At 45.0% G+C, this 72089-nt stretch overlaps 1 protein-coding gene across 1 annotated transcript; it reads right to left on the reverse strand.

Annotated features, from left to right (window-relative positions):
* Positions 1-25671: 25671 nt before the first annotated feature.
* Tmem200c (transmembrane protein 200C) lies at positions 25672-28419 on the reverse strand. Its single transcript, XM_050166227.1, has one exon. It carries the CDS (start codon positions 28417-28419, stop codon positions 26524-26526), a length of 1896 nt encoding a protein of 631 aa, XP_050022184.1. The 3' UTR covers positions 25672-26523.
* Between the last annotated feature and the right edge of the window lie 43670 nt (positions 28420-72089).

The raw sequence follows: 72089 nt of genomic DNA on the forward strand, positions 1-72089 counted from the left end.
AACAAGTGATTGATACATAGGCAGGGCAAGGCAAGAGGCAGCCATGACGTGCCTTCTCGAGCCATCTGTAAAACAGGACATCAAGTAAGCATAAAGGCTGTTTTTGGAGAAGAATTGATTTAAACCACATATAAATTCTTCAAGTGCTCAACTTTTTTCCTACTTAGAAATTGTTTCTCAGCATTGGTGTTACCCCCTTAAAAATTCATAACTCTCAGGAGAAGTAGAAAGCCAACTTGTCAGCTTGAACATGGTGTAACAGCTGGAGTATGAACTAACATAGCACAGATGTGAATGTGTGCAGCAATAACTTGAACTCGTGGCGTTCAATAAAAAGGACGCTTGAGCTCATAGTTGACAAGAATCAAGTTCATAGGAAACAGAATCTTTCAGCAAGGTGACCAAGAAAAGGCCTTCATAGTTCAAAATTCAGTGTGTCTAGCCTGCTAGTCAGACCAGCAGAGGGTGCTAAAGGGAAAACCAAGCGCTTGTAAGATTTTCCCAAGAACTTAAATTCTATAAAGAAAATTTTAAGGAAATGTAAAATAGATGGAAAAAAAATCTATATTTCCAATTACACATGTAAGGGCAAAAGAATGGAATTTTGGAAAGCTATATAAGGCTTGTACGTGCCCTCGTTCTCTCATTTTGAATTATTAGCTACCTGACAAATGAGTTTTACACGTCTTGAAGACTGTTTACAGTGAACAAACATATTGTCTTCAGGGCAGTGATTTAGCGACCCTGCTATAACAACCGTTCACACTGGAAGAGCAGCAAGTGGTTGGCTTCCTAGGAGGAAGCGGCAGCGCGTCAGGGGGCCATGGGTCAGTCTCAGGGATCCAGTTATGGTTCCTGGAGTTGCTTGTCATCTCCTGAATGTTGCTGCCGTTGGAGGGTTTTACGGAAGACAAGCAGCTGGCGAAGGCGGCACATAGTCTGTAGGACCTGATGAGATCGCCTTCTGCTGATGCTTTGGGACACAGGTGCTTTGCTTAGTGGGATGTCAGGAAGCAAATGCAGAGGTAAACCCATTAGTACACATTCTTTTGGGCTCTCCTGAAGGCAACCCTGAGGGCAATTGCCTTGGGTTCTTGACAGAAATAAAAAGGGTAATACGTGTGTCTCTGTGTCTGTGTGCATATATGCATATATGTGTGAGCATATATATGCATTTATATTGTGTGTGTATATGTGTGTGCATATATGCATATACATTGTGTGTGCATATTATGCGTGTATGCATATATAAATGCGTGTGAACAGATGCGCATATATACAAACAAAATGTATGTTTTTGTTTGTGCATATACATATATATTTATTATATATACAAACAAAACTGAAGGACTGATTCTACTTTGGGTAGGAACCAGAACCTCAACTACATTATTTTTTGCCTTTTTTTTTCTGCACTATGTAGAGACTTGCAGAGGAACAATAGGACTGCTTTTAATAATTCATCTGAAGAGCGGAGAATACAGGAGGGCACATCTTATGATAAGGACATCAAAACACACAACAAACGGATCTCATTCCTACTGAAAAGACAAAGTCCTTGTCTTTTTCTTTCTGACTTGAAGATTTCTGACCGAAAGGTCTAAGATTCTGGGGGCAGAACCCTTTAATTCTTAGAGGTTCATTTCCATTTGGAGTTTAAAATCAAGATCTACATAAAATGCTGTCATTTAGCAAGGGGGTGGGGGAAGGAGAGGGGGAGGACTTGAGGCTGCAGATCCAAAGGTCATTTCCCTCTGTGTTCACTATAGTGATGTGAGCTGGCACCAACCTTTGCCTCAGGAAGCAGCGTCGTAGGTGGCATCAGCACAGACCCGTGGCACAGCCTTGTGTGCATGCTGGCACTCCAAACCCAATTCTGTTATTTGAATCTGAAATGGCAGCTATGTCAAGACGAGTTTATGTTATACAGACCTAATTCCAGCACTAAACCCCTGGGTCAGAAATCGATGTAACCCAGCAACAATCAATCATGCTTGTCAGATTCTTTGAATGACTGTTCATGAATTGACCAACACCCCAGGACTAAATTCCACGCAGTCCATCGTGCCTAAGCAGCGCCAAAGTCATTTCCTGTGAAACCTGCAGTTTATTACACCCCTGATATTCTGCAGTTTGACAGACTAGATACTTTGAAGAGGTGGTTATCTAACTGATTGCTAGCGTCTAAATAGGTTATAACAAGCATGCCCTTTCAAAGATGGCTGTGTTCACCAGCATATAATGCGGGCTGGGAGTTCAACAAACAAAACAAGCAAAAACCAAAGTAACGCTACCCAAGAAAAATGTTACAAGTAATTGGCACAGAGCCTTGGGCCTTGGCAAACGCCCAGTTCTCACCAGGTCGTCTTAAATGGAAACCTCATACATCCAGCGAAACAAATTGCAAAATAATTCCTCAGTGTGTGTCGCTGACTTCTGCTCAAGGACTCCAGATTATCGGAATATTGGGAAAAGATTATTAGCAAAGAATTTTCTAAAATACTCTTAAATAAAGGGCTAGCCAAAACAAAAGCAAGCCTCGTGTGGTGGCACCTACGAATAATCCCAGCACTCAGGAAACACAGGCCGGTCGGATCATGAGTTCGAGACCTATCAGCTAGATGGTTAAACCCTACACACAAAATAAAGGCAAGAGATATGCCTCAGTTGTAGACCAAATTCAGCACAAGACCCTGGGTTCAGTTTCCAGCAGTGGAAAAATATTAATATGCAACATGAAATATCAATTATAACTTCTAAAATATAAAAAACACATTACACACAGGGGGAAAAATAATTCATACACTACTTTGATTTAAAAGGCAAGCCCTATATCTCATTAAAATGAGAAAAATTAATAACGCTCAATATAAATCCATATTACCCAGAAGAAGTTCCTGAGAAGAGGACCTAGAGAGAGCAATGGATGTGAAGGGTCCACGCACTCACGCACGCAGTTCATGGCAGTCTGAGCAGAACCAGAGAACAGAAGAGAGGAAGTTAAGTGGGGAGGAGACAACTGTAACAGCAAACACAAGGACAGACATTACAAGCCACACATACATATAACACCGGGGAGGATCTTATTATCTGTAGAGGATTGGTTCAATGAACTTCTGTGTTTACCAAATCTGAGGACACTTAAAACCATTTTGTAAATTGTACCCCATATATATATTTTAAAGATTTACTTTTTTATTCATGTGCATGAGGGTACCTGCAGAAGCCAGAAGAGGGTGTTAGATCCCTCAGAACTGGAGTTATAGATGGTTGTGGGCTGCCTGATGTGGGTGCTGTGAAGCAAACTCTAGTCCTTTGGAAGAGCGTGAAATCCTCCTGCCAACAACCAAAGCTGATTCATCTTCAGCCAGGAGTACGCAAAAGACAAATGGCCCAGGCCGGGCGGTGGTGGCGCACGCCTTTAATCCCAGCACTCGGGAGGCAGAGGCAGGTGGATCGAGGCCAGCCTAATCTAGAAGAGCTAGTTCCAGGACAGGAACCAAAAAGAAAAAAAAGAAAACAAAAACAAAAAATTGCCCAGCAGTCTCATACAGAGACTATAATGAATACTTTTCGAGAAAAGCTTGGTTGTAAATGGAATACTATTAAAAATCGATACCTTTTCATTTGTGAACCCGGCCAAGGATCTTAGACAAAGAACAAGGATGAAATCTCGTGCCCACAGTGGTGTTCGAGAAAGAGACGAGTGGTTTGTAGTCCTCCAAAGAAATACACGTGACAGCAGCAAATTTCGCCTACCTGGCCCTAGTAAAGAAAAATGCTTGTGCTTGATCACGCCTACAGCTTTTAGGACAATTTTTTTATTATTTATTTATTTATTAAAGATTTCTGTCTCCTCCCCGCCACCGCCTCCCATTTCCCTCCCCCTCCCCCAGTCAACTCCCCCTCCCTCGTCAGCCCGAAGAGCAATCAGGGTTCCCCGCCCTGTTAGGGAGTCCAAGGACCACCCACCTCCATCCGGGTCTAGTAAGGTGAGCATCCAAACGGCCTAGGCTCCCCCAAAGCCAGTACGTGCCGTAGGATCGGAACCCAGTGCCATTGTTCTTGACTTCTCAGCAGTAGGACAAATTCCAAACCTCTGCAGTGTTAATGTCAATGCCTTCTATGAGGCAGGCGTCGTAATATTCTGCAGGGCCATCGTGAATATAAAATGAGATTATCTATACTGAGTACTTAACACAGTTCCTAGAGTAAAGCAAATGATCCATGAATGTTAGGTATTTTACCAATATTGCGTGTGAATTTCCATGGATTGTACAGGCAGTTACAGAGCTGACCTTCGCTGATCCTGTTAGGGATCATGTACAGCCTGTTTCTATTTCTTTAAAGCACAAAATTTGCCACCGTTTTCTACAAGCACATTCACAAGATGTCAATATTAACAACTGCATGATGTCAATATTAATAATTTTGTATCTGTTGCTCCTGCATTTTCTTCCTGGCTGTGGCATAGAGCTTTCCTTAGGAACTGAAGTGTACAGTATCCTGCTTGACACCAGAGGGCGCCATCGGACTCTTATGCGTTTCTTCTTATGGAATTGGTGCGGAGCTGTCCAGTGCCCGAAACCTTCAGAAGCCTCCACCCAGAAGTCAACTTCCTACTGAAAACCGAACTAGCAAACAAACATTAGTATGTCAAGAGCTGCTGATTCCAGAACCCCAGATAAGAATTTTTTTTTTTTAATCTAAATAATAATCTCAGCTGATAACTCATGGATGAGAATCCTGATGTGCTAGAGACCTGAAAGGGACCATGAAAGAGACCAGGGACCATGAAGAATTGCAAGGCGCTAAGACTTCGCACGCATCTACACAGCTGGAGCCTCTGCCTTGTTCCTCTCCTCTCCTCCCTGTCAGGGAGCTTCCGTCCAGATTCCTTTACTGTCCCCCGGGCACAGCTGTGGATCACAGCAGGAGCAGAGGCTCCTGACTCCCGATATCCTGTCACACACAGGATAACTTCCCAGCAGCAGAGGCTTGCGTCCTTGTCCACGTGGCAGCCTTAAGCCCAAGAAGACTCGCATCAGCACCGCAGCCCCAGCTTTCTGAGGGGCAGGCTGCCACCGAGCCCCACTGGCGTGAGGTGAGCAGAGTGCCTGAAGACGGGGTGGGATAATCTGAGCCGCAAGTCCTGCGCTGCGGCGCCGCGTGGAGCAAATGCTGGCATTAATAGGAAGGGAGTGGGAACGGGGAAAGGTGCGCTGTTTTTCTTGTCAGGAAGAAAATGTCTAACAAAAGCAAGGGAGGAATGCAGAGAGGGAGAGGAGAAGAGAGGAGAGGAGGGGAGTGGAGGGGAAGGAAGGGGAGGGGAGGGGAGGGGAGGGGAGGAGAGCAGAGCAGAGCAGAGCAGAGCAGAGCAGAGCAGAGCAGAGCAGAGCAGCTGGGAATCTCACACGGAAGGTAGAGTCCCTCTTGGCAAGGACGTTGTGGCAATAGCGTGTGTTAGCTTTTCACGTCGCGTCCCCACAGGAATCAGGGAGTAATTAATGCCGGTGCTTAATGTAATTAATGTAGGAGCCAGTCACGATAAGCTAAACAGAAACAGACAACCCAAAGGAAGTTCGTTACTTCCAACCATTATCACCTGCCAGAGTAGCAGACTCAGCCATCAATGAGCTTAATAGAGCCCTGAGTCTCAGTAGTTTACCCTGAAGCAACGCCTGGTTGCTGGAAGAACCACAAACTGAGATTACCTGAGCACCCATCCAAAAACAGACCATGCAAAGGAAATGCCTAACCTTCCAACCATTGGAGATAGGATCACCTGCCAGCACACTCACCTGGACGCCCCTAGACAAAGGTCAGCCAATCAGGGGTCCTGAACCTCAGAAACCCCTCACCCCCATCTTTACTACTATAAAAACCCAACTCTAACTGAGCTCGGGGCTCCCCTGTTTATTCCAATACACTGGACATGTGGAGAGACCGAGTTTGCAGACTTGCATACAATAAAGGCTCTTTGCTTTTACCTACGGGACTTTGTCTCCTTGTTTGTTTTGGGGGGACTTTGTGGATCTGGGCCTAACACTCAGCTAAGCTTCTCCGGTCTGTTCAGTCCAGGACCCCACCCACAGAATGGAGCCACCCACATTTAGGGGGGGTCTTCTAACTTCAGTTTCCCCCATCTAGAAACTCCCAATAGACTTGCTCAGAGGTTCCTTGTTGACTCTAGGCCTTGTCACACGCCACAGGAGGTCATCTCTTCGGGGCTGGAAGCCATCTCCTCTATAAGAATGTAGACAATACTTCTGCCTTCCTCCTTCCTAAAGTCTCTCAGATTGCACAGGACACATCCTAAAGATGTCCCTAAGGCTAGAGGTCATACGTCAGGCTTCCTGCAAAACAAGAGCTATGGAATCCCCCTCATTTTCCAAGTACATTTGACTCAAATCACAATGTCCCCCCCTCCGCTTTCTCAAACCACATGTTGGAGGAAGGGATGCAACCACAACTAGTTTATAAGGCTTGCTCTTCTGCTTTTCCTGTGATTGTTTAATCACCCTCGGCTCCCTTCAGCTTGTCCCATGTGATACTAGTTCAGGACAAAGAGCAAGAAGTAAAAACAAGACCCAGAGGCACCCAGAGATTCTCACCAATGAAGTGTTAATTACCCAGCAATCCTGCAGAAGTTGGTTGGCCAATTCTGCCAGTGGAGGCAGAGGATCAAACATCATCTCTGAATGCAGTGGTCTCTCGTTATTTACCATAATTTATTAGAAGTGCCCAGAGGACCAGTGCCTGGAGAACCCTGAATAAAAGTAATCTCCATCCTGACCCAAATGACCCATTGCTGCCTGGAATAACAAATCCAAATTTCAGGGAAGCTAAAACTGCCACTTTTCTCTGTCACTGTGCTTGGGCTGGCTGGGGCTCATGTGCTCATCCCAACACATACCCAGGATAGCTGAGTCTTTCTGCACCTTTTTTTTTTTTTTTTTTTTTTTTTTTTTTATCCTGCCATGGGCAGCATCTCAAAGAACAAAGCCAGAAACTGAGAAGCCTATGGAGATCTCAGCTCTGGTATTTGAACCCAACTATCTCTCAACTTTCCACATTCTATTAGAAAAGGCACGTCCTAGGTGGGAAACTCCAGCCCATGTGTTGATGGAAGAAGCAAGGTGGGTATTGGACACAGGCTTGCTCATGTGGACACTAATTGACATCTAAGGCGAAAAGAATTCTTACTAGGTGGGAGTAAAAGAGCTGCCTGGGGTACATGATGTCTGACAGCGTGCCTGGTCTCTACTCGTTGGATGCCAATGGCACAAGCAAACACGCACGCACACACGTATATTCAGTGCTGTGAATACACCTTTCCAGAACTTTCCATGTGCACCGTGTGGGATGAAAGTTATTCCAGATTGAGAAGCACTAATCCGACTAATGGTGTTGATTTTACTTTCTTTTTAAACATTTTATTTATATCATATATTTATACAAGGTAGAATTTGTGTGATTATAAATATTTTATATATTTAATATTTCAGTATCTAGTTTTGGGAATTACTGCCTACTTTTTCAGCACCACATTGACTCAGGTCTGCCCTTATGGATCCAGGTCCGAAGCCAGGTGTGGTGGGACACACCTGTAATTTCAGCACTTGGGGGACTGAAGCAGAGAGGTCCTAAGAGGGCTGGGGCTACAGCCCGGGGAAGTAAAGAGGCTGCTGCTCAAGCAGAAGCAGCTGAGCTCAGATCTACAGCACCCACATAAAAGCCAGGTGTAGCCATGTAGTCCTGGGGCGAAATGGAGCTGGCAGGATCTCTGGCCCTCCCAGGTCAGCAAGTCCAACCCATCGGGGATCCCCAGGGCCGGGAGAGACTACGTCAGAGAGAACAAAATGAGAACTGTAGCAGACGATGCTCATTGCTGACCTCTGCCCTATACGCACGCACGAGCACGTACCAATGCGCTTGCCACACTCTACCGCAGACAAAAAGTAAAGTAAATCAGATATTCCCAAATGACTGTCTCCTCTGGGCGGTCTCATTTGGTTAGAATAACACATTCACATACCAACGTGTGGATGGATTCACAAGACCACTGTACGAGCTGCATAAAAACCCACAATTAAGTGTGCGTACTTAAGCCCCGGGGACCCATCAGTCTCTTTCTTTCTCACAGCGACGTCCACTCACCTGTATGTTGCTGGAGGAAACCAACGGTACTGGGCCGGCGAGGGGGTTGGAGTGGCGTTGCACAATGTATGCCTTATTTATTTATGTCTTTATTTATTTTATTTTTTTTTATTGGGGGTATGCTTCAGCCCACATGTCAAGGTCAAAAGATAACTCAGGAGTGGGAGTTCTCTTCTTCTGTGATGTATGTCCCAAGGATGAAATTCACGTCCCAGGCTTGGAGGCAGGCGCTTTTACCAACCGAGCCGTCTCGCTGACACCTGCTGTTTTGATATGCTTGTTTTTATCCACACACTGCAGACACACTACAGAGTCACCTGGTTTGTGGGCCTCATCTGTGGGGTCACATTTCATATGAATGCTCTTTGTTCTTTAAACAGTTATCCCTTCCCAGCAGAGATTAACGTTCAGGGGTTCTTCTTGTTCTTCTTTGTGCCTTTCTCCAAATACCTGGAATGCAGCGATCACTGCACGACCAAGGGAAACTCTCGCCTTTTTAAATGCTAGAGGCGCCCTGGTTTGAAAGTGCCATCTCTGCCCATGCACTAACAGCCCGGCTCCGCTCTTCTCCAGCGGGCCTGGGCTGTTGGTGGTGATGATGATCTCGCCTGAGAGGTGCTGCTGACACTATTATGTCTTAAAAGAGACTGAAGGGGGCTGGAGAGATGGCTCAGAGGTTAAGAGCATTGCCTCCTCTTGCAAAGGACCTGAGTTCAATTCCCAGCAACCACATGGTGGCTCACAACCATCTGTAATGAGGTCTGGTGCCCTCTTCTGGCCTGCAGGCATACACACAGACAGAATATTGTATACATAATAAATAAATAAATATTTAAAAAAAAAAAAAAGAGAGAGACTGAAGGACCCGGCATCTTTGTGCTCGGAGAGCATCTCGTTGGTTGTATCACTTCTTTGATGTTGCCAGAAATCACTGAACTGTGAGAAGCCGAGAGAGAATTCATATTTTACAGAAAACACATTTCTTTTTTTCAACAAAGTAGGAACATAATAACGCCTGGATGGAGCTGCCTGCTTCAGGGGCTGGACGCACACAGAGGACCACGGCGAGAGCCATCACAAAGACTGTCGTGGTTTAGAATGTCAGAGTCAAGCCCTTCCCTGGACTTCTTTATAAATAAAGAACTCAAATATTTGTTTTTCACTGAGAAAACAAAACAAGCTTTGGAAGCTGCTTCCAGGTTTTGTGAACCATGCGTAACGCCAACGTAACATAGCTGCCCTGCCTTTGCGGCTCTGACGAATCGCTGCCAGAATTTAATTGGAACCTACACATGAAAAAGACTCTTCAGGGTGTCTATAAATAATCACCACTCAGCGGAAATATTGCAGCGATGCAAATAGTTACGACACGTTAGAACTTCTCTTTGAAACTAGCAAAGTGGTTTTTTGTTTGTTAGGTTTTTTTTTTTTGTTTTTTTTTTTTTCTTTATCTCTTTTCCTCGCCACCCCCTCACCAGTCCTGCCTGTGGATTCCTATTTCTGAGTAGCCCTGGATGGTTATCTCTGCTCCCTAGAACTATCCCTTGGTCCAGGTTGTCATTCTGACCTTATGATACTTGATGACTGTTCTTCAATATTAGTCTACGGTACCTTGATCTTTCAAGTGTTCTGTATAAATGCTTGAAAACTTTGCTTGAAGTATCGTATGGATTTAATGGGCCTGAGCAGCCTGGATACTCTGATTCTAAACAATGGTCTTTACCTTCGTGGTGGTTATGTCTTGTACCTACTTCAAGACACCAGAAAGCACCTACAAGTCTCTTGTGCATGTTTGACAGTGAGAGGGCTAACATGCACTTTATAAAAGCTACCTGACTCAAATATTAGCAAAACATGAACCTGGTATCAATAAAAATATGTTGATTGAAAATAAGTTAATATTTAAAGATCTCCAGGTAGGCTGTGGTCCTCGTCTTTCAGTAAAGTGTAGACTTCAGTCTTGATTCACTTTCTAGGGACACAGCTGAAGTTTGAGTAGACGAGGATATCCACCAACACGAGCAGAAGGCATTCTGACTGCAAGGTCTGTTGCTGCAAGATTTCTCCTAGCGAAGCTTAAGCAAATGCCAGTTCACCTCAGATAGGCACCAAAGCATCCACAGGAACAGTTCCGCCAGTGTCTACCTCAGGTGAGCAATGAGTTTATTCGGTTGCTTGCAGGAGCACTGGTGAGTCTAAAGAGGCCGCCTCACCAAAACGCCCATCCCTGCAATATAAAACCCGCATACACAGCTTATAGGGAGCCAGGCCTGCTGGGATCCTCTCCCTGCAACCATGACTACCTACATAGCCTGGGGAGGGGCTCTGTGAGCCTTGGAACCTTCTCAGCTTTCAGAGCCTGGTACATTGTATGAGCTTCTCCTCCCCGCAGGAAGGAATGTTTCGTATCACACTCGTGATATGAAAGCCACATTCGCCAGGAAGACAGCTGTTCCAGAGTGACGGGCCCTCTACATGTAAAGCCTTGTCGCGGGCTCTGTCTTCAAAGCTTTGCCAAGACTAAGTTGTGAACTGGATGTAGAAAGTATAAAGTCAGTCCTTTGGTGCCAGATGGTGGCATTGTTTCAGGATGCTATGGAACCTGTAGGAAGCAGGGCCTAACTGGAGGAAATGGGTCACTGGGGAGCGGATCTCCCCACCTTCTGCCATGGCTCTCTGCTTCTCATTTGCTGGTGAGACACAGCAAGTCCGACCACAGATTTCCAGCACCGTGCCTTCTTCCACTGTGCTGGCCAGGTACGTGGGTTTGCCTTCTTTTCTTGGAGCCTTTATAGGGGAGCTCAGTTTTCATGTTTCTTGCTGTTGGTGGTGGAGACCCTTATGAGAGGCACAGGTGACCAGGATCAGAGCCGCACTGTATCATGAAAACAAGAATCCAGAGGGAAGTAACTGGCTTAGATACAAATGGCCTAAAGTTTCTTTCATGTTCTGTGATGTCGTTCCTGAACGTTTTCTGCACGACGTGCCGTGTGTCCCCGTGTAAGTAATGTTAGATTCTGTAAACAGAGAGTCCCCCTGACCCTTGTATTTTAGAATAAGGACCAGGGTTCTCAACATTTTTGTTCTCTTACCATGACTTCAGGTGTTTTTGGTGTGTCACATAGACAGGGAAGATTCTGGTGGCAGCAAGGTCAAGCCAGAAGGCTTCTGGAAAGAACTCACTTCTCTCAGGGCAAATGCACAGAATTTCACATGTGGATGCTGCGGTCCTAACTCCTGGTCTCTCAGACAGCAACCATGTCATAAAGGCAAATTGAGGCCTTGACAATGATTCTTAATCCACTAACATCTTTACCCAAAAAAGAAATCTGGGTGTGATTTTGCGGCATGCAGACCTTGTGAGGACACAGGAAACAAGAGCCACCTGCAAGACAAAGAGACATGCTGGGAAAACCACTTTGTACAGCTCTTCGTTCTTGGTCTTCAGACCTCTGGAACGGTAAGAAAAGGCATTTCTGTTGCCATCAAATGGTGGTACTTTTAAGTGTCAAGCTAAACAGACTGGCACATTAGAAATGTGTTATTTTATGTCTGTGTGGTCATGGTGATCATGCGGAAGAGAGCTGCTCACAGGGCTGTGAGAAAACCTTTCTTGATCTGCAGGACCCTGTGACCTTTTCTGTAGGTCTCTGTTTTGCATAATTCACTCTCATGGGTTCAAGGAGCCTTGAAATGAGAGCTTTTCATAACGTTCATTTCCCTCATCTGAGATTTCTGGGCTCCAAAGCATCACGTATTTAAATGATGACTGGCCAAGGCTAGTGACTGAGTCTGAGTTGTTCTCAGATCTGAGCATGCATCAGAGTTGCTTGGCAGTTGTGTCAAAATTGTTAAGAACACAGGTTGAATTATATGCTGTCATAGGCATACACATTTTGTTCATCCATCTGTACCACAAATTCTAAATGTTCTTAATAATGTTAATAATAAAAACCCAGAGTCAAATATAGGGGTGAAAGTTGAAAGGTCAAAGAAGCAGAATGACCAGCCACTAGAGAGACCTTTTACCTCTACCGAATCCTCAGACTGAAATGACGGAACTGTCCTCAGACTGAATGCTGAATGCTCTCTCCGCAACCTCAGACTACATCCAAGCTCTTGTCTCCTCCCGCCTTATATTCCTCTCTGTCCAACCGTATCACTCCTGTCTCCACCTCCCTAGCGCTGGCATGGGATTCCAAGTGCTGGGATCACCTTTGTGTGAGTTCTGTTTCTCTTTTAGACAGATTGAATCTCCTGTGGCCCAGGGTGGCCTTGAACTCACAGAGATACACCTGCCTGTCTCCTGAGTCGAGTCCTGGTATTAAAGGTGTGAGCCACCACCGCCTGGCTTCTAGTGGTTTAGCTCCGCACTCTGATCTTCAGGCAAACTTTATTTGTTAAAACACAAGCAAAATATCACTATATCCATCATCCATCTACAGAGCTTTGATACCTACCTTTTGACTATTATCAGTAATGCTAATAGGAGCAGATATTTTTAAATGGTCATGTTAATAAGTCATTATATCAACTCAGAACAAAGTCTGGGGAGGGTAAGACAGGAGTCACTTGCTTCCTGTGATTCTACACCAGCCCCTAGGATGCTCTGTGTTCTTGTTCCGAACTCTTCAGCTGACAAAAAGCAAGGGGATGCCCTGCCTCTCTGTAACTGGATTTGTTCTCTATCTGTGTGATGATATCACAAAGAAATAAAGTTGTCAAATACATTACATACTTGGAAATAATTTCATCTAGTATTTGCAGCTTCTGTCTGAGAACAGATCACACCTTCCTCTCTGTGATTTTTTTTTTTCAGTACCGAGAGCTAAACTTAGACCTGACAAACGCTAAGCAAACGCTTTGCCATTGAATTATATTCACAGCCTATTTTACGCTCTCATTTTGTGATAGGGGCTCACGAATTTTCCTGTGTTGGCCTTGGCTACTCTGTAGTCAAGGCAGGGCGTGAACTTGCCATTCTCAGCCTCCAAAGTATATGAGAGTGTAGGCCTGTTTCACCAGACCTGGCTACTATGTAATTCTTTTTTTAGTGTTTCATTGAGCTGTATCTTTTTCTCTGCTTCTCCACCCTTCCTCTCCTTTCCACTTCTACTCTCTCCCATGATCCCCACGCTCCCAATTCACTCAGGAGATCTTGTCTTTTTCTGCTTCCCATGTAGATTAGATCCATGTACGTCTCTCTTAGGGTCCTCTTTGTTGTTTAGGTTCTCTGGGGTTGTGAATTGTAGGCTGATTTTTCTTTATTTTATGTCTAAAAGCCTCTTATGAGTGAGTGTATATGATATTTGTCTTTCTGGGTCTGAGTTACCTCACTCAATATGATGTCTTCTAGCTCCATCCATTTGCCCGCAAATTTCAAGATTTTTTTTTTTTTTCTGCTGTGTGGTACTCCACTGTGTAAATGCACCACATTTTCCTTATCCATTCTTCGATCTTGGGATATTCAGGTTGTCTTCAGGTTCTGCATATGAAAAATAATGCTGCTATTTGCTGTGTACCGCGGCCCCGGTCTGTGCTCTATGCATTAGACCCCAGTTCACGAGCTTCGGGCAAGGGGCTGGAGGTTGAGAATATACAGACGCAGAGACAGACCAACACACAGACCTTTAAACACTGGTACCAAAGCCCCCCTTTATTAGCACCATGTAGGCTTAAATACCCTGCAGTCAATGGCCAACAGGTGAAAATCTCATCCTCTGACCCTCTAACTAGGCACAGCTTCTAGTAACTTTAATTAGAAGGTTCTAGGAGGGAAGAGTAGCTGAAGGCCAGGACTTACTAGTCCCAACAGCTATTAACATAGTTAAACACACGTCCTCGTGGTATGATTGAGTACTCTTTGGGTATATAGCAAAAGTGATATTGTTGGGTCTTGAAATTGGTTGTTTTTTAATTTTCTGAGAAGTCACCATACTGAAATCCAAAGTTTACACTCTCCCCAGCAATGCAGGAGTGTTCCCTTTACCCCACAACCTCCCCAGCATAAGTTATCATCAGTGTTTTGATCTTGGCCATTCTTACAGGTGTAAGATGGACTCTCAGAGTTGTTTTGATTTGCATTTCTCTGATGACTAAGGATGTTGAGCATTTCCTCAAGTGTCTTTTGGCCATTTTAGATTCCTCTGTTGAGAGTTCTCTGTTTAGGCCTGCATCTGATCCCTTCTTGCTTATAGATTTATCTAAATACTTTTTAAGTTTTTTAAAATACTAAGGGATGGTTTTTAAGTAAGTGATTTTAAACTATCGTTTGATTTGGTGTATTATTATGGATAGCAACAAAAAGTTCTTGCTACTGCCTTCCAGATTATCCTGGAAAAATATGGACTTCTTCTCCCTTTATAATTTCTACCAGAAACTGCAACACAGCGGCATATACATTAAAAAAGATAAGGTTGGTGCCAGCCAACTTGGCAGCCATTTCTTCCTACAGCTATTGACAAACACGTTTTCCTAGGACGTTAGTCAAAAGCTATTTGCTCTTAGCTGACAGCACCAACTATATATATGACCACGTTAACCACTCAGAGAAACGCTGGCCTCTTTCTGAACAACACACCGGTACCAATCAAAAGCTTGGGGGGAGACAGAAAGACTTTGTGACCCCGAGGTGAGCTGAGAGGTACAGATGAAGGGAAACCGAGTGTGGCAGGACTTCAAACAGACTGAAGAGACTTGTTCTCTCTGTCTGCAATGAGAGCTGCCCGGTGTTGGACCACCACGTTTTATTCAGCGTAAGCCGGGCATGTGGAATCCACGGCTCCTGCAAACTGGTGGACGATATCTTGAGAGGGAAAGAGATTTGGGAACAGCCCCGCTGGTGTGAGCACAGAAGAAGGTAAAGACGTTTGTGTGTCGTACTAAGTCCTACTAAGGAGCAGCCCCGGAAAAGGAACGCATTTCCACGTGGGCAAGGAAGACTCAGTTTCTAAGTTGCAGTCATTGCTTGTCCACAGCCACGCCCCTTTCCCAATGACCCAGGCATAGTCTGAACCCGCAGTCCGTGGTGACACTGGATGGCTCTGTTTTTACTCTGTTTGCAGGTCTGTCCTCCTTGCCTGAAACAAAACCACCACCTGGGGACTTCAAAATGTATTTTCAACAGCATGGGGCTCCATATAATTATGGTCCTACCAGAAGAAATAACTTCCAACCAGTGTGGTTTTCCAGTGGGCTCGAGTTTATAAAATTCACCGGTTTCTATCATCCAAACAGCCAGCCTGATAGCACCATGGGCTGGACTTCTTGCGTCAAGTGGAACGGTAGCTGCGGGGCCACAATGTGCAAGCTGAGGCAGTGTGGTCTGGAAACGGCACATTCTAGTGTATGTTGATCTTTATCTCACGGCCAGCAGTGGTATCCAATAACCAAAAGGTGGCTCCTCATCCTGTTTTCCCTAAGGACTTGCTAGTGTGAATTTCTCTAGTGGTAGCTACAGTCCGGGGCTCTGAGTCTTCCTGATAGCTTCTACACCTAAGCAATCTGTTGACTAGAAAATGTGTTTCTTCTCTCCCTTTAGTCGGCAGCAATTGGCTTTCAAATGAACAGCGCTGGCATGTTCCTACCAAGGTACAGAGGGCTGGTGTGGAGGTAGAGATTGCTGCTGGCCTTGTGGATTGACCATTCAGGCCGAGTAAAGCTTCCATAGAACTGCTCGATTCTCGCTGCTAGGGGAATCATTTTGCTACTACACAGCGAGAGTAATTTCAAAGCTCTGTAATGAAAAAGTAAATATAAGCAAGAAGACTTCTGGTATATACCCTTGGAGAGCAAGGCTTAAATTACCCACCGGAGAAACTATGAACCTGCTAGAGAGAAGGGAATAGGGAATATGGAGTCTTTTTTTTCCCTCTGTGTTCCACTCCTCTTCGAGCAGAGGAAGGAATGGGACCCAGCTGTGCACATCCATCAAGAATGTACTGTCTTTTTTCTTTGCACAGTGACGTCACATCTCCCGTGTGAGAGTTCTGTCCTGCGGAACATGATGCTGTTATAGCTGCCTGTGGACATTAGGTGTGCTTAAAGAGGTGCGTGTAGGTGCCAAGTTGGCAACAGATGAACTCTTGTTTTTTTTGTGTTTGTTTGTTTGATTGTTTGTGTTCAAAGTATGTCACTTTGGTTAAGCTGGACTTATTTTCTCAGAAGATTTGGATCCGGAAGACTCTGAGTTAGAGTTGGCCAAAGAAACAGTTTGCAGAGGGCAGAAGCGAAGCTGGGGAGGTCACTGGCTGTGATGAGGGTCCTCTGATTCTGAGGTGCAGTGGGACTGGCTTTGCTTTGACGTCCTCTCCACAGCTGCCACTTTTCTGACGAGTGACCCCATGAGCCAAAAGTGGCCCCAGACCTCCCACTGCACCCTCAGGGCTGAGCTGTGGGGACGAGAGCTCTACAGAAGTGCTACGTCCTTCTTTACACCCGAGGCTTCCGTTGGCTTCTCATGGTGAGGTCAGCACTGGTTTAGCTTATGAAGAGAATGTCATCCCTCAGATGCCTAATGGCTCCCTGGATCTTCTCCTTCACAGTGGCTCTCACAACTGCTCAAGGTCCTACTGTGTTGTGAAATTCCCTGTCTTGGAATTCCTAGTGTTTTCTTGAGCAACTGTCCTACTCAGCTTTAAGAATCAATTTAACATAGCCTACAGTCATCTGAGGGAAAAAAAAAAAAACTGTTTCAGTTGAGGAACTACCCAGATCAGACTGGCCTTCACAGGTATTGCATGGCTGTGGGGGACTTGGTTGTCAATTGATGCAGAAGGGTCCAGTCCACTGTGGGCGGCACCATCCCTAGACAAGTGGTCTGGAGATGTAAAAGAAAGCTAGGTAAGCATGACCCTATGAACATCTGTCCACGCTCCCAGGATGGGAGCATCGCTTCACAACAAACTCCAGAAAGCATTTTCTGTTGCTAGCAATAACGGGAATAGGAAGCACATTTTATTATTTAAGTCTCATTTGGGCAGAAATAAGATGGGGGTAGCTCACAAAACATTGAAACATGTTATTTTCATATTAAGCTGTGCTTACACCTTTTAACCAGTAGGGGGAGAGAGAGGCAGGGAAATCTGAAATTTTCAACAAATGTTGCTAAACATCAAAAAAAAAACAACTAAATATATATGAGTCATTTAGGGATAAAAGCTTAAGAGAGTGGTTTTACAGAAATCAGTCTAAAAATGAGGCATGGATTTATTTTAAATACTCCTCAACTTAATAATACACTTTTGAATAACTTACCGGGACCTTTGTAGCCCAACATACAATGAAGCAGATTGGTTAGTAATCAGTGCAGCTGCTCAGGAAAGATCAAACAAGGTAGATGGTTTTTTAAACTAAATTTGCCTACTTGTTCTTTCCCAGCGGTGAAATTCCCAACACTTCTATGCCAACAGACTTCCGCTTGAATCCTTTACTGCAGCTAAAGAAAGCCAGAATGGACACGAAAACTCAGCATGCATTTAAATGACAGTTCAGTATGGGGCAGCCTGTGTGGCTGTAGCTAAGTTCAGAATCTTCTGGGCAGGGTTCTACTTGCTTGGGCTGTCCCAGGGAAACATAGAGACTAGCTCAGTGAAGACCAGGCCAGGAGGAATCTAGTTCATTCCAGGTGTGTGAACATCTGGTACCACTCTGAGAAGAGATCTTCACATACTGTGGCAAATACCCCCTTAAGAATGCCCCAGCTTGCCGGGCAGTGGTGGCGCACGCCTTTAACCCCAGCACTCAGGAGGCAGAGGCAGGCGGATCTCTGTGAGTTCGAGGCCAGTCTGCTCTAGAAGAGCTAGTTCCAGGACAGGAACCAAAAGCTACAGAGAAACCCTGTCTTAAAAGTCAAAAAAAAAAAAAAAAAAAAAAAAAAAAAGAATGCCCCAGCTTGGTGGATCACATCTGAGCATGGCGGGTCATGTCTGAGCATGGAGGGTCATGTCTGAACATGTCAGGTCATGTCTGAGAATGGCGGGTCATGTCTGAACATGAACACGGCAGATCGTATCTGCAATCCCAGTATGTGGAAAGCTGGGGCAGGTTGCTTTTTGAGGCTGGCCTGCGCTTTATCCCAAAAGTGAGGCCTTGTCACAAAAAGTAAACAAACAACAAATAAACCAAAGTCAGGGGTCGTCAGAACAAATCTAACCCCTTTGGAAATTATGTGGGCATCTCTGGGTTTCCTGACTAAGGGAGAGGCCCTGTAATTCAAATTGAGGACCTTAGTTACATAATGAGTTGTTCCTATTTTGTTTAAATTTAATTATGCAAATGAAGCTGAAATCAATTTCGGTGCTTATGACTTTGACATTTGTTTAGTACCTTCGCCTCCAGGACTTTCCCCCGAAATATGTGGGTTTTCATTTATGACCATGATATTGACTGTAAATAGGTCTAACGAAAATATAAGCCATTTGATATGAAAGTGATTCATTGATATGAGCTATTGAATTTGTTACCAAACCTCCTGGGTGTGTGTTTTGGTCGCACACACAAAGTCAAGTACACTCCCAAGCCTGGACAGTGACTCAAGGATCCAATTTTATGTTTTGGTATGCATTGATTTCCTTCATGTTGCTATCTATGGCACATAAACCCCGCCGATCCTGTTAGCTGCTTGAAGCAAGGCTTTCATCACGACACTGTGCGATTTTGTCTCTAAAGTATCTTTCCCCTCAGAACTCAAGGCACGCTTCACACTCCAGCGGCGCATTTCCTGCCGCACGTAGCGTGCGCCCGTGAACAGGGCCACGCAAGCAGGACACTTGCTACTGAACATTCCGTGGTTTCAGCAGCTTGGTTCTGAGGTCTACCATTCTAGGCCAAGGCCTAACCCTCAGCACCTGACACCCATCAGTGTTCGACCTTCTGGTACATGTTCAGGATTGTGGTCCACGCTGTGGCGCGCCTCAGCCATTCTCTACTTCAGCAGTTTTTTCAGGATGGCAAGAAGTGGGTACGGTTTCGGACTCACTCTGAGATCCAGCTCCAAGTTGTGTTGTCGGTTTTTGTTCACGGATTTAAGTGCTGAAAGATGCTGGTGAGAGTACAGATCTTTCTTGATGCTGAGCTTGGCGGAGAGTGAGGCAACCCCGAGGTCTCCTCACGGTGGTGGCGGGAAAAGGAGGCTTATTCAGCCCTCCAGAGCTTATCGTGCAAGAGAGACACTCACCACTGGGATTTAGGATCTCTTTCCGAATGGCCGTGGGAGGAATGGCCGTGGGAGGATGGCTACGTAAATTATACATCTCAACCCATTATGGAAGCCAGTTTAATTAACAGGTTTTGAGACATGTCGCATTGTACACAACCACAAAACAATTTCCTAAAATTGTGCTGGGCTCAAAGGTTGCCTCATGTCAGCTGGCACTGTTGTGACTCAGGGCTCTAGCCGTACCTGAAGTGAGCTCTTTTCCTAATTATTTCATTTCAGTTTTTTTTTTTTAAAAAAACTATGATTTGATGATTCATTCTTACAGGCTAGCCAGATGCTCTATTCAATTTCTTTGCCAATTATTAGGTTTAAGGGCCACTGACTTAATCAAGGGTGACTTTTGTTTCAGGTGGTGGGGAGCATTGATCTCCACACCTCTGACTTAGTCAGAGGGTACAGTATAAACAGAAGGAAGTTGCTCATGTCTACACCCACAGGGAGGAGAAGTGAAAAAGGCAGGCCGTGAACTCTGGTTGTGTTCTGGGTCTTCATCCGCAGACAAGAAGCAGCCAGTCAATTTATTCTCTGTGCGGGGATATGTAAAAATTGAAGAGAAAAAAATTCCCATATTATTACCAACTTTCCCACATTACTCTTTGGTCTCTTTTAGTTTATTATTATTAATATAATGCTTTCTCTCTTCTTTTTTTCTAAAAAAAAAAGTCATTCTGGACAAGATTCATAAATCAAGCGCTGTTCTCAGGCATGAAGCTGAAATGAAATTAAAAATATAAATGGAAGAAACAACTCAATCCAATAAACACACTCAAGTCATATTTAGTGCTCCCAACACTTGGAGCTGTGTGGTTACATAAGCCGGGGGATTAGCATTTTAGCCATCGGATCAGCTCCTCTCATTTCCTCGCTAGCCGCCGCAGTGATTCTGTTTGTTCACTGACATCACTGATGGGGCCGTGATTGATTTCCGCACTCCATCTTCAGTATTTCCAAGTTTTAAACCTCTGACCGATCACTATCGCCCTACAAAAGTGCTATTAGTGACTCCGGCAGGAAAGGTTCGGTTGATAATAGCTGTTGAATTTTATCTGAAATGGGGAGTGCTTTCACAATTCTCACATTCGTGGATTAGAACAAAAAGGATAAATGCGGCTTACGGTTGTGCCAGTCTGCTAGTTATGCAGTAGAAAGACTGTAAAGAACCAAGCAATTATGTGGAGAATTCATACAAGCAACCTGACACTTTTTCTTGCAGTAGCAAAATCTGTGCTGAGAATAATTTTTTGCCTCGCAAGTCTTCCTGCAGCTCTCAGAGGTAAACAAAATATTGAGCTGTGTTTTTAAGTGCGTTGTTCTGCCCAGATCTGTTTCCAAGGGCCATCCCGACATTACTGGCTCTTTAGAGATCGAAAGGCGTAGTCTTCTGCTGGGCCACAAAGAAGATTCATTTGCAGAAGGATGTTTGGGTTATAAATAAGTTTTCATTTTGCTAAGAATACATGTGTGTAGGGAGGAGGGGATAACAATGCAGTTTTGCTATTAACAGAAGGTATCCTCTTCTCTGACATGTACAAGGTTGCAAAATGGTGCAGAAAATCTGTAGCAATACGTCAGTTAGCCTGCCTAGACTCTGTAGCCTGATAAACCATCCCCAATTGGATACTGTCTCCAGTCTTGGCGCTGTCTCAGAGCACTTGAGAAAAGCCATCCTTCCCAGCAAGCTGGAATGACACCAGTGGCAAGTGACAAATCCCTTCCCAGTTTTTACCACATTATGCATGCACTGAGAAAAAGAAAACCATCTCAAAATTTAAAATTTTTTTTAACTCCAGTGTAATTTTCAGCCAACATGTAACTCAACTAAGAAGTCAACATGTAACTCAGCAAAAATAATTCTTATTCATAATGATGGCTTCAGGATGTGGCTTCCTAGAGCCTGGAGAACTGTTGCTTCGACCCCGTTAGTAGAAGTCAATTACACATGGAATCATTAAATCTCTGAGGGTGAGGAAGGCGTACTGGGAGAGCTTTAACGTTCAGGTCACTTTAATCCACGTTTAAAATATATTTCTGCTACTTGCCAATGGGATATCTACTAATCTACATCTGTAGATACAGAGGCAAAGGTGTGAACACGGCTTTGTCTTTCTTTTAGAAAAAACTGAGGAAAAGAGAAATCTAAACGGGCCTTATAAGAATCATGTATAGGGTTCTTTGCCTCCTGCCGTTCCTTAACTGGTCCCAGGCTGACACTTCCTTCTCCATATTTTTGTACCTGTATGGTCTCTCTATCAATCAGGACCCAACTAAAAAGCTCACATAACTATTTTGAACGATTTGTTTACATTATTACAGGTTATGTGCCTGTCTCAAAAATCACCCTATGGGTTCCTATGGTGGGAGCTATATTTGATGCCTATCTATGCTCTGAGCATAGCCTAGTCACTACCAAGCTTCTCCAAAGAAATTCAGGATAAATTTAAGATGGACTGGAAACAATTTAACCATTTAACCCTAAGGATTGCAGCTCTGGCTGCCAGGTTATTTGCTTTTCTGTTAAGATTGTATCTCTACTACCTGAAATGGGAGGCCCGCTCACAAAAAGAAGGTACAAGGCTGGGAGTAAAACAAAGCAGGGCTTGGGCCTTTTTTGCTTCCGTTGACTGAATGTATTGATAAATAATATATGAATAATAATAAATAAAGTGGGGTTTCTTCCCCCTGGAAGTTGAGTTAGTTAAAAGATAGATGCTTGAGCTTGTCAACCTCAAAACAACAGCTTCTTTTCGACTACTGAACATTATTAGATGTTTAGTATCAAATGGATTGATTTCAACAACACATTATGTTGAATTTCTTAAACCCTGAGAAACAGACGCAAATGTCAAGTTATGCACTCTCTGAGAGGACGTTCTCTAAGGACTAGAAACGCTCCATACCTTCATTCTAAGAAGTGTCTCTGCATACAATACAATTCAGTCCATAAAGCAGAGTAACCAAACGCTCTTGTTTTGAGAAAAAAAAAATATCATTTCTGGAGATGCTCGCCTAACTTCATCTTTTCTGTCTTTCTCCGGGATCCTCTTCCTGCTCCACACCAGGGCCTGGTAATTGACTGATTCTCTTGATCCTGGCAGCTGAGCTCCCTTAACGTCAATGGGATTCACACTGTGGGGATCAGAAGCATAGCTACAGACGGGTACAGGCTTTGTGATGCTCAGTGTAGCACAAAGCAACACACCTGATTGATGAGGCAATGCACCATCTTAGCACTGAACTGTCACCAAAAGCCACATGCATGGCTGGCATTAGTGAAGGAATCTGGAGGAGTGGCCACTTCATGTTGAGTAACAATGTATTTTCAGATGGTAGAGGCTTTCAAAGGGCCTCTGGCTCCAGGGAGGCAACCAGGTCACCAGGGTGGGTGATGATTCCTGGGATGGTTCAAACCTGGTTCTGCATCACCAGGACGGTCGGCCTTGGCCAAGTCTTGGGATACTTCAGCCCTGGCTGAACTTAATACTAATTCTGTGCTTTCCTGACATCAGGGTGGCCAGGTGTCACCCAGTAAATATGAGTTTTATCTGGCTGTTGCCCTTTGGAGAGTAGCAGGAAGCTGTCTGACTGAATTTGTACTGACTGTCCAACTTGTGGAGACTTAGTCTAAAAAAAAAAATAATAGAAAACATCCATTTAAAGAAACTCATTTCATTTTGAAGAATTAAAAAAAAAGAACCCTCAGAAAGGAGTCCCTTAAAAAGGAAGTTTCGGAACGCATTCAGAGCTATAGTCAGTCAAAAATTTAACATAACTTCAAATTTTTAATGCTTGATTTTAGCAGATCCAAAAATATAATAAAAATATCTCCTCTACAAAACAAAGCCAGTGACTATTATGCTTATATTTTATTTGTTATGAATGAGGAAACTATCCACCTTATGCTACAACCCATTAATACAAGATCTTATTTATCAATTAGAGGAAAGTAAAGCTTGTGTCTTGGCAAAATAATACTATATATAATACTATACACGTTCATATACTTAGTTTGCACTGATATTGCAAGAAGGCTTTTGCTTTAAGGCCTTCAGCTCAAAAAACAAAACCAAATTCAAAAATCATCTTTTTAAGAAACCCACTAAAAAGTGACAGAGAACATGTTTGTGTGGCATGCGCATTTGATCTTGACCCTGGGTCTGTCTGTGACCTCAGGAGCTCAGGAGGACGGCCCTGGGATGTCCTCTGCTTCAGTAAACAAAAAGGGAGGAAACAGTGGCCAAATGCAGTGACGGGTTTTGGGCACTCATCCGCTGTTACGTAACAACATGGTCCTGTGCCACAAGAAATCTCCATGCTGGATCAAGGTTTTACTTCTGAAGATCTATTTTTTTTCTAATATACCTACGTTATTAAGACTTTTCTATACAATAAATCTGTCGTTGTCCCTAACAACTGGGGGATAAATTTAGACTACTAATTACTTTTCTGAAATTTGCTTATATAATTGTGCTTCACATTTACTGAATTTTTTTTGTGTGCGCCAAGAATGGTTCTAAGTCCTTAAAGCATATTAGTTTATTTAGCCCTTGCTTGAATAATTAATCCTATGAGTCAAATGCTATTATTATTGCTATTTAACAGCCTCAGAAAGGCAGGCGGTGTTATATAAGCCCTGGAAGTCACACTCTGTGCTCCACTGATTCACACACTGGGTTTTTAAACCTAAAATTATTCCATGAATAAAAAAAGAAGCCCACATGAAAGAAGTCTGCTTAGCAGTGGATGCTGTTAGAAATAAAACTGAGGAAACTTTTATAGCATTTCTCGGCACCAAGCCTGTTACAAGCACTTTATACGTAGATTAGATTATTTCATCAGCGGTTTATCCCTTTGACATAGGTCCCGGTTTTATTCCTGCTGTATAGAGAGGGAAATTGAGACAACAGAGACCGAAGTGTTTATTTATTCTGATCAATACCAATAAGCCACAAAGACCAATACCTGCAGTCAGTTGTTTAGGTTGAATTTTCTGGTTTGCAAGGGAAAAGTTTGTTTCTATCCATCCCTCTTTAGTTAGGCTATGGGAGAGTAACTTCACAGTTCATTAAATATCATTAGGTTGCATTTCCTGAGGACTGGAAACAGGGCCCGACTTAACTTTTCAATAACACACTCTCTAAAGGTAAAATGGAAACACAATGTTACCAGGGGCTTTTATTGCTTTTGTTTATCCCTTATTCCTTAGAAAATCACTTTTGCTGTATAGAAAAGTTCAATAAATTAACCCAGAGACTCCAAGTGAGCCATTAGTTGAATGCATACAGTCCGAGGGAAGACAGGTGCCACGTAAACTTTATTACAGAAAGTCACACCAGCGGAAGTTTACGGAATATATCACTCTCTGCTACGCTGTATGTACAAATAGAAGATTGTATCCAGCATAAATCCAATACTCTGAGTTTAAGTTAAGCTTTTAGGGCTGAAGGGGATCACAGAGATTACATCATTCACCAGAGGCCCAGGGGGATTAAGAGATTTGCCTGTGGTTCTGCAGATGATGAATACCTACCCCAGATTGCAGCAGCCTGGGGCCAAGCCTGATCTGCTGCTGCAGCCGGTAGAAGGTACATTACAATGGTCATAATAAGACAGTAGCCCCCTGTGTTAAATTAAGTCTGTCTTCTGGAACTCTGTTGCCCTCTGACCGCTGCTCTTCTGCCTACTCTACAGTTGTTCCCCTTAGAGCTGGGCAGGTCTTTTAACCCTTTCTTGCAGAGCTGATGGTGGAGGCCTATCTCTCCAGCACTAGGAGCTTCCCAGCTAGCACATGCCACTGAGCTCCTTCAGTCCTGAAACCACGCACCTATCGCATCATGTCTGGTCACTCGTGAGGAGCACCACAAGCTAGTGACACTTTTCTTGAAAAGCAGTGTTCCTGTCTTGTACAGTGAGTCTCAGATCGCCCCTCAGAGGAGGACGGAGGGGAACTGTAAATTTTTTGTTTTCTGGTCTTGACAATTGACAATGTAAACTACTCCTGAAATACAATAACACTGCTGTGCCTTATGCGAGCCATAGATGCAGGACCACGGGCCTGAAACTGAGATCAAATAGAGAAACAGGAGTGGATGGGGAGGGGGTACTAAACCTGGCACCCCTGTAAATGAACCTGGAGGTTAACTACAAGTATTGTAGGAAAACAGTACTTACTCGAGGTTCCATTCTACTTAAAAGACAAACTCCCAAGGGCCACATACTGCTCTGTGTCTTCCAGTCACACACTGGAAATGGATCTGTGCACTCACACACCTCTGACATTTGGGGAGAAGGTCACTTTAACAGACGAATACTTTGGATTTACGAGAGACATTGTTCACTGTTTGTTGACTGTGCTCTGGAGTCACGAGTTCCCAGGCAAAACGAGGCAAGGTTATGTTTAACTGTTTGGAAACTTTTTATTTAAAAAAAAAAAGACTTTAAATACTAATGTTACCTTCCATACAGGTGTAATAATACTCAGTAACACATGGTGGACTTGGTATTGTGAGTTAAGGAATTAACAGTCCAGTCTAGTTGCTGGCGCCCGCCACATACCCTGGTAGCAAAATGCAAAGATCCTTTTGAAAAATAGAGTCCTTTGGACAGCTGTAGCCGGGAGCAGGGTAAGGCAAGGGAACCCTCTCTCCAAGTTCGTGCTTTAGGCTTTGACGTCACCTAGAGAGATCAGTTCTAAGAGAACCGACTCTTCGAGGCTCTTCAAGAAGAGGAAAATCAAAAAGCTTGTCATTTATTCACAAGCAGCTATGGACAAGGTCAGCAGCAGAGTAGAGGGCAGGGGAAGTCGGGAGAAGGGACAAAGAAAAATTGGAGTAAAGTGCAGAGTTATTGTCAAAAATATATTATTTTGAGCCTAGGAAAATTAAAGAGATTTTATCTAATGAACTAAATTGTGACCTTATAATACATCTGGTTTTCATGGAACATACAATCACCATCGGACATAAAAAGACAACTTTTTTTTTTTTTTAAGTTGTTGTCTACACGAATCTTGTGAACGCAATTCAAGGATAACATCCTGCAGCTCTTTGGATATTGAATGGTTTCCTCGGACCTGTCCACAAGGAAATGGATTGGGGTTAATGTAGGGGTTCCAGTGGGACTCTCCTTTCCCTGCCCCCCCCCCCTCCCTAGGTGGAAGAAGAGTTTTCCAGTTCCGGGTCCTCTACTCCTGGGGTGTGAGACCTGGAAATCAGAAAGAGTTTCTCCTTGTTTGTAAACTGCCTCTGCACAAACCGAGGCTGCTCCGCCCTACTTGTCTCTGGACTGGAACGCTCCGGGGAGCTAGGTTCGGCACCGGGATCCGTGGCATCCACACAGTCTAGCCTTTTCCGGGCCACCACGTCCACGACCGACTCCACAGAGGTGTCGGCTTCCCTTAGGGGGGTGTAGCCCTTATTGCTGCAGGACTGCTCAACCGACTGAGATCCCTGGGAGTCCCGACGGACGAGGGGCGTGTCCTCGGGGCACAGAGGGAGCGAGGGCGTGGCGGCTGTGTCCGGAGGGCTGGAGTCCAAGTCCGCTGCGTGCGGGGAGGGAGGGGGCTCCGGCGAGGGTTGAGCCCGGTAGTCCAGGAGCCCGCTGGTGCTGCGGCGCCGCCAGGTCGCGTACCTGCCGGTCCTGGGCAGGCGGCCGCCCTGCCCCCTGGCGGTGCATGCTGTCGCCGAGCCCTCGGGCTCCTCCGGCTCACCGGACGCCCAGCGCGCCCCGCCTTCGGCTCCCCGGAGGTCAGTCAGGCTCAGGTCCAGTTCTTCCCTCGGGAGATCCCGGGATCCTCGTTCCCCGGGCGGCCTGTGCCAGCTGCAGCTTGCTCCCTCCGAGTCCCCATCTCTGTCCCGGTCCCCTTGCAAAGGCATCAGTGCAAAGGCGCTCAGTGAGGAGCCCACGAGGGAACTGGTGGTGCTCTGGCGACCCCAACTCCCGGTAGGGCTGCAGGGCGCCGGACTACTGCTGCCACTGGCGGCCGCGGTGACAGTGGCAGTGGCCGCAGCTACCGCGGCAACTGTGGTCCGGCGATGGCCAGCCCCGCTGGAGCGCTCACGGTAGATACTGTACACCGCCTCGGCCAGGCTCGGGGGCTCCCGGGGACAGCGCGGAGATGAAACCAGGTCCGGCGGGGACCCTGCATCTCGAGTCACACCGCCGCCTCCGCCCATCCCGGCGGGGTGGGGCCATGAGCCTCTGGTCAGCATTGCAGTGGCCCCGAAGGCATCTGCAGAGCCCGTGCAGCTACCAGGTTTCAGCTCCAGACCCCGAGATTGCACGTAGCTGAGAAAGCCATTGAGCGGCGCTGCCCTAGGGGGAGCAGAGCCCGGGGCGGTGGTGGAGGAGGAAGCTGCGGCTGCAGCGGCTGCAGCTGCTGCTGCCGCCAGATCTTTGGCGCGGAGGCTGTGCACGTCGATGACGGTCGAGTAGAGGTCCCGCAGATTGATGATCTTGGTCTTCTTGTCCCTGTTCTCATGGAGCACCGCGTTGGCGCAAATGAAGAGGAAGATGCCGATACCCATGATGAGGGGCCCAAAGACCTTGAGCTTGTCTGAGTGCAAGTAGCCTGAGACGATTCGGAAGAAGAAGCCCACCGATGTGGAGGAGGAGGAAGAGGATGTGGCTGCAGATCTAGTAGGAGGCGAACTCCTGGGCCCGCCCACAGAACTAGAGTTGACACCCCCTGGGGTCCCAGAGTGGCTCTTGGTTGGGTTTTTGCTGCCACTGCTGTTGTTGCCAGTGGTCCCAAAGCGATGGCTACCCTCCACAGGCGGTAGCTGCTTGCCGCCTCCTCTGTTGGCTGCGTTGCCCTTCGGCCAGTAACCCACCACGGCCATGGCTATACCCACCAACAGCACTAGGATCCCGCAAAGGGCAATAAGCCCCGAGATGGAGCACAGCTTTAATTTGCCTTTCACCACCACCACGTCGTTCTTACGCCTCTTTTTGGCTTTCCTCTTGCGCTTAGGAACCTGGCTGGGGGGCCGGAGGGGATCCTGCTTTCTGGCGGATATCCTCAGGAGGCCACCGGTGGCGATCATGGCGAACTGGTGGGTGGAGTTCAGGGCTAGCCCCTAGGGCTGGGGCCGAAGCTTGAGCGAGCCAACTGCCCTCTAGATGCTTGGCCACCTCCTCCTGCAGCAAAGCAGAGGAACACAGTCAGAGGGTGCGGGGCTTGGCTGCAGCAACATCCCACTTGCTAGGGTTGCCCCTGCTCCTGGATCCAACTCCAGGTGTGTCTCCACCCCCACCTCAAGGCCAAGTGCTGGCTGTGCGGACCAGAGACGGGGTCTGTGTAACTGAAGAGAAAGGTGGTTTGAAACAGTTTCACTACCACCACCCCGCCGCCCACATGCTGCCAGGGTGACCTCGTGGTACCGTTCATCTGAAAGCCTCCTGGCTGGCAGCCAGTGGAATTCCTACCATCCTTATAAACTCAGCGAATGTGGGGGGCTCCAAGTAGTGTGTGAGGGCTTTCTTGGTCCACACCTCTGTGTTTTCACCCTGCCTCTCTCTGCAATGGAAAAGTTCCCCCAAAGGAGGGGCTTCCGGCCGCATCAGGCCTCCGAGCCAGGCGCTTGCCCCATGTGAGCTGAAAACCACTAAACAGTTCTGAAAGTTAGTAGAGTATAAAAAGAAAGGAATCCATTTCCCAGGGTGAGAGCAAAGCACCACACACTGGCAGAATGGCTTACTTCAGATCAGTGACAGGGAGTATTGTCCAGAAAATCTCAGCACTGCTTCTTCAATACCATCAACAAATCTTTCCATAAAGTTGCCTCTTGGCTACTCAGGTCCTAGGGCAATGGGCAAGCACAGCCCCTCCCGGTCCCCTCGTCGCCACCCTGCAACATCTGGAAAGCTTCTTGGTGTGGAATATTTCCATTTAGGTAACTGTTATGTAACCACGCTCTTCCTTCTGGCTTTCTGTCCTCCCCTGGAGGAAGTCCCTCTAAAGGTCTCCTGTACTAGATTTCATCAGGGAATCCGAGAGGTCCCCTGCCATCTCTGTAAGAAATCACCTTCCTTACGTGGGAAAATTTCAACATTAAAACAACAACAGAGAACTCGGCCACAACAGCGTCTGGCCCTTTTATTAATGTACCAAGAACCCCAGTGTTCAAATGAATAGTCCACTAGCTGGGTAAAGCAGTCTACATAGTGCTGATTTATAGGAAGGTATTTCCACACATAAAAGCAGTTTGCTTCCTCCTTTCCTCTGAAGGTCATTTTGAGGAAGAGGAGTGGAGGCAAGGGTGCCCTAGTTCTGGGGAGCTCTCTGGGTTGTTGGCTATACAGTCTAAGTAGGTACGAGAGCTGATGCCTGCTCCTTGTTATCTGTCAGTTGTCAAGAGTCCCACCCTGCTGGGTCCTCAGAGTGCACTCTCTCTTCCAGTGGTGGTGTTCCCTCCTGTAACAGAGATGCTGAAATTAAGGGCATTACGTGGCTCTTAAAGATACAGAGGGCCAGCACAGGCCTTTGAGTGTACGGTTCCTTCAAGACAGTCCACATAGTAGAGTAAGTTATCCTTGGAAAATGGAAGTTACTTGGGTAGAATTTTGCTTCTAACTGGTGCTTAGGTGAATAACTCTGCCCCCCCCCCCCCCGATTCTTTCAGAATGTCAGCCTGGGTAGGATCTTTTCTCCACGTGGTAAGCAAATAGCAGTCAGGTTTTTTTTTTTTTAATTGCTTGCAAACCGGCATATCTTTGGAACTTGGTTGGAATTCAATAGAGAAATGTCAAATGTTTCCGGGGGTGGGGGTGGGGAGTGAATGGTGAGACTATATCTGCAAACCTGTAAAATTTGTTTTTTTTTTAAAAGGTCCTGGGCCAATAAACATAAATACTGAGTAGACATGACAGGCTGTCCCTGTGCTTGTACTATATGGTTGCAGCACAGATATTGCTGTTTTAACTGAACTGTAAGGCTCCAGCATCTTGAATAATCTTGAGGTCTGGATTGACTTCAGGAGTCTTTAAGGTCCAGGCATTTTAGAAACAAAGCCAGCTCCAGCCTGCAGGGTGGCTCTCTGAAGAGAGACGTTTTGTTGGACACAGATCAGGTGCCCCCCCACCCCCACCCCGTGCTGGATGTCTTGGAGGAGGAAGAGACCTTCCTCTTCTGCAAGCCAGTTCACGTCCCGCAGAATATAAAGAAAGTTGGAATGGATTTCAACCACGGTTTACAGACGATATTTAAAATTAGTTTTTTAATAGCTGGTAATTAGTTCCCTAGTTTATTATGCTTTCAGCTCGCTTGACAACTGAACTCCTTTTCAGTGTCTCGCGATCTGGCACAGAATACTGACAAAGGTCAGGTGCCACGGAAAAGCCCCTTTGATGCTTTCCTTAGACCTAACGAAGAAAAACAAACTTAGCAGCGGGTGTCGTATGCCTTCTCAACTGGCTGCCTGGCGTGAGTCCTGCCTTGGTTAAGGAATGGAGGATGGGGAAATCAAATGAGGGATGTCTAAAAATACAACTGCTTCCAAGAGAGAGATTCAAGTTCTCTGCTCATGATGGATCGAGCCCGGCGTCAGAGACTCAGGGCCCCAGGTTGCGCTCCATACTGTGCCCCACACCCAACCTAGGTCCTCGACCCCCGGCCCCTGGCCCCAGGGCCGTGCGTCTCTTGCCCTTGCCTTGGTCTAGTCACATGAGTGCAGCAGCTGCAAGTCCGCCTCTGGAGGGAGGACGGGCTGGAGCAACGTGAAGGCAATCCCCAACTCGCCTTTTCTGGGCAGCGCAACCCTGGTAGCACGCCCAGGAGAACACCTGGCTAGGAACATCCGCCAAGGGGCCTGGGCTGAGGGACAGGTGGGCTGGTGAAGGGCGCTCGGAGGCCGGGGATTGACAGGATTGCTCAAAATGGAGGCACTCTAAGCAAACAATAATCTCTCACTTACCCAGGGAGACCGGGGCAGCTCGGGAGACACAAAGAACCATGGAGAAACTTTTCAGCCCGAGCCGACGGCGGAGCGCAGGGACAGCGCCCCGGGGCCCCGGGCGCAAAGGCTGGACAGCTCGGCCCGGACGAACCTGCTCCAGGGGCTCGCCGTTCCCTCGGGCGCGGTGGCGGGAGCCATTTCCAAGAGTTTCCAAGAAGTGTCAGGTCCTCCGCAGCCCGCGCGCCGCCTGGAGCCCTTCTTCCCTCGGGCGCGCCTCCTCGGCTGCCACTGTCCCCTCCCGTCGCGCTCCCCGCTGGCCCTTGCGGCCGCGCGCTCGCCGGCCTTGCGCTTCTTTTGTGTGGCTGCGGCGCGCCGGGCTTCGCCGGGTGGAGTTGAGCCCGCGGCGGCTGCTCCGGGCGGCCGGACTGGCGGCTGTTGCTAAGAGACAGGAGCCATGACACAGGGAAATTGCGGCAGGGTGGCAGTCGGTACCCGGCCCGGCTTGGCTCTCAGGGGGCGCACCCGCCCCCCGCCCCGCCCCCAAGCCCCCTAGCCCCTCCCCCGCCCGCCGCCCGTCCCTTCGGAAGCGACTTGTCCCCCTTTCCAGGAGGGGCGTCAGGGGAGCCGACACCTGCACCGCGCGCTTGAGCCAGGTCGGGGCGCGATCGCGCAAGGCAGGGTTCTGGACGCCGCTGGGCCGCCGTCTGCCTCAGCTGACAGCTCTTTCGGTTTCTCCCAACTACCTGTCTGAGCAGCAAACCCAAGAGGACCCAAAGAAAGGCCAGCCCCTCCCAGGGAGTCCCCTATCAGCATCCTGAAGCCAGAGAGTAGTCTCCAGTTCGCTGTTTCTTCTGGCCCCTCTCCTCTCTGTTCTCCCTTTGCTTTCATCCCCTTCAGCCTCCCGCTGTTGGTTCTTTTTTTTTTTTTCTTTTGTTGCTCCTACTCTACAGGGTACATAGTCTTGCTCCCCCCTGCCCCGCTCCCACCTACACTTGGGAGTTTGTAAATGCCCCCCAAGAACACAGTAAGTTGTTCCCCAGCGAACCCCGCCCGGGAGGGGCGGAGCGGGCCCCACAAAGCTGGGAGCATCATTGGGCTCACGGAAACCTCTGTCAGATGCTATCACACTTCTGCAGAACCAGGCTGTGGAACCGGCCTTAAGGGACCTCGGTGACTTCCTGGGATGTGGGCAGCTGGGGTTCATTTGAGATTAGGATAGGTGTGGAGATGCTCCCTTAGGTGGACCCTGCTGTTCCCACCATAGGAGGTTACCCACGCCCTCAATTCCTGATTCTCCAGGAATGAGAATCAGGGTTCGCATCAAAGAGGAGAGGTGGGGGGTAGGGAGGTTGTCCAAACTCCCTATGTCATTTGAAAGGAAAAAGAAGAGCGCGCACACACACACACACACACACACACACACACACACACACGGCTGCGCGGGGGGGGGGGGAGCACCTATTTCCCATCTTCCTTCTTTCACCTACCTAGTAGAAATGACAGGGAAAAGAGTTTTCAAATGGAATTTCCCCACGGAGTGCCGAGAAAGTTAGAAAGGTTTCAATTAGTCATTCAAACGGGGTGGCCAGGATTCAGGCAGAGAGGAACCGAAAAGCAGATAAAACCAAGACTGTCTAAAACGTGGCATCCAAGCAAGGATATTCGGGCGGTGACGGTAGTGGGTGCTGTTTACTGTTCAAGGCTGTAACAGGACGCCGCTTGAACCTACAGATCCAGCCTTTAGGTTGTTCTAAAAGTACGCAGTGTCTCGGGAATAGTATTGCGCATAAAGAGCAATAAAGACACTGAATATAAATAGAGGGTCCATGATAAAAGTGACTAACAATCAGTGGAACAGGGATGGAGGCGCTGGGGAGATCGGAGGGACAAAGGTGTTATGAGTCCTATGGGATGTTTCAGAGGTAACCTTTGCCATCTTTCTCCAGGCCTACGGATCTGGGCTGCGATTGGAGTTTCAGCCCGACCTCCTTCCATGCATTTTTGCTCAGCACCAGAATATTAGAAAACAAATGTCAACAAAGGAAGCGCTTCCGACCCCACAGTGGAATGTCTCCTTTTACGGGAATCCCTGCAAAGGAAAAGTAACCCAACTCCTTCCAGGGGTTTGCTAAAGCCTTTTGGCTCAGAATCCCCGAATTTCTGGAACCCGATAGTGATCTGGTGTTTTGGACAAAGATTGGACCCCGCAGCCCCATTTCATCACAGAGCTGACTGCTAAGGGCCAAATGGCAACTCTCACCCTCTGTCCTGCAGGACTATATACACACAGGAAAGATAACGGAGAACTGCTTTAAGATTTTAGGCAGATCAAGCAGGTTAACGGTGCCACTCTCTGCATAAATTATAGTCACCAGGTGCACACTGAAAACTCATTTGATGGAGAAGAAAAAGAAATCTCTATCTTGACAAAGCAGGGGTTGTGACTTCATGCTTCTTACATTGATGACTAATATCTCTGGTTTATGTTGAAAGTCTTCCTCCCAAACTGGGCTCCTTTGGTACTTAGAAATGCTCCCAGTAACACTCAGTCCTTTTTTTTTTTTTTTTTTGTTTTGTTTTGTTTTGTTTTGTTTTCAGCTCAGGATATCAAAGGAAATCAAACATCCATCTGCTCTCAGTGGAGGCTTTCATTATCTCTGGACTGCACCATCACCCAGCCTTCCCAGGGCCTTTCCAGATGTGCCAAGGTGTTTGTGAAGCAACAACGAAGCTCTTGGCCCTTCTGGTCCCTGCCCCCCATTTCCCTGGCCACTTCTTTCTGCGGTTCAAGACGTACCCTCTTTCCTGCTAGGCTGAGGCTCAAGCCTCTTCTAATTCCCGGATGTGTCAGGATCTAAGTACTCAGCAAGGTACTTTGAACGTGTGATTATTGTGAGGGAAAAAGATTAACTGGATACCGACGGTTGCATTAAACTCTGGCTCGTAACTTTTTATTTTCTCTTCAAAAGGATCTGTATTTCTTGGAATGCCATCTTGCAGCAGACTTCCTGTCCCACTGACTGTTAGAAACTGCTGTCCCATCTTCCACAGTATTTCCGGAGCCTTAGGGTACAGCAGTTGCGTTGTAGATGTACCAGTTGGGGCTGGGACCACAGTGTGTTCTCTGCAGCCGTAGACAAAGAACTATAGGCAACGAAGGAATGCTGACAGAGAAGATGGTGTTTCCCAGTGAAGAGCTTCCCAATTGGCTATCCAATAGCAGTGGTCAGACTCCAAACATATGCATACAAGTGACGTTATATAGAGTCCGAGCAGGTTATATTTATATTTTTAGGGGAAGAAAAAAAAAACCACATGTATTAACAGTGAAAAAAAAAGACCTGGATTGAGGGAGAGCAAGGAGGGTAGATGAGAGGAGGTGGAGGGAGGAAATGGAAGAGGGAAAATGTAATTATATTTTAACTTCAAATAGCCCTCATATAATGTAAGAAGTCACTCATCATATGGTCATTTCAACCACCTAGACCTGCTGTAGATCTGGGCTTCTCTATGACGGGGCAGGTAGTGCTATCCTATGTGCACACTCAGACCGCCTTTAGTCTCAGGAGTCTGCCCACAGAAGATGGCCGGCTCAAGCCAGAAGGCTGGCAGATCCCACCTCTGCATGGCCCTTACTCCCTCAGAGCGCTCACGCAATGGAAAGTGTGCTTGGGTTCTGGAACCATCCTCCACTGACTCCCTGCTTAGTTTAAGTAACTAAATCACGTGATCTTGCCTCTTTCAGCTTTCCCACCCACAATGGGGATACTGATATTAATACTCCTAACATGACTGTGATGAGGGTTAATAAATGGAGTTGGTGTAATAAGCCCGTGCTTAGTACATTGTGAGCACTTGTTGCACTTAGCTAAGTCCATATTGGATTTAACATCTCCCCTCCTGACTCCCCCACTCTGCTCACCATTCGTATTTACCAGGGTGTACGTGGGACCCGCTGTGAGCAGCCCATTCCTGTCCTGAACGGCGTACAGAGTCCCCAGAAAGCCAATCAGGAGGAAGAAAAGACTTCTCCACTATTGGTTCACCCATTTTACGATGAACTGGGGAACTCTGATTTCAGTTTATTGAAGCCCGGATTTTAAACCCATACGATTCTTCAGTCAAAGCATAAATCTATGAGAACAAATAGAACATGCTGCTGGTCAGGGGCTTGAAGGTGTCATAGAAAAGACTCCCAAACCGCTGAAAGGTATAATACCAGAAATGAACAAAACATAACCTTGGCTAGAGAAAACAAAACCTCTCCTTCCTCTCCTTCCTTTGCATACTCTGACAATAACAACAACAACAGCAAAATGGCAAACACGCATAGACGAGTGAAACAAGGCCCGGGCACACAGACGGAGTCAGTAGCATGACACATAAAAACAATGTCAGAGCGCACATCCCCTAAGTAACTACTGCTTCTGGAATCCAAGTTCATGTATTATGTTTTGCCTTCAAGGCAATCTTATTGCCTTTTTTTTTTTTTTTTCGAGACAGGGTTTCTCCGTAGCTTTTGGTTCCTGTCCTGGAACTAGCTCTTGTAGACCAGGCTGGCCTCGAACTCACAGAGATCCGCCTGCCTCTGCCTCCCGAGTGCTGGGATTAAAGGCGTGCGCCACCACCGCCTGGCTCTTATTGCCTTTTGTAATTGAATTTTTCTATGATATGTATAGGTTAGAAAAGGAGCCTGGGAAGTCAGAAAGCATACGTTGCAGCCCTGGACCACAGTGTATGTCTTTTCCTGGGAACAGAGAGATAGGAGAGAACACAGCTTAAGTCCCAGTGCAGCAATGAAACTGCGAAGCCCCAGGATAGCATTTGCACAGTTGGGCTTTGCTGAGCCCTGGGGTGTCCTGGAGGTAGCACTTACGGTGTTGTGCTCCAGCCTTTCCCCGAAGAACACTGCTGTGTGACCAAGGGACTGGTGCTTACCTCAGCTTCCAATCCCCCAGAGTCATACAAGTAAACCTCTGAAGAGAGAACTTTCAAGAACTTCAATTGTGAAACCAAAGTGAAACTCATGCTGGTGTTAAGATCATAGTCAGGGGCCATTTCTTGTGCTTCTGAGAGTTACCAAAGAGTCCAAGCCGAAACAAGTACCTCCCTCAGTACACATCCCACAGGGTCTCCAGCCTTTACTCCAGACAGATAGCAGGGGTCAATGACAGCCTTCGCTTTCTCTCCAGTCTGGTTCATTCGTACCATTAAAGCTATAAAAATCTGCTAAAGGTTGTTTTCTCTAACGAGTAGGTCCGTTTTCGCCCACTTAGTTTTCCTCAAATCGCCCGAATTTCCTACCATTTTCCATATACACCATCAAAGCCAGATTTAGTGCCTTTCAAAGTAATCGAGCCTGGAGAACTGGAGTGCTCTGGCAGGCCTGAAAGCAGATCAAAGCCGAACTCATCAAGGGCTCTGCAGTGAGAGAGCTTCGTCAGCGAAGCAGCCAAGAAGAGAGTCGCAGTTGGATCTGGTTCGTCTTCCCAAAACGTGTCTTCGCGTCTACCTCAATGTTCTTACTACCCCGCATAATTTTTAGCATTACAGGTAGACAGCTTATCCTTCTGAGCTGCTCATGACTCATGTGTCCAAGCTTAGAACATCAACTGTGCTATGAGTCGCTGTGGGTACGCAGCAGGAAATAGAAGGCACAGATAAGGAATTACAAAAGCAAAGAGCCAAAAGGTCCGAGATTTGCCACTTGGGTGGCAGGTCTTGGCTTCAGCCAGTGAGTACTCTCCTAAGTGGCTCTTGTGGTTTCTCAAAGGCCACTGTGGTTCCCATAGTATTCACTTGAGAGATATTTGTGGGACACCTAGTGCTTCTAATCACCAAGCTGACACATGGTAGGAGCAGCGCCATCAAACACATTCTTCTGTGGCTGTTAGTGAACAAGCCATGAGCAAAGGGAGAGAATTGTGGATCTTGGTAAGTTTCACGAAGAAATTAAGAGTCTAGGGAGAGGTAAGAATGGGCAGTAGGAGAAGGCAAGCTTGACCAGGCCTTCAAAGAAGGCTTTCTCAAGGACTACTGAGAACTAGAGGCTGAAAATTAGACAAACGTTTGAAAGTCCTGGACAAGAAAACAGAGGAATGGTTTTATTAGCATATAATTAGTTAAGTTCATCGAAATAATTAATAACCAATGAAAGGAAAAACCAGAAGGTCGCTGGGGAAGCCTCAATTCCTCCCTGCTAGTGGTGGCTGCAAGGACGGTGGGGTGAGTGTTCAGAGGGGGTTCTACCTGACGCCACCCTGGGTACTGTAGGGTGCAATGCAGAGGAAGACACAGAAAGGCTCTTAAATTTACCTTGCACTCAGCCTGCAGGGGCTCCCTCTTCTATCCCGTCCCCTACACATCACATCACCAGCGCCTCACACTCCTAGATCCCTTATGCCTTGAATCGTTAGGGTTCCCGATACCCCACATCCGTGTCAACAAGGAGCAGGAAGGGTCTCTCGAGTCCTCGCAATGCTTTAGAACATCACTGGCTGCTACTGAAAATACAACTATCGTGTCTTAAGTGCTCAAAACTCAGTACCATGGAGCGGATGAAGAGCCATAATAAAGAGTTGCCCAATTACTTGTTAGTATGCATGTCTTCCAGACAACCTTGTGGCAGCATTTGCAGTATGTTCATGGTCACTGTTACAAAGAGAAAGCCAAAGAGAATGCTTCCCCTTCACAGGTTTATACCACAAAGTGTGCATTTTAAAAAAACAGAACAAGTAAATTGGTATCCGCAGGATTTCAGCCAACGGGACTCTCCTGATGCTATTAGAACCATAAAGGATACGCTAAATGCTTGAGACGCTCTCGCTCTAATAACACTTGTGTTTGTGTTGTTGATTTTTTCTTCCCGGAAGGGAAGATCACAGCGTTTTTCCTGCTAAGTTTGGCTCTGAGTTGTGTAGAATCTTCCCGACCATCTGAGCTGGCTTCGCTCTGCTGAAGAAGATTGAAGTAACATTATGTAGGAGAAGCACTACAAATATTTCTTTACTGACACAGAGACTCCTGAATCACTTCGTGACAGGCAAAGTAAAGTAATGACACAGCTTCCTATGGTGGGAAGATATGGGTGTTCGAGACTCTCAAATGATATGCAGAAAAATGGGAGTGATGTTTCAAAATATTCCCGACGGTTGCTGCTCTCCAAAATCCCTACCCCAAGGACCTGGGCTTGGCTGTGGTAAAGAGGAGAGACGAAGAGATGGGAAAGAGAGGGGGAGCAGAAGGGAGAACACACTTAAATTATAAAGGGTCTTAAGGTGGCTCTGTCAGAGGTTTCTTTCAGAATATCCCCAATCGCTCACAGTTCCTGACTCTGATGACATGAATATTAATATATTGAGAGTAAAATGATACGTTCTGGAGGCTTGATATCAATCAGAGTTACAGCTTCACCTTTTTCTTTTTCAGTCAAGGAAATTACACTTTTTCTACTTATTGAGATAAATACACATGCAGTTGAGATAGAAAATTCACAATGCCGGGGGAGGAATTAGGAAGGATCATAACTGACAGTCCCTCAGAGGTTTCTCATCAGAGCAGAGGTCTGTGTAAAGGATATTCTAGAAGAATGAGAACCAGGAGGATGAGTATCCCTTCGCCTAAAAAGAGGGAGTGGAAGAAATGAGCCTGAAGGTTGTTACACTGAACCCACAAATCAGGACTGATAACTAGTTTGGAGCCCAGGAGCTGAGTCCCTCAGCTTAGAGGATATCCTAAGACCTAGGACTCAACCAAGAGCACTCACAGCTTCCCCAACTTTCTGTTCCCATCTCTACTGGTTTGTACTAAAATGTCAGGTACGCTCTGTCTCTAAGTGAGACACGTTCTTAATCACACCCTAACAGTGGTTTTGGACCTTTATCCTGGCTGATCTTTTTGCCCCATTGGAAAGGTGGAGGCTTGGAAATGTTCCATGTATTTAAAAGATACAGCGAGTCGGGTCAGACTTGATAATTTCATTCCTTCTTTGCTCCTGCACCAAAACAAACAAACAAACAACAACAACAACAACAAAAAAGAACCAAAAACCCCAAAGGCATTTTTAATAACTTTTTGGACCCTATACATGGTAATTCATTATTTAAATGAATAATATTGAATAGTTGGTATTGAATGATGTGATTAAAGGCAAACCATCTCTAAAGGTTCATCCCTTCCTTCCGAACCTTCATATTTTCATAAGCATGGAAATATAGTAATTACACAAAGGTCATTTGTGCAATGATCTTCAGCCCACGTTTCCTGTTTCTCGGAAATCCTGATTTATACAAGACATGATGTTTATACAAAGTTCTCAAACACAGAGCCACTGTCAGGTTTGGGGTTATAGTGTTCTGAACCTTTCCATCACTTGGATTAACGGTCACCAAGCTTCCTCTAAAGGTGGGATGCGCCTCAATCTCAAAGCCCTTCTTGGAACAAATCCTAAAATAAGGTCTTGTATGATTTTTGTACAGTGTGGCTAAGTGCCTCTCAGAGGTCCTTGTGTTAAAATTCTCTCTGTCATTCCGTGGAACTGTTTGGCCATAGTGGAATCTTTAAGAGATGGGGTGCCATGAGGGGTCTTCCATCCTTCGGGGAAAAGGGACCTAGTATCCCAATCCCTTCCTATTCTTCTCTTTTGCATCTGGCCATAAGCTCACCAATGTTCCACCGTAACATACCAATGTAGGCCTGGAGCAATGATGTCACACAATTACGGGCTGAAACCTCTCAAACAGTGAGCTCAAACAAACACCTATTGACGTCATCAACTTTACAAATCCTAATAAACTTTTAAATAGCTATGCCAGGTGCTTATTGCAGTGATGGACAGTTGATACTATCACAAATCAATGAGAAGCCACACACAGAAACACAAGGAACTTCAAATATGTAACAAATAGTTAAGGAAGAGAACCTTGCCACTGCGAGTTACGGTCTGATAACATATTTTCCCCCTAGAAATGGAAAAGAACACAGTCCTTCGATCTGAGCCTTGGGACACTCTGACCTAGTTATGAAACAGCAGCATTATTCGAGAATTATAATTTTAAAAACATACCCTAAGTTATTATAGCCAAGGTTAAGTTAGTGGGGAATCTCTGTCTTTGGCCATCATTTTTGCCTTTTGTCACTTAACGTCCACCTTAGTGGTCTGGCCTCATCCCAGTGCTTCCTTCTCTGACATCCACCACTGCTACTTTTCAGGTTTCCTTGGCTCATTAACTCGCTCGTTTCCCACAACAACATCCCAGAGGTGCTCGTTGGCATTTTCTCCAGCTGAATGGCATTTTCCTGCCTTGAGCCCATTTTCTGCACCCAAGCCCGTCCGTTGCCATCATTTCCAGTCCTCACATGCGTCTGCATGACCTCCTTCGAATGCCATCCAACGGAGTGCTGTTTACCCCCTCCTGCACATCATTAGGGAGCGCACAGGCGCTCGGGGCCACCTGGGGAATTCCTCTCTTGGTTATTTACATCCAAGATCTCACTGTCCACAGAGGGATGAGCACCGCGGGGCCTGAACTGCTTTAAAACAGACAAAGAGCTCAGGCTCAACGCATTTTGAGTCCACTTCTGAAGACATATCCCTTGGATATCTCTTATATGAGCCGGAGGATGCAATCACATCCAATTAAAACACGCTGATGGTGTTTCTGTGTTCAGTATGGACAGACAGACAGGACAGAGAGATAGGTAGGGAGCCAGCCAAGACATGTATAGAACATAAGTGGTAGGTTCTCTGGGGAAAGTCTTATAAGGAGAAATTTCAGATTAAAGGATATATATATATAAAAAAAAGAAAGCCTGTTCTAGCTGGGCGATGGTGGCGCACGCCTTTAATCCCAGCACTCGGGAGGCAGAGGCAGGCGGATCTCTGTGAGTTCGAGACCAGCCTGGTCTACANAAAAATATATAATTTTAGTATTAGTGTTAAACAAAATAAGAAAGTCCATTCCTCCATCTGCATTGCTAACTGGACCAAATCCCGCACCTTAAACAAGAAGCAAACCAAATACATTCGAGATAAAAGAAAACAAAATATGTAAATGAAAAGCAGAAGACATGCTTTTGAGGTATGGAGTTTAGTGAAGAGTCCTTAAGCAGGCTATGAAAGCACAATCCAGGGAAGAGAGGAGGGGTTGGTAAGTAGGGATTTATTGGAAAGAAAAGAACCTTTGCCAGCTCAGTGCAAAGGACGCTGCTGAAAAGATGAAACTACTTATCTGGGGAAAAAAATAGTATCTAGAGTATGTAAAACGTAAGAGTGAAATAAAACTATTCTCGTGAGAAAAATGGTCAATATATATAAGCCAACAGTTCGATGAAGACAAAAGAAGAACGCGCAGTCTATGAAAAGAGGCTTATGCAGTACTGTTGGCCATGAGTGGTGTCTTTAAAAAATGCTGCAAAGAGCCGGGCGGTGTGGCGCACGCCTTTAATCCCAGCACTCGGGAGGCAGAGGCAGGCGGATCTCTGTGAGTTCAAGACCAGCCTGGTCTACAAGAGCTAGTTCCAGGACAGGCTCCAAAACCACAGAGAAACCCTGTCTCGAAAAAAAAAATGCTGCAAAGAGAAGTCAGGCCATGCATCAAGGCTCACATAGGAGGTTTACTGGAAGACGAGAGAGAAAGGGCAGAGAGGGGGACAGAGACCGGTCCCTGTGGACAAGAGCGGTGGAAGAGAAAGAGAGACAGAAAGAGAGAGGGAGAGAGAGGAAAAGAGAGGGAGAGAGAGATGGGAGGTGGGCAGGTCCACCTTTTAAAAGGATACGTAGTGAATGTACACAGCGGGTGCTCTTAATGGCTTCAGCTGAGGATGGATCCTGTAAGGACCCCAAGGGCAGGCCAGTACAGATGCCTGAATACTAACAATAAGAAAATGCAAATTTATCTGTATAAAGAAGCTCTTTGTTCTTGTTGTTGTTTGTTTCTTTTCTTTTTTTTCTTTTTTTTTTAAATGGGCCGAAAAAGAAATCAGAGAAACATCATCCATCACAATAGCCACAAATAACATAAAATACTTTGGAGTAAGGCTCATCAAACAAGTGAAAGACCTGTATGACACGAACCTTAAAACTTGGAAGAAAGAAATAAAGAGGACACTAGAAAGTAGAAAGATCTCTAATGCCCTTGGGTAGGTAGAATTAACATAGCAAAAATGGCAATCTTACCAAAAGCAATCTACAGATTCAATGCAATGCCCGTTAAAATCCCAGCAAAACTCTTCATAGACCTTGAAAGAACAATACTCAACTTCTTATGGAAAAACAAAACAAACGACGATAATCAAAACAATCTTGTACAACAAGGGAACTTTTGGAGGCATCACAGTTCCTAACTTCAAACTCTACTATAGAGCTACAGTACTGAGAACAGCCTGGTATTGACATAAAAACAGACAAGAGGACCAATGGAATAGAATCGAAGATCCAAATATTAATCCACACACTTATGAATACCTGATTTTTGACAAAGAAGTTAAAAATATAAAATGGAAAAAAGAAAACATATTGAACAAATGATGCTGGCATAACTGGATATCAACATGAAGAAGAATGAAAATAGACCCATATCTATCACCATGCACAAAACTTAAATCCAAATGGATCAAAGTCCTCAACATAAAACCAACACCCTGAACCACATAGAAAAGAAAGTGGAAAGTACACTTGAACACATTGGCACAGGAGATCACTTCCTAAATAAAACCCCAGTAGACACTGAGAGCAACAATTAATAAATGGAACCTCCTGAAACTGAGAAGCTTCTGTAAAGCAACAGACATGATCAACAAGACAAAATGGCAGCCTACAGAATGGGAAAAGATCCTCACCAACCCCACATTGGTCAGAGGTCTGATCTCCAAAATATTCAAAGAACTCAAGAAATTGGTTATCAAAAGAACAAATAATCCAGTAAAAAAAATAGAATACAGACCTAAACAGAGAACTCTCAACAGAGGAATCTAAAATGACTGAAAGACACAGACATGTTCAACATCATTAGCCATAAGAGAATGGTCAAGATCAAAAACACCGATGCCATCTTATGCAGGAGAGGATGTGGGGTAAATTGAACACTCCTGCATTGCTGGTCAGAGTGCAAACTGGTACAGCCCCTTTGGATTTCAGTATGGCAATTTCTCAGAAAATTAGGAAACAACCTACCTCATGACCCAGAAATAACATTTTTGGGTATATACCCAAAGGATGCTCAAAGGATGTACCACAAGGACATGTGCTCAACTATGTTCATAGCAGCGTTGTTTGTCATAGCCAGACCTGGGAGTGCTAAACCTAAATGATCCTAGACCAATGAATGGATAAGGAAAATGTGGTACATTTACACAATGGAATACTCACACAACAGAGAAAGAAATAATGATATCTTGAAATTTGCAGGCAAATGTATGGAGCTAGAAAACATCATATTGAGTGAAGTAACTCAGACCCAGAAAGACAAATATAATATGTACTCACTTATAAGTGACTTTTAGACATAAATAAAAAAACAGCCTACAATTCACAATCCCAGATAACCTAGATAACAAAGAGAACCCTAAGAAAGGTATACATGGATCTAATCTATATGGCAAGTAGAAAAAGACAAGATCTCCTGTGTAAATTGGGAGCACGGGGACCATGGAAGAAGGGGAGGGGTGAGGAAGAGAAGGGAGCAGAAAAAATATATAGCTCAATAAAAACAATAAAAAAGATTTTTTTGTGAAAAAATTAAAAAGAGTGATGGTCCAATATGTTTGTGATGAAAAACTGCATCTCTGGATACTTTTGTAGGGAAGTGGCAATCAAGAAAACTGCAAACATTGCTATCCTATGGTCTAATGTTCATGCAACCAAGCTTTGGCTAAAGAAAAATTCTGGACACCCAATTACATACACTGCTGTTCACAGTAGCTTTATATGGAATAACTCAAAACTGAAGAGGACAAAATGTACTTTAATAAGTAGAACAGTAAACATGCTGTGTTGTATTTTAAATATCACCTAACAATAAAAAGCAACAAACTTCTATTGCTAGAAGCAATAACTTGACTCTCTCAAGCGCTTCAAAACATCCATCTCAGAAGGGTCATATCATATAATTTCTCTCGTGTCAAATTCCATTCCAAAGTCCCAGGGATGGATCGCAGATAGATGAGTTTCACGACTCACAGATGGTGGCGGCCAAGAGAGGGATGTTTCACTGCGAGCTAACAGATGAAAAGTCTCCGTAGTGACGTGACAGGGTGATTCGGGACAATCTTGGCTTCAACAGTGGTGACCAAATCTTCACAGTGATGAGACGGCAAAGCATTTCACCTGCACATTGTTCTGGCATCAGTTTGCTGGTTCTAATGAGTGTTGTAGGTATGCACGTTATAAATAACCTCAGAAAATCCATGTCCAGAACCTCTCCCTATTAGCTTTGCCACTTCCCATGAACCCATTTTTAAGGTAAAACGGACAAAACAATACAGAGATATGCACATTTTATAGCTCTTTATCAGAACTAAAATATAGAAAATGTAAATTTTGTGAGTTTGTAAGACTTCTTAATGCTCAACATTTTAAAATACATATTCCCACATTAACTTTCAGTTAGACGTTATATCCAAGCCTGGTGACACAGGCCTATAATCTATGCTAGTTGGAAGACCGAGGCAGGAGGATTATAAACTTGAAGCCAGCCTGGTTAATGGTGAAACCCTGTTTCACAAATGAAGAGAAAAAAAAAAAAAAGACAAAAGAAGAGAAAACCAGGTCTTCAAAGAATGAATTCCAGATATAGTAAATATTTTCACTGCAAAATGATTATACCTCTAATAAAAACAAAACAAAACAAAGACCAAAGACCTTGCTGATTAATTATATTAGACCCTGGGGTGGTAAGATGATTTCCCCCGGTAAAGCAAGATCAGATTCATAAAACACTGCATTATAATTTTAATACTCGAGCTAATGACCATCAAAGTAAAACACAAAAGCAAATTGCTAGTCGAGACAACAAAGGGTCGTTATCTTTTATATTCAAAAATTGTTTTCAGTACCTACAAGTGGGAACTCAGCAAGGACCATTTCCATTCTCCTAGGACCCCAGCTGTGGCTGTTCTCAATCCCACACGTGGGGTAGCTCGCTCATTAGAACGGGTGTCTGAGCGCCTACAACCGAACAAGGTATGACAGAGAGTTTCCTCAGAGCCAGCCTTTCCAGAGAGGACAGCGAAGCTGAGAGTTATATTTGTATGTTTTATGGCTGACCCCACGAAAGAGGAAGGGGTTCTCGTTTCTGTGTTTCACTTGGGAAAAAAAAATTCTACTTGAGGGAGAATGAGGATCAAGAGATGGGGGTGGGGGCATCTAGAGAGCCCTTGCTTCTGAGTCCCAGCAACCTAGGTAATAAGCTTTTTCCTTTTTAAAAAAAACCTGTGTTTTCCTCTGAATATGGTGGTGGACATCTTTAATCTCAGAAGGCTGAAAGAAAGGTGTCGTAATTTGGACGCCGGCCTGAGGTGCACAGCAAGAACCTGTCTCAAAAAACAAAAACAAAACAAAAACAAACAAACAAACAAAAAACAACCAAAAGAGCCTTTCAGAGTGGCGCTCTATGGAGCTCTCTGTGGTTTTATTTTCTTCAAACGGCAGCGTTTCCATTGTGAACTTCTGTTTCCGCGCAATTAGAAGACGCCTTTTCACGTCTGTGCTTTTCTGAATATTTGCCCACGAATGTGTTTCCTAACTCCCCCACTTTTAGTTTTGTCTTCTTCCAAACGTCCTTTCCCCAGCTTTCTCCCCAACACTGTGGACTCGGGTGCTGGGTCTTTGATCTGCAACTTTCACGTTGAGTCTATGGCTCCACACGGGGTTCTCAAGGAGAAAGGAGACCTTTGGGTCCCTCGGAGGACAAAGAAGAACATTGGGCTCCTGGTTCGATTGCCGTTTAACAGTGTGAGGAGTTTTGGGAGGTTGGATTCCCCTCGCCTTACAGCCTTACTGGTTTTACATCGTACTGGTCAAGATCCCATTCATGTGTACCCAGGCCTGGATCATTCAGACTTCTCACGGACTGCCCAGCTAATTGGGTTAAGTCGCTGATCTTAAAAGGAGCTGCAAGATGCTTCTGGAAGATTCCCACAGCCCTCCAGTGGACACCCCAAGCTCCAGATCCCTGTTATGTAACCTCTAATTTCCTATAGTGAGATCAGGACAGTGGGATCCTATTTAAAACGTCCGCAGAGCCTGACCATCCAGCGGGTCTAAAGAGCTATGTGAATTTTTAGCAAAAAACAGTCAGAATGCTTAAAAGTACCAGATGGTTGGGGAAGCGGTCTCTTTAGCCCCAGGGGAGACGCCGCCTGAACAGTAGGTTCCCTGCACTCTTTGTCAGCATAAATATCTGCTTGTCAGTTTGGTAGGACGATGATGCGTAATGATAATTTTTAGCATTCATCGACTGCACAGGCCATCACAAACTTCAGATGATTCTCAACACAGTTGCCCCAATGAGATTGGATCGATTATCTCCATGGGACCCTTGGAGAGGATGAGAGGAGCTGGGCCAGAGTAGGAATCTATCTGGAGGACAGTCTCTGCACTTCTTGTTGAGTCTGCTACAGAAACGTCGTTTACAAATTGTCTGAAATGATCACGGCACCCAGGCTGCCCATTCTATCAGGAGACAGCGCCTGTGTTCTAGCTCCATTTTTCTTTCCCTAGCTGGACCTCAGGTAGCGATTCAGAGGTTAGAAGTCAAGCTTCCCTTAGAGAGCTCCAGGGTCCCCTGGTGAACACAGTATCTGAGAGTTTAGCCCAATCAGTTCTAAGAGGCGCTCTCCTCCAGGCTCTGTTTCCTTCCCGGGGGAATCCCTTTTTTGCAAACCCCATACATTTATATTAAAACTACGGGAAACAGAGATGGGGTACAGTTCAGTGCAGCAAGTGTTGAGGTCCTTGATTTAAAATCCCAGCGTCATGTAAAGAAAACAAACAAAAAAAAAGGGCAGGCAGAGGTGGCACATTTAATCCCAGCATATCTAAGGCCAGCCTGGTCACTAAATAACCAAAAAACAAACAAACAAACAAACAAAAAAAACAAGAAAACAAAGTCAAACAAAACACAAAACAAATGAAAAACCCACCCTCATCAAATTAACATCAGGGAGACCAAAGGGCTAAATGCTATTATTGGCCTTTGCCATGGGTGGTCCTTATTATCTGTGTTCTAGTAAGTTCCCAGGTCTGACCAGAGCATCCAATCCACATTTGTGTTATCATTTGCTTTTAAAAGCCCGCAAAGTAACATGGATGTTATGGGTGAAGACTTGCAGATTATTCCAAGAAAGGAAGCACTAACTCAGGACCCCAGTGAAGTGTAATATCGCCCCCACTCCCATAATTCAGCTCTTCTCAGTAGTGGACTAATCTTACAAAGGACAGTGTGCAGGTTTTTTTTTGTGGTTTTGTGTGTGTGTGTGTGTGTGTGTGTTAGTTTGTATTTCATCAGAAAAACCTCAGTGGAATTTACATTTGCCGTTCTTGTTATATAAATACCCAAAGAGTAAGTTCAATTTCTCCTCTGGGAGGACACTCAAGAGTAGAAGTGTTCCCTCTCTAGCCCTTTCTCAGAAGTGTCTGCCTGGCTGTGGACCCTGAGAACTGCCGCCCCACACTGCGTGTGCTAAATCCACCTTCAGTCGACGAAGGCCCCCCCATGGCACAGAGAGACCATGTCATGGCACAGAGCACATGATGTGCCACCACGGGCAGGGAGTCCAGCAGAGATGCATAGAACAGGGCCGCGCCTCAGCACTGGGAGAGATCAGTGGCAGCCAGCCCAGAACAGAATCTTCAGGAAGGATAATTTTGGTCTGTGTGCTGCTGTGTCTCCGGGGACGCCAAGAGTCCAGTGGCTGCACAGGTCCCCGGTTTATGCTCGCCCGGGCCTGAAGTCCCATAGTCACTTCTCAAGTGGCAAGTTGAGTAAGTCGTTGGAGTTCAGAGCTCTGCCGTTTATAAACCCGTGATTGGGGTCACTTTCTTTGCCATTTAATATAGAGAGTTGCATGTCGCAACGCCAGCTGGAAACTGAATAAAGAGGTATGTCAAATTCATAAGATGTTTCTTTACCTTTTTGGTCTCACTCCTTGATTCAGCTGCCGTTAACAGGTTTTCACTATTAAAACTCCCTAAGAGATTTTCTGTTGTGGTTGAGAGTAATTTACTGGCCCCCTCCCTTCTTTGTTCTAGTGGAAACTGGATTCTACCCAGAAATGTTCTCTCCTTTTGACTAATCTACCCAACAGTTTGGCACACTCCCTCTGCTCCTCTTCTTCGAACTCAGATTGCAAGAAAATACCAAGAAAAGGAGAAGGATCAAACAACACGCCGAAAATTGCCTTCACTATCAACCTGAACGTGCTCCGTGGAAGAAAATTGCTAGGTTCTTTTCTTTTTTACACTGAGGACTACACCTGGTAAGTTTCTCTGATAAAAAGGGGGCGGGGAGCTGTAGTTAGGAGCTGTAAGAGTCAATGGATTGGAATTTGATTCTTTTCCACTAACAGTGGGAACTTGGACACAAACTCTGTGCACCAGATCCAGTGTACAAGGGTGTCATCATTGCCGCTTGGAGCTGATACTACGTAGCAAAATAGACAAAGTGGAGAGTCCTCAAGATCATACCTTACCCATGGCTTAGGGATGGATGCAGAAAGACCTTTCTTAACAGGAAGATGATTACCCATATGTCTGTGCTCCCCACCGAACCTGCCAATTCGATCATCTGTCCACGTATTAGTCCTGTCATTCTAGAAACACACGGCGCAAGAGATTGACTTGTGTTACCATCACAACTGCCGATGGATTCAGAACTTGGCTCCGAGGGTGGAGTCCACACTGAGTTAGCCGGAGTGGATGATAGAGTTTTCTGGAGGACTCAGAAGAGCTAGAGGGACATATGAGGTGGAAGATTGGGAAGGGACCTGGGGAGATGCCTGGGTATTGTCAATCAGAGAGGTGGAGAAGAGGGTGAAGTGATCCCTTCTCCGTCCCTCCGTAGACCAATCAAGTTTACTCCCTAATATTTGACTCCCAAGCTTTACTGAACAATAAAACATTAAAAGAAGCCACAATAAATATTTTTGAAAGCTCTGCAAGGCAAGTATCTTCTGGGTTTTGGGCCTCAGTGTGAAAAAGTTAGAGCTACCTACTGTTGGGTTATGGAGTTCCTGGCGATGTCCTGCCCCATATGCAAGTCTACTGAGCCCAGCCCAGAAGGAAACACAGACTCAATGCTTGACAAGTCTTTGTTAGAGAATAATGCTGCTGAACCGTGAGAGGTCAGCTGTACTTTTTCCTGTGCTGTGGCTGGGGCTGAGTCACTATTTGCAGCAATATCAGTGTAGCTATCGCAGCTGGCCATTTTCAAAGTTCTACAGCCAGAACTGTCCTCCTAGTGACCACGGAGGGGACGTGATGGCCCCTGGAGAGGAGGTGGTCACTCAGACAAGGGGCTCATTTTAACTGCAGTTTGTAGTCCACTACAAAATCCCAAGATGCAGCCACACAGAGACTTGTCTGCCCACATAACTAAATGCTCTTTTTTCATCGCTGGGGTATCTGAGTGAACTGTTCAGCTGCGAGTGAATTCCAGACAAGCAAATAGGATACCAAGCTGCCACACACAGCAGAAGGCAGAGAGTCATTCATCCAATGGAGAAATTAATTAAAGAATGATCGCTAGAATGTTCCGGATAATTCACACCAAGCAGCTCCTCACTCTTACCTTATTATTTTGGATAATATTCGTGATTGTTGTTTAATTTGTTTTTAATATGGAAGTATGCAGTCCCATATAATCCTTTGTGACTGAGAAGCAGTTAGAGGTCCAGGTGCTCAGAAATTCCTCTTTATTCAATTGGTCAACTTTAGAAAAATCCCATTATGCAATTAACCCAGATGATTGACACAGTCACACTGAGTCTATCTCTTTAGTGCGTGAATCATGCCTGTAAATCTATTTGGTTGAAATGGTAAACATTTTGTCAAAAGTGCCATTTCCACAGGCATCTAACTAATGTTCCCTGGTCCACAGTTCCTCTTAAGGAAAAGTATATGTGGTCAGCCAACAAACATTTCTTCTTCAATTTATCATTTTTTTTATTAAAAATTTCTGCCTCTTCCCCTCCTCCCTTTTTCCTCCTCCTTCCCCCCCCACTCCCTACTCCCCTCCCCCTTCCTCTCCAGTCCAAAGAGCAATCAGGGTTCCCTGCCCTGTGAGCAGTCCAAGGTCCTCCCCCCTCCATCCAGGTCTAGGAAAGTGAGCATCCAAACAGGCTAGGCTCCCCCAAAGCCAGTTCATGCAGTGGGATCGTTCTTGGCTTCTCAGCAGCCCTCCTTGTCCACCATATTCAGAGAGTCCGGTTTTATCCCATGCTTTTTCAGTCCCAGTCCAGCTGGCCTTGGTGAGCTCCCAATAGATCAGCCCCACTGTCTCCGTGGGTGGGTGCACCCCTCGTGGTCTTGACTTCCTTGTTCATGTTCTCCCTCCTTCTATTCCTCATTTGGATTGGAGCAATGGACTGAGCTCCCAAGGTTCAATTTATCATTTTTAAGTGATGAGATCAACCCTTTGCAAATGATAGCTAGTCAGGTCCTCTTCCGCTGAGCTACATCCTGGCTCCCTTGGGCAGGTGTCTTGTGCAGAGACTATGTGAATGAAGGCTCAGACCAGGGTCACTGAAACATACAGAACTTAGTCCTTGATCTCCACTGTTTTGGTTTGGTTTGGAAAAGAAGACATACAGACATGGGCTGGTAATTCACGTAACGTAATGAGTGTTGATTGCTAAGTGATAAAACAAAGTAACCACTGTAGGATTCCGCAGGTGAGGGCAATGCTTGTGGAATCCTTCCAACTCCACTACTGTTTCATGAAAGGCTCCCCAATCCGTTAGAATGATAGTGTTTTAGGTATTCTCTCCACTACCCAGAGGGTTGTCTGTGAACCAGCAGATATTCAAGGGTCCCTTAGAGATACATAATCTCAAGCTCTATCCCAACTGTAGGAATTGCATTCATAGGCTCCCAGTGACTTGCAGAACACTGAGGTGTGACAAGGGTTGGCCCATGTTTGTTTATGTGAAGGAAAATTAGACTTCACATTTTTAAATCTCTTCTTGACTTCATAAAACATAAGGTCATGGGAAGTAGAGGCAGGATGACAATCCCAGCCTGGGCTACACAGAGAGCTCCGGTGTCATGGGGTTTTCCCGAAAATACCCTACTTAAAACAAACTGTTTAACAAGCTTTTGTTATGTTGTCTCTGAACTTGGTGCTGGTCAAATCTCAAGGACACCCAAGTTCCGCACGCCGGTTAGGGATTTAGCAGTTCTAGTGACTGCACACTGAATACAGAGACACAGGGTACTCACTAAGTCCTTTCCATCAACAAACAGTCCTGGCTATCCCATAAGTTAGGATAAGGATGAGAGAAAGTGCACAGACACTTAGCTATGCCTCTGCAGTGAAAGCCACAGCCCAAGCCCGTTAGCATGTCACATGTATGCCCGTTAGCATGTCACGTGTCACGTGTAGCGAATTGACGGCTGCGTTTGTTTTTCTCCCGTTAGACTCCATGAATACGAACCTACTTGATATCTCAACCTGTGTGCCTAAGAGACTTCTTAGCAATAACTATCTGAAAGAGAATTGTTAGGTTTCTTCTGCAAATCTATTTTCTCTGGGTCTTGCTCTTCTTGATAAATTGTACTCCATCTACCCGGTTAAGAAGTGAAGACAAACCCACACTGAGTCCTTCAGCTGTCCTCTTAACCATACAAAACCTATGAGAATCTTTCAGTCCCACCGTCACACCATGATCTTGGACAGGTCCCTTCTGGCCATCTCAGTGGCATTCTTGCCTTCGACACTATTCAATCCCCCTCAATGACTTCCTTTTATTCTGCTCCTGCTCCCATCCAAGCTTATCCCCAGACCGACATCACAATGGTCTTAGAGAAACAACATTCTCGTCCTCCAGTTTCTCTGACTAAATTGGAATGATTCGCCTCTGGCCTTTGTGTCAGAAGGGAAGTCACAAGGTCATGTTTGATCTGGGTCGTAGCACCTTCCTGTGACCGCTATTTGTCCACCGATTTTCTACCAAACTGTTCTCAGTTATTTTTTTTTAAAATACTGATTTTGTGGATTCTGCAGTGGATAGACGTTTCCCTGCATGGTGTCCCTGGGATGTCATGGAGATGACGGTGTCCTCCAAGACTACATTCTGACAAGAAATGTATATATGTCCCTACATTCTAAGAGGAAGTGCGTGCATGCCCCTAAATTCTGACAGGAAGCACATACAAATTCCTATGCATTAATGGGCCACATGGGTAAATCCTTACATCCTGACCTGAACTTGAGAGAAATAATCATTTCAGCTTCTCTAATTCTTTTAAGTTGTTGGGTCCTTTTATATCTTAAAAAATGATAACTTCTTTAAAAATTGTGAATAATTGTTTCCTATCCCAACACAAATCTCAAGTGTTGAGTGTGGTAAGGAGAATGGTGGCCCGTCCCGCTAAGCACTAGGACCCCTGGAACTTGGGCACACGTTACCTCCTAAGGTAGCTCCATGTAGAAAATATGCTGGATTATGTAGACGCGTCCAGGGTCATCAGAAGGGGCCTTTAATGAGTAAAGCGGCAAAGCGATAACCGACACAGAGTGTCAGGGTCAGCAGAGATTTGAAGCTGCACCACTGTGTTGAAGAAGGAGGCCATGAGTCAAGGAAGCAGTGGACTCTAGGAGAGGGACAAGGGTCCTGAGGGGCAGCCAGACCTGCTGACCCTGTAGACAGTACCTGGACCTCACTCTGCGGAGCCCATTTCAGACTTGATGAAGGCCACGTTAGAAGGATGGCATGCATGTGTTCTGAGCATGTGTTCCGAGCTGATAAGCATGTGGACACGGTCACAGCCATATCACGAAAACAACGCAGTCGAGTGGACAGTGAAGGCATTTGGTTTCATCATCATTGCCAGAGTCCATGGGGTTTTTAGGACGCCTTCCTGAGTCTGGTTGAGACTGTGGAAGCCGAGACATTTAGACCATTGCCTCCTCCCCTTTCCCAGATCTCGCCTTCTCCCGTTTCACACACATTTCTAAACTAGTTATAAAAACTGTCGAAGATTAAAGATGGAAAATAGAGTTACTGAATGGAAAATCAGAGCAGTCCCAATACAGCAACGGAAGCTTGTCTGAGTGACGAGATGCAAAGCGACAGGGCAGCAGAGACAGGCCACCGTGTGTGGTGACTAACGAAGGAAGGAAGGGGGTAGGAGCAGTTCGTTTACAAGCCAGCGCATGGCTCCTTGCATGAATCATGACCCTGACTTGTGGAAAAGGTAATTCATACCCAATAAACTTCCCTCCATGGAGGGGAATGTGTTCTGCATTTAAGAGAGACGTCTACCAACTGTAGTTAAAGTACAAATGAACTGGTGGTGCTCAGAGGTAATCAGGGATTACCCTCTCCCGACACCACCCTGGGCATTTCTCAGGGTGTCTGTGTCTTCTCACAAAAATAGCTATCTGACATGGTTTTGGGGAAGAAGTTGGAGGGTCCTTCTGGAGGACATCGCTCTTAGATTCATCCCAGAAAGAGTGGGAAGCGACTGAACGGTGGCAGCAGTTGGGAATTAGCCATCCTGGCTCTTGTGTCGTCCCACGGGAGAAGAGCTGTCTGCCGAAAGAGGAATTCTCAGCAAGCATCAGAGCTAAGTGCGTACGGATACAATTAGACAGAAGTGTAGTTGACATTTAGACATTTTTCGTTTTTCATTTTTAATCACCCTGCAAGCATTAAGTAATTAAGGCTCATCAGGCACCAGTGTGCGAGAATTACCTCCAACATTCTGCAGATGAAAACAGTCCACGGGAAACTTGTGAAACTTCACGGAATGATGGCAAAGAGGGAATAAAGGTGCCTCTTGCCACACGGCATGGAGACTTTTATTTACTTGATTTATTCATTTCCTGCAGTGCTGGAGATGGAAGCCAGGACATAAGGGCTCTGCTTCTGAGCTACCCTGCAAGCCCCTACTGCGATGTTTTGAAGCTTTGGCTCACAGGAGGGACCCAGGGTCATCCAAAGGGCCCTGTTCATCCAGAGACACAGAGATGTACACAAATCCAGCCATCAGTTCCCTGGGAATCCTGGCGCTCAAATAGGAAGGAAGGTCGCTGCTGGAGAGCCTTTCATACAGGGCCCAGGAACAAAAGGACACAAGAGCTAGGGAGCTCGTTTCTCTAGTTCTGGCCTAAGTGCCTTTGCCCACCAAGGCACAGATGGCAGACTTCTTGCAAAGCTGTATTTGTATTTTAAAGGAGCTCTCATTTAGGGTTGGTGATGTCTTAGAAATGGAGGCCTTAACTGTGGTTTAAGTTCCCAACAGGTGAAGCTGGTAAGGAAGCCAGCAGTACCCAGCAAAGAAGCCAGTAAGAAAATTTATCTGCCAAAAGATTATTTTTTTTTGTAGTAAATTACAATAAACACACAGTTATCCTTCAGGGATGAGTCCCAGGCAGGAGTCCTCTAGATACTGAGGTTCAAGGATGCTCAAGCCTTTTGTATGAAGTGGTCCACTCCCTATTACCCATGGCATCCTCCTGTAGACCATGAATCAGGCAGACATATTTTTTCATACCTAATTCGGTGCAATGCTATGAAAATTATGGTTAGAATGTATTGTTTCAGGATTAATCAGAGGGGAGGAATTTTGAACATGCTCAGTACAGACACAGTTTCCCCCTAAATATTTCTTTTTCCCCCTCTGATTGAAAATAGATTTTTTCCCCCTCACACAATATATCCTGATGACAGTTTCCCCTCCCTCTACCCCCAGATCACTCTCCTCTCCCCTCCCATCTGCATCCACACCCTTTTTTGACCCCCATTAGAAACAGACAGGCTTCTCTGGGATATAATAAAATAAACCAGAATAAGGCAAAACAGAAGTTAACACGCTGTAATTTCACAGAAGGAGCAGGAGGAAAGGAGCCCAAGGGGAGGCACAAGAAACAAAGGCCCACTCGTTTGTACAGATCGGAATCTTATAAAAGTGCTAAACTAGAAGCCATAGAATATATGCCAAGGACCTGCAGGGTAAAAAGAGAGAGGGAAAATACATAAATTAAATTAAATATAAAATTAAAAAAGGAAAACAGAAATAAATAAGAGCCCTGGTATGACATTATGAGACAAAGAACCTCCAAAGGTGCCACTGAGTTCGTTTTGTGTTGACCATCTACTGCTTGGCACACAGTCTACCCACAAGAGTAGTTTCTTTCCCCAAGGAGACTCCCGTGGAAGAAACTAAATTCTCATCAATGGTTATCCACTGGAGATAACTTCTGGGTTAGGGAAGAGTGCATGTGTCCACTTCTTTCAGGGCCTCAGCCTGTGCAGACCATGCTAGCCCTGAGGTTACCGCCTTACACTATGAGCTTGTATGCACCTCAATCATGTTGATTTGGGGGGTCTCTGTTGACTTGGTGTTCCATCCCCTCTGGCCCTTACACTCTTTCTGTCTTCCTTTTTGTGGGCTTCCCTGTGCCCAAATGGGAAGGATTTGATGGGGACAACCCCTGTAGGGCAGAAACGCCAAGGTCTCTCCCTCTCTGCATAATGTCTAGCTGTGGTGTTTGTATTTGTTCCCACCTGATGCAGGAGGAAGCTTCTCTGATGGAGGCTGAGCAAGGCATTGATCTATGTGTATAGCAGCATGCCATTAGGTGTCTTTTTTATGTTTCTTTTTCTCTGTGGATTTGGTTTTACCCTAGGTCCCTGGGATATGTAGTCTCAGGCACTTGTTTTACTAGTAGATTTGGTTTTACGCTAGGTCCCTGGGATATGTAGTCTCAGGCACTTGGCCACCCGAGTAGAGTCAGTTATGGGTTCCATCTCTTGGAATGCACCTTAAGTCAAATCAGATAAGGGGTCGATTTCTTCCACAAGTTGTCTACCACAGAGCTGGCAATGAGAGCGGAAGCCTGGGTACGGAGGGGAGCGAAGATCTAAAGCTCACCTACCTGCTTTGCTGGCTTACTTGCATCTCTGTCAGGCTTGGATGACGGGTTCTCAGAGAAAGCCTGTTGAAGTTGGGGGCCGTATAGACAGGATGAATGGGAAAGAAGGTTGACCGAGAAGATCTGGGTGACTTGCTGGCAGAGAGGGGCTGGGGGGGGGGCACAGCACGTGGGCTGCTACTGAGATGGGGTGAAGGGGGTTGGTTTTGGAGGAGGGAGCAGCAAAGGTCTGCAGTTCGACTATCTGCTTCCCTGGCCTGTTCGGCTTATGGGTTCCCAGGGAATGCCTGCTGCACTTGGACGCCGAGATACAGCAACGAATGGGGAAAAAAGGTTGGAGGGGAAAACCTGGGTGCTCCACTGGAGAAGGTGGCAGGGAGGGAGGCGGGGCTGCCGCACACGGTCGTCTGTTACAGAGCTGTTCCCGAAACCCGTCCAGTCCGGTGTTGATTGACGCTGCAGGTGTGACCACTACAAGTGACTTCTAATTCTCGCCCTCAATGAATGAGCGAGAGTTCATGTTCAGTCCTCATACTGTAACAAGACCCCCACGTAGGCCATCTGGTCCCATTTTGCCTCCCCGCACTTCCCTTGGTTTCTCTAACCCTGGGCCAAGCCCCGGCTATCTCCTCAGCTGCACGAGGCAGCAACCTTCAGGTAGCCCTTCCTAGGCCTCTCTCTCAGCATCTTTCTTCTCACGGCAGCCAGAAAAAGTCAAATCAGATCATGTCCTTTCTCTGATGCAGCCCTATGATTTGCATCGCTTGCAATCAAGTTCAGGCTCCCAACCCTGAACTATTTATTTTTATTTTTAGGAACGGGGTCTCCCTATGTAGCCGAGTCTAACCTCGACTGTGCATTCTCTTATGGCCTCTGCACCGCCCCCCCCGCCCCCTCCCAGCACCAAGTGCTGGATTACAGGCAGGCATAAATGCATTATCACTTCTGTAATGGACTGAATGTTTGTGTCTGCCTCAAATATCACACACCGAAATCTAAAGTGAGATATTTGGAGGTCAAGTCTTCAGGGTTAAGTCACGAAGCCGCTGAGGTGGGAATAGAACCCTTCCCGTATAAAACGGCAGAGTGAGCTTACAAACCAGGAATGAAACCCTCACTAAAATCTAACCATGGTAACAGGCAGACTCTAACCCCAAGAACCTTAAGAAATCAATGACTTTGGTTTATAAGCCGTCTGGCTTATGACAATTTGGCATGAGAGCCTTAATGGACAGCTACCAGTTCAAAATCCTGCAGGGTCTGAGCCCAGCCTCTGGATGCTGACTCTTGCTCGTTCATCAACCACAGGTGTGTGCCCCTCTCCCTCCCCTGCAGATCTCCAGCCCTCCTGTCTGTTTCTACACTGGCACTGCCTATTGCTAAGGTCAGTCCACACCAGGTCTTCATATCGAAAGACACCCCTAACGCCCCTGGCTTCAGAGCCTAGGTAGCCAAATGGTATTAAAGTGAATCACAGAATGTGCATGCATGGGCAAGGATTGCTAAACTAACAATAGGTTCTGGCAATTTGTCCCCCCGCCCTCCAATTAGCATGGCCTATGAAAGGTTTGGCTTATGAAAAAGGACGAATTCCACCATAAAAGGGAATAAACATCCAATGGGGGCATCTTTATGTTCTTTAAATACTTGACACAAAAAAGGATGTTGCTAGTATATCCTGAGAGAGTAAATCAACATAACTTCTGGAACATTTCTCAAAATTATATAACGAATTTCATGATGTCCTGATGTATATACATAGAATAGTCCCAAGCACTGATGAAGTCCTAAGCTACGTTTATTTGTCAAGACTTAGAAAACGTCCTGATAACACAAGCAGGACCCACAAAGAAGGGAAAATAACCACCAGTCCATTGCATGCATTTCAGCGACCAGCCAGGTTCTAAGAGAATGGACCAGTCACTCATATTTCTATTGGAGAAACCAATTAGCTTATTTGTTAAGGCAATAAAACACGATACTACAGCCTCATAAACTACAAAATGGCTTGAGTATTTCTTATGAAAAGCTAGAAAGATATCAAAGTGATTTGAAAGACAAAGGTGAAATGTACATTATAACATGGGAAAGTGGTGTGTATAGATAGCCACAGCATCTTGCTAAAAGAAGGGGTCTCTGGAATCCAACACTATTGCTTGTAGATCACCCAGCAGGACCTACAGAAGGAAAAACTGTCTGTAATCTTGAAGAGTTAGTTCAAGGAATTCTGAGGTCAGTCCAGGAAGTATAAGAAATGGAAATAAAGAAAGAAGGCTGAGTATTTTATCGTGGACAAACTTCTTTCAGAGGAGAGGGTGGGAGAAGTGTGGCCGAAAGGCTATTCCAGGACAGGAATGTGTATGTGATACATATAATGTATTGATACATGGGGCTTAGTATACGATCCCTCCTAGTGATTTCTCAACCTGTAACACAGATAGCATTGCTCAGTCTCTTGTGGTGTGTATGAGCTGAGGAATCATTAGATACCAACAGACTCGAAGGAGATTGGGAACAGACTTTTCCCTCATAATAAATAGCTTGTAAAACCAGGAACTGAAGCTTCAGAACTTTGGTTTCTGACCAAAAGCATGGGATCTGTGTGGTTTTCCTGGCCCTGGGTTACAGTCATGACATTGTTCGCTGATTTGAAGGTTATAAGATTATTTGCTGTCTTTTGAAGATTTTTTGAAAAGAACAAAGATATTCAGGTGTCTCTCTCATAGGAGTTCATCTGCATGGGCCTGCCAATCACCTTGACAAGAAAAAAAAAACCCTCTTTGAAGGATGTTCCAGAGAATTTAGGGGAAAAGCCTACCTAAAATATAGGCTGGGAAACCATTGCCCACTCTGACCTCTGGAGAACATGTAGATTTACTCCACAGTAAACCCTAACTCTCTTCTCTACCACATTCTGTATGTCTCATCTTGATGGCAGTCACAAAGAGAGAACCCAGTAGTAGGCCAGTACAAAATCCTGGTGATGGGGAGTCTAAGTTTATACATGAGTTTAGTAAGGTAACTACAGTAAGAGGCATGGCCATGAAACTCAAAGCCTTTTGAGAACTTACAGGTCTCTTTTCTAATATATATATATATATATATTTTAAAGGAATCACACCAAGTAATAGGGAAAACAGTGCCCTAACGAGACCCTACCAAGTAAAACATTCAGTGCCAGGAATAGGTTACATCTTGTTGAGAAATGGGCTATAGGAGCTTCATGGAAACTCATAAACATCACCGTTGTTGTCATGACTCTTGGATGTTGTCCCCAAACTGATGTTAAGTCCTGATGACCAGACTTTCATATCCTATTGAACATGGAGAAGTCAAGCTGGTGTTCAACTAGAAGCCTCACTGCTAACATTCTTGGTTCTTCATGTTACTCAACTCAGCTACAAATCCTGCAGCCTACAGTGATGCCTGCAAGGCAGGCTGGTGCAGTAGTGGCACACATGCGGAGGAGTAACCAAACACTCTTTGCTTGGATTTAAGGCTCACTCCACAAGATAGAGCCCATACTTGGCAGTGCTAAAGTAACCAAGAATGTGAGACTTACATAGACCCTGGCCTCTGAGAAATCAAATACCATCATTATGTTAAAGGAACATAGCAATAAAAGAATTCCTAATATCATTCTGCTATATCCATGGATAAGTGGCATTCTCAGCTGTAATCAGAGAAGCTTCTTCTTGCAGTAAATAGGAACTAATACAGAGATTCACAACTAGACAATGTACAGGGAGTAAGAGACTTTGGAGCACTCAATCCTAAATGGGATGTCTTCATCAATCCCTTCCTCCCAGGGCTCAGGAATCTATGCAGAAAAGGAAGAAGCGAGATTGTAAGAGTCAGAGGGGATGGATGACTCCAAGGAAGCTCTTCCAGACACAATAGGACTGGCTCACATATAAACTCACAGAGACTCTGGTAGCATCTTCAAGGGCTGCCCACTTTCGCAGTTGGCAGGATCCCAGCCCTGAGAAGGGGGAGTGGGTATGAGCTCCCAACCCTAACCAAGAAGCTCTCTGCAATTGACACCCACTAGAAAAGGAACATCAGCTATTTCCTGTGGAGTCTCACTGAATATATAGCCACACTTCAGGGTATAGTCCGTACTCAAGAGTAGTTGGTCAATGAAAAAAATGAACTCAATGGTATTTTTGTGAACATTTTTTTCCATTTTTATTTATTGGTGTTCTGGTTGTATATTTTGGTTTCCATTTTTGTTTTTGTTGTCACTGCCATTTCCAGGAGACTCAGTCTCACAGCAGACTTATTTGTCCTTTTTCTCCAATAGTCTTTCTAGTCCCCTCTTCCACAATGTCCCCCGAGTCATGGGTGTGGGAGTTGTGTTGTAGATGTATCCATTGAGCCTGAGCATCCCACATCAGTTCTCTGCATCTTTGACCAGTTGTATTTCCCACTGCGTTCTTTCTGCTGCAAAGGTAAGCCTTCTTGAAAAACGGTGAGGACCACATATATCAGTGGTGATAAGGATAAGTATTTAGAATATAGTTAGGAATTATGGTGGGTTAGAGAGCAAAAGTGGTGGGAGGCGATTATTCTCTAATATCCATAACCCTAATAGCCTCGGGAAGTTGGGTAGGTCTTCCCCCTTGTTGAGCATACCTGAAGTCCCTTTAGACCACTCTAAGTTACTACTAAGATATGAACGCCATTGTTACACCTTCAGGGACATCTTGCCATGCTGGTGGTTCCTAGCGTCACAAGTGAGAAGGACCGCCAGTTGCTTCCTTCCCATGGCAGTGCATAGAGTACCTTCTGGTACTGTGAAATGTCGTCCTCAGGTAGGACCCTACTCAAATCCTCACTTGTCTCTTGGAATTAGACTTCCATAAGGAATTTAACTTAATATTAGTTCATTCTCACAGAGTGTCATACCCACAGTGACATCTGGGCTATGACTCTTACAAGCTTGCAGGGAGTTGTGGATGGGAAGGGGGCAGTGAGGGACCCATTTTAGTACAGCCTCATATGGAAGGTTGTTGGTGTTAGGTTGAAGGTAACATTTAACTGGGAAGCTATCTCTTTTATCTTACTGTGGTACATGTCTTTATTGGGAGTTTAGAACATTTTCAAAAGTGCACATCAATACCAAAAACTAAAATTCCATTTTAGTTTTACAAAATTCATACCTGTGAATGAGTTAATCAAAACCTAACTTTAGTTTCATTGAAGAAAGCCCCTTACTGTGTGGCTGGTTAGCCACTAGGAGCATCACACACGTAAAAAGTGGCAGTAAGAGATGAGGAGATTGTGTTCGCCTGCGGAGAAGTTATTGGGGGCTTTTGCTATTGTTCTGTGCCCAAGAAATAGAAATGGCTCCTACAACAGATATTAAGTTATTGCAGTTTACATTTGATGCTCCTTATTTCCAATAACCCATTTTAAGTTAAGTGGGAAATTTAAAAATAGGTTTGAAGCAATCTGATATTAAAGATTGTTCCCTAAGGCAGAACCTGAAAATAGAAAGCCCTATGTATTAGATGAGAGGAAGAGACTTCATCATGGGCTCTATTCTGAATTTTGATTCCTTGAGCTATCTTGGCTCCTTATTAAACCAGTTTATTAGCTCGAGGCTTATCATATCTCTAGTTCTCAACAACTCTTTCATATACGTTTCATATATTTTCAACGTGCCCTTTGAAGAGATTATTATGAAATGTTATATGAGAATGTCAGTCTCCTGATAAAAAGAAACAGAGATTTATGTTTTGTGTTCTGGGAAGATGTGAGTCAGAGACTCGGAGAGAAATCTACTTACTACTAACCAAATAAACTCAGACAGCTCTGGGAGCAGCAGCCACAACCAGAATGTCTCTCCTCTAGGAAGACAGAAGACAGAATTTGTCTCATAGCAATAATAGGAATCTGTGCAAATTTCTGGAAATCCATGATGAGTAAATTAAAACTGAAAGGGACCACCACAGCTTCTGTGCAAAATGAAGCTTGCGTGTTGACTAGAGTCTGTGCTAAATCATTATCCATCAGCACCGAAAATTAGATTAGGTTGCTATTTTCTTGAAATTGAGAGTTCAGTACATAGTGAGGCGGCTCATTTGTAGTGGGAAGAGGTACCTCTTTAAAAGAAGGCTAAAGAAGAGGGTAACAAGATTCTCTGCTGTCTCCTGCTCTCTTCCCGTACACTCTACACACACACACACACACACAGACACACACACACAGATACACACACAGACACACACATACACAGACACACACAGATACACACACAGACACACACAGACACACACACATACACAGACACACACACAGACACACACACATACACAGACACACACAGATACACACATACACAGACACACACACAGACACAGATACATACATACACAGACACACACAGACACAGACACACACAGACATAGATACACACATACACAGACACACACACAGACACACAGACAGACACACACATACACAGACACACACAGATACACACACAGACACACACAGACACACACACATACACAGACACACACACAGACACACACACATACACAGACACACACAGATACACACATACACAGACACACACACAGACACAGATACATACATACACAGACACACACAGACACAGACACACACAGACATAGATACACACATACACAGACACACACACAGACACACAGACAGACACACACATACACAGACACACACAGACACACACACTCTATTTATTTATTTGCCTATAAAAGCCCAGGCCAGAATGTTTCCTAAACATTCTATTTGAGTTGAGATTCTATTGCCCTGTACATATATATCCATGTATATATGCACATATATATACATACACACATACAAACACACACGCACATATGCTAACAGGTTAGAAAGCAACTCTAAATGAATATCACCCCCAAATGAAATGAACGAGTTATCTCTCAAACAAGCTTGCATTTGGGCAGACAGCACATCCCAGCCACCACTGAGTCACAGAAACAGTTTGCTCATGGTTCGCAACGGATGGCTCTGATGGACTTGGGTTTTGGAGTGGACACTTCTGAAGGATTCCAATCAAAATCGTTCTCATTCTTCAGGACTCTGCATGTCCCGCCCACCCCCGGAAAGCACCAGCATCCTGGGGAATGAACTGTTGCGTAAGTGAGAAGTGAAGTCTACACCTTCGCTGGGTTTGCAGTGAGTCATCACCATGGACTGGCTTAAACACTGCGTGTGGCTTCTGCCTTGTTCCCCCTAACAGCACAGTAAACATGAAAAGGAAGGAAGTTGTCTGCCTCACTGAAGTACGATCCGTGAGGTCTGGATGCCTTCTCTGATGTTTGTTGCAAATAAGTATCTGTGGGCTTTGCATTACAATAGAATATTTTCTAATTAGCAGGGACCTGCTGAGTGTCGACACTATAGGAATTGGTATGATCAGATGAAAACCATGCATTCTTCCCTTAAGACGGATACATTATTTTCACAACATAAACCAGAAAGTTGACTCAAGAATGCTGGCTGTAGTTACCCGACCTAGTCAGGTCACTAGTAGGAATAGAACCATGGGGACAAACTCTGAAATCTGCATCGCCATTAGATGATGACGTCCCCACTCGTTCCGGGAAGGAGAAGCTTCCAAATAGCCAGGACATTTGCCACCAGTGAAGGCGTAATGTGGGGGAAGTATTTGTTTTGCTATAAATAAAAAATTGCCTTAATCAGAAACCAAGAGTAGAAGGAAAGATTTCTTCTCCAGATGGGAGACATATTAAGAGATGATTTAATGGTTTTCTAAGTTATTTGAGTCGGAGAGTACACAGTGAGATCGCCAGAATTAAAGATGGAAGGGAAATGTCAGGCTGACAAGGATAAACCTCACCAAGATCTCAGGAGGTTTCATGAGTGGGCAGAGAACTAGCGGAGATGCGCCAGCGTGGGCCTGCAGCAGGCAACAGCGTCAGGGAAGAGAGCATAAGCTTTGCTTGCTGCGACTCTGCTCTCGGTACCGAGACGGCAGCTCGAAATCATACTACGTGTGTAGAAATATGTATGCCCATGCATAATCTTAGGCGTTTAAAACGTTATTTTAGGAACGTTTTAAAAATCTTCCTAAGAGATTTGGAGAGAAATGATTGCTATCTGCACTTTATAGGGGACGTGTAGGCGGCCTCTGTGAGTGACTTCCTAGGGTCATCAGGACCGGTAGGAGAAGTGCTCTATCTAGCAGCCAGTACCAGAGTCTCTGTCCTCAGATCCTTTCTACATTCTGCAGGTCACAGTCAGTGGCTCCAGGTTATCAGGAGGGACTGATTGCCTTGGGTTTATTATTATCAAGGCCAAGACTCTTGGCTTTGTAGTCAGACAGACCTTGATTCTAATCCTCTCTCTGTCTCTCTCTGTCTCTCTCTCTCTGTCTCTCTCTCTGTCTCTCTCTCTCTCTCTGGTTAGAACATTTATCACTTAAAAGGTTGTTTAAATTCAAGAAAGAGCTAATTAGTCCCTAAAACGGAGACTCAGAACAACACATGTGTCACGAATACTTCTAGAATTAAGTGAGGTAAGATGTGTACACCTCAGGCGTCCGATGTAGTCTTTAGTGAATGTTTACTGTTAACTGTGAACAGGCAGAACAGTGTGCTCACCCTTTGGAGTTTCTCTACGCTCCATGCATGCATGAGAGATGGACGCACAATGGGAGGAACCCCACAATTGTCATAACATCCCTCTAGATTAGGAGGAAACAGAACAGTAATGTAAAATGGCTGGGAGGCCCACGGTGGGACCGCTGATGCCGGAGACAACAGGTGCGGGCAGATAGCCTGGGACCATGAGGATACTGGAGACTAGAACTTCCCACTGGAGATGGGGCCTTGAGCCAGGCTTAGTGATCTAAGCTGGGACCGGGGAGTGTACCAAACCATTTCTTAGGAGACGAGGCTCTGAAAAGTTTCAATGGACATGTTACAGTTTGCAGGAATGTGTAGACTATGGCAGACGCATGGGCAATGGAGCAACGGGGAGCCATGATATCACCTGTTGACTGGGAAACTAACGCTGGCACAAATTACTGTGCAGAGATCAAGACAACACTGTGGGCCTGCTGTGTGGTCAGAAAAGTTATAGGTGGGTGGGTGGGGGAATTTAGGGCTCATGGGGAGGGAAAAGTCTAACCAAAACAACCAAACTGAACACCTCAAGGAAATCTGCTGGGATTCATTGTGCTAAAAAGTTTTTTGGTTTTGTAAAATTCAGAGACATTTGATGTTAAGAAAGAAAAGAGAACAGACGAGCTAATTCCAGAGGTTAAAATATTCTATTGGTCTTAGAAATGCATTAACGTAGGTATGTTTAGAATAGGCAAACAGAACTGCCCACATGATATTCATAAAAGAATTGAAATCATGAGGCCAAAACATGAAGACATAAAACAAGAGTATATAGATAAGGCAAAAAGTCAGTGTGAGCATTGGAAGGCAAATTTCACTGAAGTTTAAAAGCAGTAAAAAGTGAGATTCTAAGTTAGACATGAAAGAAAAGAAATAAAGGATGATACTACAGAATTACCCCAAGGTGCAGCAGGAAGAACCAGAGTGAAAGAGTGTCAGATACAGGGCAGACAAAACCACTCACCAAGCAGCGGTAGAGGCAGCATAAAAATCTATGGCAGGAGATATCGCCATGCAAATTTCAGAATGTCAGAAGTAACAACAACAACAAAAAAAAAAAAAACAAAAAAACCCATAGGACCCAGCAAGAATAAAAGAATATTATTGGCAAAGATATAGCAGTCAGATATTTTTCACCAGTAATAGAGTCAGGAAGCAACATACTAAAAACTCTGGCACATCCATGGAAATAAATTCAAACTTTGAGTTTTGTGTCCTTCTAAACTATCTTTCAAGCCTGAATGAAAACGGCATTATTTTCAGACTGTGCCAAGAGCACACGATTTCTCCTACAGATGGTCATCATTGAAAGTTGTCTCACTGGGGGCGTGGGGAGATGGTTCTGGAGGTAAAAGTGCTTGCTGTGTACACATGGCAACCCGAGTTTGACCCTTGGGACCTAGGGTGGAAGAAGAAGACACATTCTGAGGGTTGTCCTCTGACTGCTACACTCATGCGGTGCCGGGTGCATGCTTAACAACCCAGTTCTCTCTCACACATACACGTGAATAACAAATAAAAACGAAACTGTTGCACCTCGTCAAGAAGAAAGGTAATGTGTAACCTAGACAAAACAGTGTGTATAAGTAATTATCAATATCACCTACCTATAAACCCTGTGGCCTAAACCAGTGGCAAAACACACTGGCGCGATAGGTACACAATTATGGGTGTAATCAATCACTTTCTGATTGGATTTAAGGCCTACTCCGTGAGATACAACTCTTGGACACTGCCGAAGTGGCCAAGAGCCTGAGATGAGGTCGTGGGCCTAGGGGAGAACCTCAAACTCTTATCCTGCTAAAAAAAAACTGACCAGGAAAGTGACTCATCATATCGTCTGCTATGCCCATACAGCTGCAGCTTGTTCAGCCCTCATCAGAGAAGCGTATCTTTGCAGTAGCTGTGAATCAACACAGAGATGGTGTAGGAGGGTCTTCTTTCTATGTGTTGCTTTCATTGGTCAAATAAAGAAACTGCCTAGGCCTTTTGATAGGGCAGAACTTAGGGGGGAAGACAGAACAGAATTCTGGGAGGAAGAAGGCAGTGTGGCACACACCATGGCTCTTCTCTCTGAGACAGACGCTGGTTAGACTCATGCCGGTAAGCCACAGTCAAGTGGCGATACACATTAATGGAGATGGGTTAAACTAATATGTGAGAGCTAGCCAATAAGGGGCTGGAGACAATGGGCCAGGCAGTGTTTAAATTAATACAATTTCCGTGTTACTATTTTGGGGTATAAGCTAGCGGGATGGCGGGACACAGTCTGCCCCTAATCACTACACAGAGACCCACAACTGGACAATGTGTGGAGAGCTTGAGACTTTGGAGCATGTGACCCTAAATGGGATATCTTCATCAAATCCCTGCACTCCAGGCTCAGGAGACCTATGTGGAAGAGTAGGCAGAAAGGTCGTAAGAGCCAGAGATGGTAGGTGACTCTGAGGAAGCAGTGCCTTCTAGATCCACGTACGAACTCACAGAGACGGTGGCAGCAAACACGGGGTCTGCAGAGTCAAATCAGACATTTCCAGCATTGTCAACTGGAAGTGAACACAAAGATCCACCCCTTCCTAGCGGCTGTCTGCGAATGATACCTGCTTAGAAAGAGAGAATCAATTTTCTACAGAAAAATCCAGAAGTGTCACTGGATACATCAAACACTTCAGGGCCCCATGCTCAGGGCAGCTGGAGTCCATAGCCAACATAAAATGGACTCCATGCATTGCTTGGTGTGTTTTGCTTGCAGGATTGTTTTTTATGTCATTTTGCTTTGGAGGCAGGCAGGAAAAATAAGATCAAAATCTATTTTATGAAATAAATAAAAGAAATAGCTTTTAGGAAAAACTGCAAATATCAATACAAGTTCAAATATAAAAGTGATTAAAATTATGGGATACAATATATATCGGCTTCTGACAGAGTTACTGAAATGATAATAAAAAATAAAAAATGGCAATGTAGGTCAGTGGTAGAGAATTTTCCTACCTTGTGTGTATACACAGATTCTGGATTTAATTTCCCATATTAAAAATGATACATCAAACTTACATAGATGTATTAAAAAGAAAAGAAGAAACTTATGTCAGATGTATATTCACAAGCCAAATTTTAAAATATAGCTGGTATAGTAACATCAATATGGTGTAAGCTAGAATTTATGGACAAAAGCATTAATTGAATAAAATAACAAAATCTATAATCATAAGAAGCTATAGTGATCATGAACTTTATGATATGGAAATTAAAGTGGAAGGAAAGGCTTGCCTAGCATTTATAAATGACTGCTTATGTTTTTATTCAATCTAATAAAAATTAATGAATTTTAGCTAAGCACTCCCTTGATGCTGCAAAGATTATACTCACAAGAAAGTTTTTCAAAGTAGAGTGATTTCACATACAGATCACCTATGCTGAAAAAAAATTAATGTAGACAAAGCATCCAACTATGCAATGAGATACAGAGCTAAAATTGCCCCTAAGAAATTTTTTTGTATGTGTGTTCTTAACCCTCTGTGCTTAGAATTAAGGGAAGTCAACAAAACTCTTCTGTAGCATATCTATCTATTCCTCCCTGCATCACAAGGGGCAGTTGCTTTGAATTATTTTGGTGGCAGAAGATTGATGCTTCTTATGCCATTCAGTGGGATGTGCAATCAACGTCCTTATCGCCTTGTTATAATCTGAATGTGTGTATTTCCCAGGTGACGTGCTTCTAGTTCTCATGGTGACCTGGTCAGAAAGCTGGGAATCTTGTGAGTGGGATCATTTTCCCCCAAGAGGTACCCCAGAGGGCTACCTTGTCATGGAAATGCAGACAAGTAGAGAGGCAGAGAGACTGACTCTGGGAAACCCTTTGCAGCCACAGAACTCACCAGCACCTTGACTCTGAGATTCCTCACCTCCAGCACTGTGACTGATGAATTCCGACCATTGATAAAGTATTTTGTTACGGTCCAAACAGCCTAAGATCTCCGCTATTGTAACCGATGCTCACTAACTCTTCATCCAGCTCTCTGAGAGAATGAGCTCTTAAAGGACTCTATATTCTGAGGCTTTCACAAACTGTAGGTCAAAGACGGACGTTCTAGGGTCAGTGTAAGAGAGACCATTGGGAAGTGAGCTTGTGCAGCAATGCAAAGCACAAATCCCATCTCTCAGATGGAGGAAGTCGTTGACCTTTGGCCTTTTCCTAGAGGGAGAAGGTATTTGATACTTTCCATCACATGAATGCATACACTCAAACATAGAGGTTTTTCTATGCCCTGAATAAATATTGTGGTTAATTCTTAACAAGAAGGGTCCTATATTCTCACAGAATAGTGTCTCCATTCATTAACTGCAAAGGCTTTTTCTGTTTTTAAGAATAAGAATCATTCTTCCCATGCCTCCTTCTGTGATAGAGGCAGAGATTAGGTTGGAGGGAACGGGGCAACGGGGACTTGTGTACAGGTACATGCTTTTACAAGCACACGTATGTATACAGAAGCGTAAGGGTTACAATTCACACAGCGGAAGGAGACTGATCTAAAACACAACAACCCTGATTTGAAGTGAGTTATCAACTGGTTTAGGCTTGTTACAAGTTTGGGAGCTACCATCTCCACAGATTTCATGAGGCCCTGGAGGACACAAGGTGCAAAAAGAATTCTAATGGGCTAAAGGTAGCAAAAGGATTTGGGCTGGCAGAGGAGAAACCTCCTGATGACTGACCTGGCCCAGTCTTTGTTCTCCTGCCTCAAACTGAGCTGGTGGAATGACCTCTAAGGTCTTAATGATTATATATATAATCATTATATAAATACTATATAAATAATATATATATAATATTTTTATTTTCATGTGCATTGGTGTTTGTTTTGCCTACATGTACGGCTGTGTGAGGGTGCCAGATCACCTGGAAGTGGAGTTATCGACATTTGTGAGCTGCCATGTGAGTGCTTGGAACTGAACCCGGGTCCTCTGGAAGAGCAGCCAGTTCTCTTAACCCCTGAGCCATCTCTCTAGCCTCAATGATATATAGTTTTGGTGTCCCTAATCCCCAGATATACCAGTGTGTCAGACTTTAAGTTCAGCCAATTTGCAGATATTATACTGGACATGGATTTTTTTTTTTATTAGGAGTTGACTGGCTTTGTAGTTGTTTTCCAGATTTTTTCAATAATATCTAAAAATAATTCCTGGTGCTGCATAGTCACTGTTCTGAGGCTCAGTCTTTGCATTTGAAAACAACACATGCATGCACACATGCAGACACACACGTGCACGCGTGCGCGCGCGCGCGCGCACACACACACACACACAAACAAAAGCTTTAACAACTTTCCTATGCCATCCGCAGGCTTGTCCACAAAGAGACATTCAGAATCAGCAGTGTGTACCCAAGGTCCCAACTGATCCCAAGAGCTGCTTCGGAAACTCCTTTTCCTGTTCCACATCCAGTGTTCCAGGTCACCCAAGAAGCATGGGGTAAGCCACAGAGTATCTATACCATGGGAACTGGCAGGTATGGCAAACAGGACATGTCTTCGGCTTTACTCTCCCCGAAATTCTAGCTGTTAAAGATGCTACCACCCAGTCCAAAAGCAGAATCCTAGACCACTTTCTCTCCTTAGGATGCCAGGACCACCCCAGGGATGGCTCTGTTGGCCTGTAGAGCTTGACCAAAAGCAATGACATTCACCATACACAATAATTGAAGACATTTGCCTTCTTCTTGGCACCATACTGAACACTGAGCCTTTCCTTCCGGAATGAACAGAAACCCAGTTAGGCTGCAGCATTCCTTGAATACCCTCATCTCCCGTGCACTGTATTGTTTCTTGTGATGCCAATTTAAAATGATTTTGTCAAATGTGATTTTCTGGTCAATCAAGAAATAATAAATTTAATGATTATTTATTAAATATAAGAAATGGTTTTATGGCAATATACTAGATGCATAATATCTTGCATAGGATCAAATTATAAGATGTGCATAAGCTGGAAGGAAATTCATATAGGTGTGAAAAGTTAGAGAAAAGAACTTAGGTAGCAGCAGGTAATCTAGCTGTATGGTGGTTGACTTATTTTTATTTTACCATTAGTCTTCCCAGATTGTGGTATCAAAATTCACAGGCACACACACATACACACACAAATACAAATTCAAATTATAAATTTCCAATTGACTTTTTCTTAAGGATTTCTTACAGAAGCCAGAAAACAAAGACAGAAGCTGTATTTCAGTAAAGCTTTACAGAAATCCTCTTGGAATATAACTGTGGTTTGAGTGTTCATTCCCACGGAAACTCATGTTGACTTTCAGCTCTAAGGTCACATCAAGTGTTGGGAGCAGTGAGACCCCAGATCCTGAATTTCTTGTTTTCCCCTGATCTGAGTGCCTACAGCTGCTCTGAGCACGAGACCTTCAGGAGTTCCTGATGGCAGGAGAGTGGTTTCTGGTGGGTTTGGCTGGGGCGTGGCTATCTCTATATAATCTGCTCCTGAACACAATAAAGGGAGCATTCTTGGGGAATCCAAGGATGACCCGTGTCGCTGTCTCTCTGTCTGTGTGTGTCTGTGTATTTTAACCTCCAGCCCTCTTGCCCAAGCTCAGTAACTGGGTAATAGCGCACAGAGCGCAGACACAGAGGTGCGGTGTGAGGCAATCAAGGATGTGGGGACTTTGCAGGAAAAGTAGGGTTAGGTGAGGTTAGTGGTTTCACAGAAGGATGGATCCACCTCTCCATATGACACCCTCTGCCACGAGATGAACAGTTGAAAGACCCTTACCGGACACCATGCAGATGTCAGACTCCCCAGCCTCCAAAACCATGAACTTGATAAATCTTGAATGGCAAATTAGAGACATTTTGAGGTGCCCAGTTTCATTTGAAGGTCAAGAAGAGATCAGTAAACTCATATTTCATATGCTTCTTCAGAAACACAGAACAATTCAGTATGCGTAAGTTAGAGGTAATCAGTTGTGAGCTTTCAACTCAGAGACCCTGAGAGTCAGAAAACGTGAAGGAAGTAAAACCATGCTGGGAGAAGGGAAGGACTCAAAACAAGTAGGAGACAGAGC

The sequence above is a fragment of the Alexandromys fortis genome, unplaced genomic scaffold (assembly GCF_014885135.2).
Source record: "Alexandromys fortis isolate MF-2015 unplaced genomic scaffold, M_Fortis_MF-2015_v1.1 scaffold_143, whole genome shotgun sequence".
Lineage (NCBI taxonomy): Eukaryota > Metazoa > Chordata > Mammalia > Rodentia > Cricetidae > Alexandromys > Alexandromys fortis.

Excerpts from the sequence above, each read along its gene's own strand:
- Tmem200c (XM_050166227.1), bottom strand. The coding sequence starts at position 28,419 with ATGATCGCCACCGGTGGCCTCCTGAGGATATCCGCCAGAAAGCAGGAT.